The sequence below is a fragment of the Cupressus sempervirens genome, chromosome 5 (genome assembly GCF_028749045.1).
Source record: "Cupressus sempervirens isolate cs-2001-9-10 chromosome 5, ASM2874904v1, whole genome shotgun sequence".
In the NCBI taxonomy this organism is placed as follows: domain Eukaryota; kingdom Viridiplantae; phylum Streptophyta; class Pinopsida; order Cupressales; family Cupressaceae; genus Cupressus; species Cupressus sempervirens.
In genome coordinates, this window is record NC_143122.1 from 683,717,599 (window position 1) to 683,778,546 (window position 60,948).

The 60,948-nt window shown below is 33.5% G+C and overlaps 1 long non-coding RNA gene and 1 other non-coding gene across 2 annotated transcripts; both read left to right on the top strand.

Annotated features, from left to right (window-relative positions):
- The first annotated feature begins 54,028 nt into the window (after positions 1 to 54,028).
- LOC149557793 (uncharacterized) lies at positions 54,029 to 55,777 on the top strand. Its single transcript, XR_016364918.1, has 2 exons — positions 54,029 to 54,921; positions 55,314 to 55,777. It is a non-coding gene; the product is annotated as an uncharacterized LOC149557793 (long non-coding RNA).
- Positions 54,819 to 54,899, top strand: LOC149557794 (small nucleolar RNA snoR53Y). Its single transcript, XR_016352525.1, has one exon. It is a non-coding gene; the product is annotated as a small nucleolar RNA snoR53Y (small nucleolar RNA).
- Positions 55,778 to 60,948: the final 5,171 nt, after the last annotated feature.

Here is a 60,948-nt window from a genome sequence, read left to right on the forward strand (position 1 = left end):
TCATAAAAAATTGGTTCGATAATTAGAGAGGGAGCAATCCCTTCACTTCGTAAAAAATGGTTTAATAGAAGACACACTTAGTAAAGAACTAGGGACTTTCCTCAATCATTGGAGATGATGAAGAGATTACCATGTCCATTGAAATTCAAGATAGAGATTCTTTTACCAAAGACAAAAAAAATTATGATATCCAAATTACAAATTTAAAGATGTTCTTTAACAATGGATTGATATAATATCTAAATATTATATTATTTTTCATTTAATGTCTTGAAGCAAAACAATTATGGACCTTCCTTGGACATCATTTAGTCAAATGCTTTTTATTCACCCTCTTCAAACTTTAATGTTCCAAGCTTGTAGAAATGTGTGCACTTTCTTGTGAGGTGAACAATGCATGTGAATGTGAATGTGTTTCGGCAATGTGGTTTCACCAATGTGTGGGTGTGGGTTGGAGATAAGATGTGAGTTATCTTGCTTTGAGGATTTTAGAGTCTCCATAAAATGCTTTCAAACCATTGATTCCATTTCTTAATGACGGATACACATTGTTTGTTTCTATTTGCATCTCTATGGTATAGGCCTCCACAAGCAATTACCCAATTGTGAAGCACATTTCTATTCTTGACAACCTTCATCCTCTATTCACTCAGTCATTCTTTTAGGTAAATTAGTTCCACTTTCTAGGATAAAAGAGTTGATAATAAAAAGTGCAATTCTATTTTTGTTGTTTCAATTTAGATGCATTAAACATATTTTGGACTAATATTATGATGGTAAATTTGCTGCCCTTTTTTATGTAAGAACTATTGGGTTTCAAGATCCCTATAAAGCCTATTTTTCTTAATCAAAAACATTTGATTTCAGAGGTGTCTCTTCAAGATGACAGGCTCACCTTTGTTAAGATCAGATGTTGACCAAACTGTTTGGCTTTGTTTTTACAATAAAAAGTTATAATGCATATTTTTACAATAAAAAATATCATGGTCTAGCTTTTTCCTTCACTTTAAAGGCCTCACATCCTTTCTAAAATGTTCGAATTAGACTTCAAGAGTCCAACTACACAAAAAATAAAATTGTATACTCCATTGAGACAACATAACTGTTCAATGTCACTTTCATTCTCCTCCATTTTTAGTTAACATTCTTGGTATATAAACAAGTTCTTTAAAGTTTAAATACATTGCAATAAAATCCATTTATGTTCTTTCAATTGGATAAGAAAAGTATATAATAAGAAAGTTTTTAGGAAAATAGGCATATAAGAAAGTTTAGATGCATAATTCCATCATCTAAAGACATTCTTAATGATACTATACAATTGATCTAAATATTCAGCCTACAAAAGTAACACAATTGTGAATGTCGAAGGCTTTAATTGTATCCTTAGCACAATGTACTTGTGATTAAGAGATATTCGCTACTTATGGACTCCATTGAATATTTAGTGATTGATGCCTTTGTAGATGTCTATTTCATTCTCATTTGTGTGTACAAAAATTTCACATGTTATTGTGGTATGTTTATTTCTTATGGATTAAGTCAAACTAGCTATAGGATTAGTATGGATTAATTTCCATATATTCTCCAATCAAAGCTAACAACAATAGGAATCATATCTTTTCAGGCAGCAAAAATTATTTATGCATTCCAAACATGATGAATAGAACAAATTTGTTTGCTAGTTATTGAGTTTGCTAAAAATCAATGTTGCTTTGAGTTTGTACTCTCTATTCCCCATTGATTGTCCCATAAAATTCATGTATTAGTTAGGCAGATATCCATCACAGATAATTTGAAGATCCATCCATAGATTATTTTGAGCTTGGCACATGTCAATCTCAATATGTAATAATGTGAATAACACCTAGTCCAGAACATAATAAAGACCCACATTCAATGTTATTTACTACAAAGAAAACATATGACGTCTATGTGTACCAATGATTTTCCATGAAGAACTACCTATGTCTTTATGTAAGATGGAATATCTATGTTTGTATAGTGATATTTTTTTAATGAAACGTTTCTTATTATTATATATGTTTATATTTTATAATTAATTTTATTTGTTTAGATGCCACCCTTACTAAAGAGATAGTAATATTTTATTATTTTATTCTTTTCGATTATATACAAAATACTACTAATTCTTGTATGTTTATATTTGATATAATTTTATAGCTCGAGTATTTGCTTGTGAAGAAAGTCCACACCTAACAATATGAACCTAGAACAAAATAAAGTGATGACTGCTAGATTGTGTTCTCAATCCAAATGAAAAGGTGATGGAAATTTTTATTTTCCTTGCAAAAAATGAAAGGGCTTAAAGAATTGAAGAATTCTAATCGCAACAGCTCAGAGATGTTGTAGGCAACATGATCACATTGAAGGGGGAAATGATTTTTGTCCTTTGGTGTATGTGGATTTTGAACTGGTTAAACATGGAGTTGTGAATATTAAAGAAGAAGCTAATGCTCCCATGGAAGAAGATGATCCTTAGGCAAAGAACACAATTGAAGATGTTGGTATTGGCATAGTTGATAATGTGCCAGAGAATAAGATTGAAGAAAATGTTACTGGCGCAACTAATGAAGATGATGAAGATGATAATAGTCGCACATCTAATGATAATGATGAAGAGAACCTTGATATAACTATAATTGAAAAGGTATACGAGCCCCTGTACCAAAGCTCTCAAACAACACTTCTCTCCACGCTATTGGTGTTGGTAAACTTCAAGGTTATGAGTTGTATATCCAATGTAGCAATCTCACATATGTTAAGGTATAGTGTCATTTTTGTCATCTTTTATATTAGCGTACCATTAATTTTCTTTGTATTAACAATTTTGGTTCCATAGATTTATAGGTGAGTGTTTTTTATCACCATCAAACATTCTACCTCGCTCTTACCGAGAATTATAGGCCATTATGAAAGATATTGGAATGGAGTATCAAACAATACATGCATGTCCCAATAATGATATTATATTTCATAAATAACATGAATTCACAACACAATGCCCTATTTATCATATTAGTAGATATCGATAAGATCAAAATAACCAAAAAGGTGCCTCGCAAGGTTCTTCAATACAATCCCATTATTCCACATCTGCAACCATTATTCAGGTGCACTAGCTTGGCACAATTTATGGATTACCATGCATGCAATAGAAATGAAGATGATATTATGTGAATGCTTATGGATGGTTATTTATTTAAGGACATAGAAGATAGGTGACCACTATTTAAAGAAGAACCTCATAATCTGAAGCTTTCATTGGCAACAGGCGATGTCAATTCATTTGGAGAGATGAGATCTATTTACTCAATCTGGCCTATTTTTGTTATTAACAATAACATTCCTCCTTAGATGTCCATAAAGAGGGAGCATATAGTGTTGGAAATGATTGTACCAGGTATTTTTCTATTTAATAGTCATCTAAATTAATTTATAAGGACAGTATCAAATTGACCATAATAATTATGTTTTGTTTATGTTTAATCAAACTAGGTAAGTACCAAGTGAAAGATATGAATGTATTTATTGAGCCCTTGATTGATGAGTTGTTGGAGTTATGAAACAGGGTCACTATGTAAAACATCTCTAATCCAATTGGCGAAAGACAATTTTAATTTCGTGCAATGCTTGTATGGAAAATACGTGATGACCTTGGACTAACACATTTTTATGGTATGTAAAGTAGTTAACACATATTTTTGGTATGTAATAGTGCTAACACTTTTTCATTGTATGTTTAAGTTGCGTGTGATAATTGTAAATATGAATCTTTAATTACATATGTCATCCAATTATACATGATATTGTAGGTCTTCAGAAAAAGGGAAAATTTGCATGTCCAATTTGTGGTCCAAAGATGAAATCTCGTCATTCAAAAAGTTTAGGAAAATAGGTGTTCAATGAGCATAGACACTTTCTCCACAGAAATCATAAAGTATCGAATTATCGAAAAACATCTTTTCAATGGGAAAGAAGAGACAACATCAAACCCATGAAGAATGACACCTCACATGTGGAAGTTGGAATACAATAGAATGAATTGTCAAGGTAATGTAATTCATCTTATGCAGATTTTTTTATGATATTAAAATTTGGATATTGTCTTTTGTTTAGTAATGATATAATTGATGTCCATGAAGGTCACCAAGGCATTGATGAGAAACTTCCAAAAGGACATAAAACCTATCCTAGACAATTTAGTAGGTTGATGTACTATGAGCACCTCTCAATCATGCATTTATTTGATGCTATGCATATTGGAAAGAATGTAACAACGACACTATAGAAAATATTGAATGGAAGGCATGACAAAGAAAAATTGGTCAAAATTTTTAATGACATTGATGAATCCCATCATGCATTGAATTTTTTCCTTGAATCAAATAGCAATGGAAACCAGATTAATACAAGTCACATTCCTTGGTTATTAACGCAACAAGAAATTGATGCCATATTTGAAGCCATAAAAAATACTGAATTTCCCATAGGATTTGTTGCAAACATAAGTAATCTCATATCAAAGAAAGGTGATTTTGGGTCAGGGTTGAAAATGTATGATTGGTATACCTTCATCAAGGTAAGTCATGCTCTTCTCTATTTACACTATGTAAAACATCATGTACTTTTGATTGTTTTATTTTATAATATATTGAAAATATCATTTTATTATTATTGTTGTATGTTCTACCTCTATCTTTCCCACACAACTTTGATAACATGAGTGTTAAAAATGTTATATATGATCTTGGGAAATACATGAGGTTAGAAGTGTTATTTGTTAGATTTATTATATAGATATTACTTTTGCGTCTTGCTCTTCTTTTTCTATAATTTTTTGTATAATTTTTTGTAGAGTCTCGTTAATATGTTTTTGCGAGATGAATATCTTCTAGGTGGTTGTCATTTAAAGAAATTCATAAAAAAGACATAAAGAATTGGAAGAGAAAAATTCCTCAACTTTTGTGTGAGATTCAAAAGTTGTTGGAATACAAACACCATTGAGAGTGGGGGTGAATCAGTGGTTTAAAATAATTTTTCAAAACTTGAAACAATTACAAGTTATAAAATTTAACACATGAGCAAGATAGTTAATGAATAACAAAGTGACACAATATTTTAACATGGAAAACCCCTTAGAGTAAAAAACTACTTTGAATCTAAAACTTTATTGGCCTCTTAGGCAAATCTTTTAGAGCTACAACTCTAGGAAGCACCAACACCGTGTTTTACAAACACCAATTTCAAGGAACACCAATCCCTTACACCTAAAGCACCAACTTCCAAAATGAACAAATGAGATATAAAATCAGAGGATCATCTCTATTATAACACAAATCATGAATCACTAGTTTCAACTTCTTGTTGAAAACATAGTGGAGGATGTACTTATATTCTCCTCAAAACATCCAATATCCAAATATATTATCTTTTTCCATTAAAAGATCTGATCAAATACTAATATAAATGAATGAAGAATAAATATGAAAATAGAAACATACAGCATGACCCTTTTCTTTGTTGTTAAAAATATGCCTACAAATTGTTCGATCTACAAGGAATTTCACACAAATCTTGCAACTTCTATCAAAACCACCTATTGGATGTTTTAGAGGAATGTATCCTCTACTTATAAACCAAGAAAGTCAAAATTTTGGAGGCAGGTACATACGCCAAACTTCCATTAGACCAAAACGCTCAAAACTATCATAACAATTTGGTACATATTTATGATAAACACACTTTTCTTCTTTCTTTACAAGTTTTATGCAAAAACTAACAGAGACCCATTTTAGGTAACTCAAAGGAATTTCCAAAAAGGTATGATAGTCTGGGTCTATCTGATAAAAAAACCTTGTCGATTTTCTCATAAACCAAAACTATTTTTTAAATCATTTTCTAAATCAATGTGAACATTAAGTGTTAATTGTATAACACTTAAGTGTTTGTCTTGAATATGTTTTGAACAATATTGAAGTACATCAAATAAGATAATTACATGATGTTAACCATACCATATGCTCATTATAATTTCATTATTGACATCACTGACAACAATCAAAGACCAAATACCAAGGGTTCAACATACTCCCCCTTTGGCATTGATGTCAATACCAACTTCCACCTGTATATCCATGTGTATCTGTACCTATATATCCACCATGTAGACATATTAATCTTCATTTTTCTCCCCCTTTGACATCAATGACAAAGGGAATATACCAAGGTTTCAGTGTAACAAAAATATAAGAAAAATATGCTCCCTCTAAAACCTATCACTCATTTATGAACTTATGCAAGAGAAGAGAGGGATAAAACCCCCTTACAAACCAATATAGCCTTGTTCCTTGATATATTTCCATTTTCATCAAGTTTATTTCTAAAGATCTATTTAGCACCTATTACATTTTTATCTTTAGGTCTAGGCACTAATTCCCAAGTTTTATTCTTTTCAATTTGACTTAGTTCCTCTTTCATAGCATTAACCCAAAAATCATACATACTAGCTTCTTTATATGATTTAGGTTCAATTTGAGGTAAGAAACAAAGATTAGAACATTCACTAGATGTAGTTCTTGCTCTTGTTTGAATATGTGCATGTTTATCCCCTATAATCTATTCTTGAGGATGATACTTCTTCAATCTTGTTCCTGTAGCCTTTGTACATGTGGGTTCCAATGTTTCTATTTGATCTTTTATCTCTTCTTCACCTTCATCAACTTTATTATCTACTTCTTTCAAGTCATTATCACTGTCTTGTAGGAAATTTTTATCCATTCTTATTTCCTTTTTATCTTGCACAACTTCATCCACTTTCACATGTACACTTTCAATAAGTTTATTTAACCTTTTATTTAAAAAAATTGTAAGCTTTACTTTGCGAAGAATATCCTAAAAAGATTTCTTCATCACATCTTGAATCAAAGCTTCCCATTTCATCATCAAAATTCTTAATGAATCATCTACTTGCAAAAATTATAAAATTCTCAATAGAAGTAGGATGTCCATACCATAACTCATAAGGAGTGTACTTAGTTTTTACCCTTAGCTGTGACCTGTTTAAAATATATAGTGTTGTGTAAATTGCTTCTTTGCAATACATGTTTGGTACTTTAGACTCATCTAACATAGTCCTTGCCATTTCTTTCACACTTCGGTTCTTTCTCTCAATAACTCCATTTTGTTGAGGTGTCTTGGATGTTGCATATTGTCTTTTGATGCCATGTTTTTCACAATAATCAACAAATTCATCTGAAGTAAACTCAACACATTTATCTGATCATAAACATTTAATCTTCATGTCTCATTCATTTTCAACCATTTTCCTGAAAATCATAAACGTGTTAAATGCCTCTGATTTATGTTTTAAGAAGGTTACCCATGCCATTCTTGTATAATCATCTATAAAAAGCATGAAATACTTTTCACCATTTAATGACATTGTCCTTGTAGGACCACATAAATCAATATGTACTAATTGTAGTGGTTTAGAAGATAAATGTTTTTTTGAAGGAAAAGATGCTTTTATTTGTTTACCATGTTGACACCCTTCACAAATAACACTCTCTGGCTTAATTATACATGGCATACCACTTACTTTCTAATGATTACTAACTTTTACCAAATTGTCAAAATTCAAGTGCCCAAGCCTTTTGTACCATAACCAATTTTCATTCACCTATCCCATAAGAAAAACATCTTCATGATTGTTAGTATTTTTGATATCTTTTAAATTGTATACATTTCCTTTAGATCTTTTACCTGATGCAACCAGCTATCCAGAATTTAATTTGATTTGACAACCATGGTCATCAAAAACAACTTCATATCCATGATCACAAATTTGACTAACATTTAGAAGATTTTACTTTAATCCATCAACATAATACACATCATGAATCGACATTTTGTCACTAAGCATCAAAGAACCCAAACCTTTAATTTTCCTTGAAGAATCATCACCAAAACTAACATTACCACCTTTGTAATTAATCAATTTGTTAAACTTCATTTTATCTCATGTCATATGTCTAGAACAACCACTATCAATTATTCACAAGTCCTTTTCTTCATAATGTAGAGCCATTTGAACAAACATAGACTTATTAATCTTAGGCCTCCATATCTTAGTCACTTTAGTATCAAATTCTTTATCAATTTGTAGACTAGCATAAGATTGATCATTCTAAATTGACTTAGTTTTGCAATTACTCATAACATGACCAAAGAGATTGCATTTGTAACATCTTAGACCATTCATTTTAGGAAAGGAATAACCAAAATGAAACTTTGAATACCTCCTTGACATGCATCTGTAATTACTTATTCTATGTCCATATTGATGACACATGAAGCAGTACCCATCAAAGAAAGGAGTGAACCTAGTTGAGTATCTTCTACCCATGAATGAAGTGCTTGATATAGCCTAATTTTTATCATTACAAATCTGATTAAAATTTGCATTTTTACCTGCATTTGAAGTGGCAGTATTCTAATTTGTATCCTTACTTTCAGATTTAAATATCTCAAATAAAGATTTATCTTTCTTGTCACTAGAACATTGTCCAAGTTCAAAACTAATTCCCGTTAGATCATTAGTTCTTCTTTGTTTCCTTAACATATCATCCAAAGTAGTGTTGTCATATTTTTCTAACTTTCTTCTATATGATACTACTTCATTCATTAACCTTGTACATTCTTGATCTTTAGAACTTAGCTCTTCCTTAGTGACAAAGACAATTCTCTTTTGTTCCTCAACTTGTAATTTTAATTTTATAACTTGTTGATTTAATTCCTTAGTTTCTTTTTCAAAGTTCTATTTTTCCTTTAAGAATTGATTTTCTTGAACACTTAAATTCCTTTTTAATTCCTTGATCTTTTTAAGTGCATAAAAAAATTCACATTCTAAATCAGCCTCAACAAGTTCAACATCATCATCACTATCTGATTCTTGATACGTAGTATCTATAGCCATGAATGAAACTTCATTTTCATCACATTCAAAACTACTAGATTCACTATCTAATACACTAGAAATCAAACTCTTCTTCTTCTTAAAGAACTTCTTTTTTTTATAGAATTTCTTTTTACTTGATTTCTCTTTCTCATCATCTACTTCATCATGACTATTATAAGGACATTTAGATGCAAAGTGTCCTATTTTACCACAATTAAAGCATTTGAAAGGAATTTTACCTTTCTATTTACTTGATCCTTTATTTAATTTCCTTGATAAATGTGCTTCAAGTACATCAAGATCTTCTGGTTCTGAAGAGACTTGCTTCACTTTCTTTTCCACCTTGAATGTTGCTTCTTTGCTTGTGGACTCCTGCTTGCCAAACTTTCTCATTTCATAAGCTACAAGTGCTCTGTGAATATCTTCCATTGTATACTTGTTAATATCTCTATTTTGTTCTATAGAACATATCTTAGAATCAAATTTATCAGGAAGAGATCTCAAAACTTTCTTTACAACATCAATATCATCAATTTTTTCACCAAGTCCTCTTATGCCATTTATAGTTTCATCTATCTTAAGGAGATAGTCTTCTACCTTTTCATCATTACCCATCTTAAGGTCTTCAAATATTGATTTAAAATGTTGTATCTTGGCTTCTTTAACTCTATCATTACCATGATATGTTTTTTTCAATTTGTCCCATACTTCTTTCAAAGAACTGCAATGCATTACCTTAACAAAAAGATCTTCAGATAAATTGTTAAGTATAGTGAATTTAGCTTTCATATCAATTTCATACTTCCTATTTTCATCAGGATCTATAGGTAAAGTATTAGGAACTTTATAACCATTAAAAACTAAAGCCCAAACATTAACATTAATAGATAAAAAATATGTTTGCATCATTACTTTCCAAAAAGCATAATCTGATCCATCAAAAATAGGAACGTTTGAAGAACTATCTTGAGCCATAAAAGATAAGTATTCCACTCAACAAAAATCTACCCAAAGTTGTTAAACTTGATGTAGGGAACCTTTCTCTAATACCACTTGTTGGAATACAAATTCCACTAGGTGGGGGGGTGGTGAATTAGTGGTCTAAAATACTCTTTCAAAGCTTGAAACAATTACAAGTTATAAAATTTAACACATGAGCAAGATAGTTAATGAATAACAAAGTGACACAATATTTTAATGTGAAAAACCCCTTAGGGTAAAAAAGCACCTTGAATCTAAAACTTTATTGGCCTCTTGGAAAAATATTTTAGAGCTACAACTCCGGGAAGCACCAACACCCTGTTTTAGAAACACCAATTTCAACGAACACCAATCCCTTACACCTAAAGTACCAACTTCATGAATACAAGAAGCACCAACTTCCAAAATGAACAAATGAGATATAAAATCAGAGGATCATCTTTGTTACAACGCAAATCATGAATCACTAGTTTCAACTTCTTGTTGAAAACATAATGCAAGATATACTTCTATTCTCCTCAAAACATCCAATATCCAAATATATTGTATTTTTCCATTAAAGATATGATCAAATACTGATATGAATGAATGAAGAAGCAATATATAACCCTTCTTCAACGTTTGATAAACTTCTACAGTGAAAATTTAATCACAAATATGAAAATAAAAACATAAAACATTACCCTCTTCCTTGTTGTTAAAAATCTACCTCCAAATTGTTTGGTCTACAAGGAATTCAAATCCTGAAACTTTTGTCAAAACCACCTATTAGATGTTTTAGAGGAATGTATCCTCTACTTATAAACTAAGAAATTTAAAATTTTGGAGGTAGGTACATACCCCAAACTTCCATTAGACCAAAACCATTCAAAACTGCTAAAACTGTCATAACAATTTGGTAACTGTTTTTTATAAACAAACGTTTCCTCTTTCCTTACAAGTGTTATGCAAAAACTAACAAAAACCTATTTTCAATAACTCAAAAATATTTCCAAAAAGGTATGATGGTTGGGGTATATCTGATAAAAAAACTTGTCGACTTTCTCATAGACTAAAACTATTTTTACCGTTTTCTAAACCAATGTGAACACTAAGTGTTAATTGTATAGCACTTAGTGTTTGCCTTGAATATGTTTTGAACAATATTGAAGGATATCAAATGAGATAATTACATAATGTTAACCATACCATATGCTCATTATAATTTCATTATTGACATCAATGACAACAATCAAAGACCAAATACCAAGGGTTCAACAAATGTGTCTACCTTCAACTTTTTCAATGCACAAGAACACTACCTCATACATCTAGTTGAGGAGATTGAATTGTGTGGACCTGTACCAACTAGGTCAATGTGGATGGTTGAGAGGCACTTTAAATTTTTGAAGGGCTTAGGGTTTCATGGTGTAGGGATATATGGTCTACTAGACCATAGTGTACATTAGTGAATATCTTCCCAAGTTTGCATCAAAGATCCATGTAGATCACATTTGGCACCCCAACTCCATTAACATATTCAAAGGGGAGTACTTGATGGTGAGAGGTTGAGGAAAGTGAGAGGTAATTATAAGATGTTATTGTAGTTAATTAATTCTTATCCATCATCAATATAAATTGTTTCTAACTAGTCTATTTATTCTATACAGTTTCTCATGAGTGGGATGCACTTCATCTAAAATAATCTTTCTTGGATGATGGTATGGATTGAACGATCTCAACAAAATGGTTGCTTATTAACATGGGAAGGTTTTGCTTCATTGGTTAAAGAAGCTCATCATAATGGAGATTCCAATGTTAGGCCATTGGTAATTGATCTAGCAAATGGTTTAAGAGGTGGAAAGGTATGTATAAGTTAATCTATCACGACCCATTTGTTTAATATCAACTCATAGATAGATGCATAATTTTACCATGTTTGAAAAATATTGGGTCAAACACCACAGAGCTATATACTAAAATGGCCATAAATTTTGCATAAAGAAGGTGGATGACACTAAGAGAACTTGTGATTCTGGGATAATTGCAATCTTTGAGGTCACCAATATTTTTTCTAGAAATGACATGCATCCTCAACAATTTGGAAACAAATACTATGGCATTTTGGATGATATAATTGAGTGCGACTTTAATTCCTTCAAACTAGTTCTATTCATTGTCAACTAGTATAGGCTATGACTAAATCAAAATGATCCTAATAGAACTATTTTTAAACATGATAATAGATTTACAATGATTAATACAAGGTTATTTGATCCAGTTGGAAATGAGCCTTATGTTCTTCCAAGAAAATGTGAGCAAGTGTTTTAGTTTGGTATTCTACATAAATTGGGTTGGTCATTTGTCATTAGACACAATCTAAGAGGAAGAGTGATAAAGTATAATGTAATTGAAGAAGAAGATACCAAAGAATTGGAAGACGAAGTAGATGATGATGATGATGGCAAAGATGTTCATGATGATGGTGATGGCATTGATGATGATGATGATGATGATGATGATTCTAATGTTGTTGTTGTTGTTGGTGGTGGTGGTGGCAATGATGATGGTGGTGGTGATGGTGATGGCGATGGTGATGATGACGATGATGACAATGATGATGATCATCATGATGATCATGATGGTCATTCTGAAGATTAGGATGACGATGGCAACAATGATGATGTTCATGATGATGAGATGGATGAAGAAGATGATCAATGACAAGATCAATGGAAATGTTTTTGGTGATTATTAGGTTGAAATATTTGTCACGATGCTCAATTATTGGTGCTTATTACTTATAATATGTTTTTTTGTAGAGGTAACAAATTAAAAAGTATATAATGATTATTATGCATTCATATTGTTCATGTTATGTTCTATGTAATTTGTAGTATAAGTATCATGTAATTTGAAACTAAGTTAAGACAAATGATTTTCATATGCAGGAAACTATACCCCTTTGATGAGGATCGTACACAATGACATGGATTGAGAGGTATAAGTTTATTACATGCTTTCTTTCTCTTTATCTTCAACATTAACTTTAGGAAAACTTCATCAATATTAGCCTCACTTTATAGAAAAATATTTTTCTCTTTCAACTATATCTCTCATTTGATGGGCTACAAGTACCACCAAATAGCTATCTATCATATTTGTCTTCCTCGAGTGAGTGAAATGTAGAAATAGAAGAGGATAGTGAGACATTTAGTAGGTCTACAAAAGAGAGACAAACTTAAGGTAAAAAGATTAAAAGAAAATTTAATAAATTCATGAAATTTTTCCTTACTCAAGGGGGGGTCATGTTCTTATGATGATGAGACAAAGGGCAACATCAAGGTTCTCTTGAGGTACACACATCTTTAGAAAGAATGGGTACCCAAGGAATTACCTCTAGTTAACACTTATTTTTGTGCTAACAAGAGGATATATCGCATAGCTCAATCATCAGTACATTGTTTGGGCCTATTTTCCATGGATGACATAAAGGTCAATTATAAAAAAGTTGTTGAATTGATGGAGTATGTAGGACCTTGTTACAATTACAATAATTGGATGCAGATAATTCGATATAAAAAAAGTATGCGTAGGTATGCACTGCCAACAAATTATCTACAATGGAAAGAAAATGATCAAAGTAAAAGACTTGTTGTGTACATTGATGGAAGGCCAAAAGTAACATGAAAATTTGCAAGATTTATAAATAGTATGTGTCCTGGGTCAACTAATAAGTGACCCAATTGAATTTTTAAGGCATGTGAGGGAAATCATATTTTTGTATGTGCAATAAAATCAATAAATTCAGGGGAAGATCTACTAATAGATTACAATTTGAATCACGTAGATAAAAAGAAAGTTACTATCATGGGACTTGTAAGTACTAGATATGTAATATTTAAACTAATTACTTCCAATTAGAACTCCAGTATACAATATATCATTTTATTAATAAGCTTTTTTGCTAAGTCATCTATTCCTTTCATTATGTTAATGTTTTTATATATATTCTTTGTCACAAGGTGACATGGTCAATCCATTGGATACTAGAGGCTCATAAAACTATTGAGGAGCTCTTTGGTCAAAATATTTTGAACAGAGTCGAAATTCTTAAAAAAGCTTACAAATGTCTATAGACTATGAGAGACCAATACAAAAGGGCTTTAGAGCTCAAACCAAAGTTGAAGTGGAATGAAATCATTGAAGATGCTAAAGAGATAAGACTAAGAGATAAAGGAATTAACCTACCACCTGACAAAAATAGGTATGTGGTCGTATTAATGTAATTATGCACAAATTAGTGATCTTTATATTTATATAATCTAACATATTTCAAAGTTTACATATACTGGTTGCAGGACACATCAAAGGCTACACAAGCTAGGAAAGAGAAGGTTGTTCAACACCATCTTGGCTCTGGTGGATATATGAAAATTCACTCACGACTTGTATGTACAGATAAGTAATACATTCAATACTGATGATATTATGCAAAAAATGCAGGGCATTGAATTTAATCTAGTGCCCACAGAAGAGGACAAAAAAATTGGCTTCAAGCTAGGCTATAAAGTAGTGGTTGCCCACCTCTGCAAATTCCAGTGACCAAAGAGATGTAGAAGATTTTGGTCCATTGGTTCACACACAGGTAAATAGGCCTAATTAATAATAACATAAATTGAGAACTTCATGAGAAATAATATATTTGATGTTAATTTCAAATAATGATAAAAATGTGCATGAAATGTCACTGCAACATTCTACTCTTGACATAGATCCTACTCATGATGATGAAGGCACATATCCTACACATAATGAAGGCCTTGATATGCATCACAATGATATAGGTACATGTTCAATTTCTATTGAAAATTAATTATGTAATTATTAATAGAAGTTAACATCTTAAATTGTAATTGGTGTAACCTTTATTTGATAATTTTTTAGTATACAGAGCGTGATGTTAGTGTTGAGCATGTTGAGGTTGGGGCTGAACAAAAAGTGATAGTAGATGATGTGGCACTATCAAGTAAAGAAAAATACTTGTTATGTTCTTTAGATTAATGAAATGCTTATAACAAGTTTAAAAATATTTAGAATTAAACCCATTTATTTCTTATTGCAGGGACGCATCAGCCTTGTCCTCAAAACAAGAAGAAGAAGCCTCATGTCACAAGATCAAAACCACAAGAGCCATAAGAGAATGTCAAGGATAGTGTGCCTATTAGCCTTTATCTTCAACAAAAGAAAAAGGCAAAAGAAGAAATGAATGTTAAAAGCCTTGTTTGATGATGAATGTGTTGATATTTTTTAATGTATTTTGCTTATCAATGAATTTTACGTCATGTTATTGAATATTGTTATGTGATTATAATGATTGATATGTTCATAAATTATGTTTATATGTATTAATGAATTATATGTCATGTTAATGAATGTTATGTGAATATAATGATTGATGTGTTCATGGATTATTGATGAATGTTTATATGCATTAATTAATTGTATGTCATGTTAATGAATGTTATGTGATTATAATGATTCAATGATATACTTCTTAAATGAATGAATGAAGTGTTTACTTAGTTTTTAAAGGGTAATTTAGAGTGATTATAGGGGGGAGAGGCCAAATGAGCTTCCACCTTCACATGGTTGACCTTGTTAAGTTGAGAATATGAAAGGATTCTCGAAACCAAGTGAAGCTCAAACTAAACACTAATATATGGTCCCATCAATTCTTCTTAAATGACTTATCAACTTGACACTCAAATAAACCTTCACTAAATCATCATAACACATTCTAAATAGGATCAGATGGATCAAAATCATTTGCTGATTACAAAGGCTTTATGAACAAACTCCCAATGAAAGCTTCACCATTTCCATCGCACAAACCCAAAGGGATATTTGGATCTATAATTCACCATGTCCTCCATGAATGCAATCAGAATACCTAATCCCACAGACATTTAAACTCACTTCACTTCCACTCATGAAAGGATCCAAAACTTCCTAATGTACACTTCAAACCAAATAAATAACCTCAATGCACTTCAAGGTTAGTCATAGTTTTTTCTTCCCAACCATACAGATCTGACCTTTAAAGAGTCAATATATTACTATGATTGTCACTCTCATGGTCAAGATAGTATGATAATGTCTTTTCTACACAAGGACTCAAAAAAAATTAAAATCCATTTCCATCCAATGTGAGGGTTCATATCATTAAACTCCATGGAATAATAGGAGGCAATCATTTCTTCCATGTTGATATAGACATGTCTAATTGACTCCTTTGGTCATCACCAAACTCCACCTAACACACTTTTCTCAACTTTATAAAAATAGCCAATCTCACTGCCTAAAAATTGTGAGATTGTACATATGCAAAGGCATTTTAGGGAGAAAATGGCTTGGGAGGATTCTTCCTTGGCATTGTGAACACTCCATCCTGCTCATTGCTCTTCATCTGGTCAGATATCTTCATTTTCATCATCTAAGCTGCATACATCTGTAAACTCATCAAGTATGCCACCCAAAGACACTCTTCTACCTTGGTAACAATAAAATATCCAATCTCCATTCTTGGAGCATAAATAACCTCCATGATATTCTCATGACCCATCACCAACACCATTGCATCATTTTCACTAAGATCATTCTTCTACCAAATTATCACTTACCTCATGACATTCCTCTTGGCATTCTAAGTCTTCATTCACCATCAGGGTTACATCATTAGCGTCCATAATCTCTATCATAGGGGTACTCTCTTAAATTGTACGCTTCTCCTCACTCAAAGGACTCATCATTATCCCAAACACCACTAACTCATCATACTTAAGCCCAATGGGACTTGGTTCCTTATTGTCCTCACTACCACCTTTGTCTTCCACATCTGCTTCAACATCTTGAACCTCTTTAGCATTAGGTTCTTCATCTTCTTCACCATCCATCACTACTTAAACATCTTGAACCATCTCATTCCAAGTTCTTTTTCCTTTTGCTACTTCAACCAAGGATATAAACTTAGTGGTTAATATTTGCCAATTGGCTAGTCTTCCTCATCATGGACCCCAAATTTGTCTAATTTTTTTTCACTTTTGGGGGGGCCATGTCACCTAAACTTAATGAAAATTGGGTCCAATTCTTAGGTCAATCGCCAATAATAATACAAAATTATTTGTATTTTAGTGACGACTTTGCCAGTGAAATCTATTTTTTTCACATGGTAAATTATATAGAATTGCCTACAATTTTTGATCCTTATCTTAATCAATGTCATAGTAGCCAATATTTGGTAAAAATTGAAGTTAGGTTACACATTAAGTTGTTAGCCTCAAAATGGTTTTTGACACTTGAGTGCCAACACACTTAACCACTTTCTTCATTGGAGCCGAGTACACCATGTATGTCGAGCCACAACATGAGTCGAGTCAGGAAAGCCTTCAAGTGCTGAGTGATCTTCAGGTGTCGAGCAGCCTTCAGGTGCCGAGTGAAGATCAAGTGTCGAATGACTTTAGGTGCCAAGCATGAAACAAGTGCCGAGTGGTATTTGAGTGTTGAGTCATATGCGATGCCGAGCAATACAGAAATACAACATGAGCCGAGTAAGCCAGTTTGTTACATGTGCCGAGCATCAGGAATCAATAAGTGCCAAGCAACATAGAATGCACATATGAGTTTGTAACTTTACAAATGAAGATGTAAACCATTTTCATGGCCGACATATGACAAATCTTGAAGGATTAAAAAGATAAGAATGAATCTTTTGTCTTTCCTATGCAATCTACATATAGCCAATAAGAAAAATGGAGAAGGCATGCAACCAATAGTAAATGTGCAAGGAATGAGTGGGAAATAGAGATTCAATATGGATCATAGATCCATACCTAACCCTAAGTCTTCGAATTTCTTTATAAGGAAGACTAAATCTCATTGTATATGTGGATAGATGAGGGTGTGTAAGGAAAACTATTTTCAAAGTGAAGAGTATCAGATCTCAGAGGATCAAGATCAGAGAAAGCAGATCAAGTGTCTGTATTCAACAATTGAAGGATTGTAAGCTATCAGGTTTATTATACCTAATACTCTCCAGCAATTGTATTAGAAAGAAAACCCTATGGTGATAGGTTAGCTTAACAACTATTTTGTAGATTCTATAAATAGGTGATTAAATCCTTTAATAGGGTAACACTTCATGTAAAGTGTTTGAAATCCTTTAATCAGGTCACTATTGATACAATGTAAAGCCTTTAACAGGGCAAACCATCAGAAGTGGTTAAACATTATTGCTGCAGTAATTTTTGTGGGTATCATCCCCACCCCAGTTTTACCTTCTTATTCCTGGAGGGTTTCTAGGTTACCAAAATCTCAAGTGTTATGCGGTGATGCATATGTGTTTTTTATAATTGTTTGATGTGTTTATATGCATGCAATCTACTTTCAGTTAAAAGTTTTAATGGTAAAGGTACAGTACTTCTGATTCACCCCCCCCCCCCCCCCCCCCCCTCTCAGAAGCATTATTCCTATTTGAGTATTCCAACAATTGGTATCAGAGCTACAAGTTCTCACAAGAAAGAAGCCTAACAGCTTGGAGGAAAAGGTCTAAAGATCGAAGTCTACAAACTTGGGAAGATTATTGACAATCAAGTGATTGATTTGCAACTGGCTCTACACAAAGTAGAGGAAACAAGGGAGGAATTGAGAAAATCCTTGAAAAGAAGAAAGGATATAGCCATAGCTGAAAATGATAAAAACTACAAGGAGATAGATACCACAAAACTATTTGCCAATGGAGACACTAAAGATTTTGATGCAGCAATAGCAGAACTGATGGAGAAAAACAAAGTTCAAGCAGATGAGATAAGACCTCTCAAGATGGAACATGAATCTCAGGCCATAATGTTATGTGAAATCACTGAACAAAAGAAAAGAGTAGTTGAGGATAGAGTCATGATGGAAGATGACAAAAGAAATCTTGCAAACAGACTTGAAGAAAAATGTACTGAATTATCAAGGATCTCAAACATGCAGATGGATACACTTGCCCAAATGATGAATCTTCATCATGAACTCAATATGAAAGATATTGAGATCTCTACTTTGAAGATGCAGAATGAACAACTATAGAACAAATTGAACAAAGAAAAAGAGGTAGCAGAGAATCTCAACAAATCAAGTGAAGCCATCAAGTACTTTGAACAATTGATGAAATTTCCAAGATCAGCCCATGATACATCAGGACTTGGATACAACAGCACTGAAATTGGAGAATCATGAAAGAGTGTTGAGCAAAGAAGTGAAAAAGGTAAGGATTCTAAACCTACTTGTCATTACTATAATAAAAGGGGGCATACTGCTAATGTTTGCAGGAGTAGAAGAATCAATCAGACAAACACACCCAAAAACAAGAGTGATTGTCACAAGTGCAACATGCAAGGACATATGACACAAGATTGCAAATCCAGAGTTACAAGGACACAAAGATTTGATGGACATTGTCATAATTGTAAGAAGTATGGACACATAGCATTTGAATGCAGATCAAAGCCTATGTGAACATCAATTCAGCCAACAAAAATGAAAGGAAATGAAAGTCAGTACCATTGGGATTACAACACCAGGTATAGCTGTCATTATTGTCAGGAATATGGACATATACCCTAGAATTGCATAAGAACACATTTCAGAGGGAATTATAGCAGGTGGCTAAGCCAAACCACATGTTTCAATTGCCTGAAAACTGGTCATATCAGCAGAAACTATCCTACAAGGTCGAAAGCACCAAAAATTGAATCAAACAAGGGCAAAGAAAAGATTGATGTGGAACACATCAGAACAGACATGAAGAAGACATGGTAGAAAAAGAATGAATCAAGTACATCTGATGAAAAGGTCACTTCACCCATAAGGTCAAGTGATCATTTCTCATCCAATTAATCTTGAGATGAGCCTATGGGGCTGATACATATAAGAAAGTATCATACATCAGCCCTAAACCATGGAGAAACAATGCAAAGTATAAATCTCCATGAAACAAGATGCCAAGACAAAAAATTTAATGATAATGTGAAGCTTTCTTTGGATGCTAAGTAAAATTCTAGTGGAAGCTGAGTTCCTAACAAGCGACCGAGTTGATGACTGATGCCGAGTTGAGTAACTCCTATGGAAGCCAAGTAAAATGGAAATGTAGTGCAAGCCGAGTGATGTTAAAATCCTTCATAAGTCGAGTTTGCAGTTGAGCATTTAATGCAATGGAAATAGGGTATATTATTGCGATTTCAATCATTTTTCCTCATAGTGATCAAGAAGCAAAGGAGATAAAGAGCGCAGAGTGACTTCACAGCAGAAAATCTAGCATTCCAAGCAGATTGCAACCTCCTACAACATGTTTTCATCGATCTTGAGGTATTTTCATTTGTGTCGAGCTACGCAGTTTCATATTTCTATGTAAAGGAAACCCTAGTTTGCATAAATGGCTTCTAGTTCTAAGAAAACCCAGGAAAAATAATCTTTTGAAGTCTAGCTAGTATCTAATGAGGTTAGGCAGCCCAATTTTTGCCCTATTCCTAAAGTTGCATACAAAAATGACCCAGTCGGAGCCCTTTCTTGCATACCCCAAACGTTGTTATGGTCCAGGACGTAAGAAGATGCTACAACTACAAGATAGGAGCTCTAGGAGATATGGAAATAAGACAAGCCTTTGCGAAGCTGTGTGTAGACGGAGTATTAAAAGATGAATACAAAATTTTTGAAATGAAGGGTTTAACACAAGTTTTGAGTTTTCCCACCATGTTCAAGACAGAGTGGATCAGACTTGTATTGAGTAGAATTCATGATGGTAGTCTATGGTTGGAAGATGTCCCTGTCAAACTCACAAAAAGAATCATTCATAGGGTAACTGGATATCCTACCCTAGATCAGCACAAGACCTTGAGAAGTGAATCCAAGGAGGCTATAGAAAAGAACACAGGTGCTCAGTGAAACAAAAGAGGAATGACTATTCATACCATTTAAGATCCTCTAGTTGAGTTTGTTGTTAGAGTTATTGCCCACGAATTCTACCAATCTAGTAGACTCAATAGTGTGCCATGTATAGCAGTAGATGTAGGTTACAAATTGGTGAAAAAGGATCATACTTATGATCTTGCTGAACTGTAACTACAGTAGATAAATGAAAACCTAACAGCCATAAGAAGGACAAAGGGTGCTCAATGTAAATTTGGAGCAATTTTGGTTTGTATATTCTTTTATGTTTAGAATGAATTTCCTTCTTTTGGGAAAGTTACATGGAGAAGTGATAGGACTATCATATCCCAAATAAATGAATATATAGAACAAATGGGAGACAATTTTGATACCCTGATGACAAGCTATTTTGAGGATTTCAAGAAATCCATGAAGCAAAGAGTGAGAATACCAATTTCCTTAGTAGAAAAACATATTAATGATATATGCTTCTTAGTTGATATTGACTTCACCTATATTCAAGTAGCAATTCCAAGGGTGATATGGCTAAGGCCATTTGGTTATGAGGTTAACATTGATGAAGCATCCGCAGTAATAACTGCATTATTGGCAGAAGAGACAGATAAGAGTGCCCCACACTTTGGCACTTATGATGTGGTAAGGTCAAAGATAAATATGGAATTAAAAACTGCCTCCACATTGAAAAAGAAAGATAAATTGATGAAGAAAATTAAGAAGAAATTTGGTGATGGGATAGAGACTCAAGCTGAAGAAGATGATGATGACAATGATGATGAAGAGGATGAACAAGAGCAAGGTCCAATGGAATTAACTCAAGGCCTGGGTGAAGACAAGGAGGAAGGTGCTGAGGGAGTAGAAGCCAAGGAAGCACCAACCCAAGATGAGCCAAATAAGAGAAAGGAAAAAGATCAGCCTCCAGCTCAGCCCAAACCAAAGAAAACTGCCACGCCATCACTCCAAAAGCCAACAACCAGAGCTGCAACAAGGGCCTCTACTCAAAAAGCTAAAGAGGAAGCTACAAAGAAGAAACCAATCAAGAAGACACGGGAAGAGCCAAGGAAAAGAAGAAAATATGTAGCTCAACCTGATACTGATGAAGAAGATCAATATGAAAAGGTAAGCCATTTTTCAGTTGATACATTATGTAAAAAGATTGGAAATGGAGATTTAAGCAACATAAATAAAATTGATTTCAATAAGTTCACTAAAGAAGAACAGAGTAGAATAGAAGAATCAGTTTATGAAATGATGGCACAGTTCAAGTACACTCCTCTTGAACTAGATGGACAATTGCTAGATGAACTATCTAAAATTGTAGAAGACAGATAGCATTTCTGTTTGAGAATGGAGAAGGAGATGAGAGAAACAACCCTAGCAAGAATACTGCTTGATTTGACTAAGGAACAAATAGAGAAAGCAGTCAAAAGGCACAATGCTAGGTTTACACCTAAATACAGGGCATTCTTCATTCTCCAAAACAAAATGGAAGATATTGTACAAAGAACAACAAAATCATGGAAGAACTTGTACAAAAAGATTGAAGATTTTCTTGAAGAAGAATACAAGGAAGAAGCTTCTGCCCCACCAGAAGAAAGAAGAAAAAGGAGAGAAGAGAAGAAAGAAGTAGAGCAAGGTAGAGAAGAAAAAAAGGAAGAAGAAAAGAAACAAGAAGAAGAGAAGACGAAAGAAGAAAAGAAAGAAACAGAGGAGGAAACACAAAAGCAAGATGAAACGGCAACAACTAAGCAAGAGTAGCAACAAGATCAGAGTGTGCAAGACACACAATTGCCACCTCCTAGCCCTCCTCATGTACCCATCACACCTACAAAAAATGTAACAGTACAAGATGTTCCTAACATTTCTGCTCAGAACATCAATCCATTAACTGCAGCAGATCTCAAAAGAATCCTTGACCAATCTATGCAACAAGCAATATTATGTGCAGATCCAGTATTGGTCAGTATGGATGAATTACAAAAACTAGTAGAAAACACAATTAGAGATAAGGTGAATCCACAAGAAACACCTTCTATCATCTCTACAGCTACTAGTAATCAACTTCAAATGCCAAGAGTAGTTTCAACAGGCATAGTTGACACCACAATTCAAAAGCGGAGTGCAATAGGAGAAAAAGCAATCAAACAAATAGCACAGACTATTACATCTGATCCTATAGCACAAACTCAAGGTGCACTTCCTACAATTACAATAATTGATCAAGGTAGACAAAAGGAGGAGAAAATAGAAGAAACCCCTAAAGAGTAGGAGGCAATACAAATATTGATAAATTTGCCTACCTCGGAGACTCCTTCACAAAAGCCATTACAAATATCAGCACCAGGATCAAGCTCTACAAAAGTTGCAAGGGTACTTCACTATGGAGACCCTGAACTAGATGAGGAGATAGTCATACCAAGTTATGACTCAAAAACAATAAACATTGATCAAATTAATGAGGTGCAGGAAGCATTAAACATAAGAAAGAGGCAAGAGATACTCAGGAAGGAGCATCAACAAAAACAAACTTTACAAGAAATTAAAGACATATTTATGGATGCCTTCAGTATTCAGTCACCAGATGAGTCTAAGCATATCATGGAACAATTATCAGATATTGTTGAACAGGTGACAAATGCAAACCTAGAGACAAATGCAAAACTCATGGAATGGTCTGAGAGAAAATTTCAAGGAAAAGTTAATGAAAAAATATCTAGTGAAATAACACTTTCACAGATTGAATTGGCAAAGCTCATAGACAAAGTGAAAAAGGTACTTGAGAATATATTCTCATGGTACAAAAGGTTGTGTGACTTTTCATACTTCACACAAGAGACCAGCCAAAAGATAATGAGCCTGGAGAGAAATTTGAATATTTCTAGCATGCAACTACCAAAAGATCCAGCTCAAAGTGAGAACCATTTTGCTTAAACACTTCAAACTCAAAAATAAATAGTTGTATTAACAGCAGAAGAGGCTACCATCAAGGCAAAACTATTATAGCTCCAATCCTCCATTACCCCATATTTGGAAGTCCTCCATAAAGAACAAGTCTATGCTGAAAATGTTCTCAAGAAAGACCCTAATCTTTCTACTTTAGAAGGACTTATTCACCTTGCTGCAGAGACTGCCCTCCAGCATAAATCATTGGAGATTGCTTTGCATAATTGGGATGCAGCTCTCAGGATGATTATGGAGGTAAACATCACATTTTTGGCAAAATATGGTCTTAACCCTTAAAACCCTTTGACATAAGTATCAAAAAGGGGGAGACAAGATAAAGGGGGAGACAAGAATGAAGGAGATGAGAGAATGGGGGAGATAAGATAAAAAGGTGGAGCATGATATATAGCATAAAATTTTGGTTACCAAGATAGCACAGATAATGGCACAATCAACTCAGGGGGAGTTACAATAATTTTTGAGGTATATATATTTTAAATTACAAAATTTTGATTCAGGTTTTTAAACCTCTGTATGTACACCGAGCAGATTAGTAAATGTACTCATAAGGTCAGTTAAATTTTTTTGTCACTCATGTCAACGGGGGAGATTGTTAGCCTCAAAATGGTTTTTGACACTTGAGTGCCAACACACTTAACCACTTTCCTTATTGGAACCGAGTACACCATGTATGTTGAGCCACAACATTAGCCGAGTCAAGAAAGCCTTCAGGTGCCGAGTGAAGATCAGGTACCGACTGAAAATCAAGTGTCAAATGACTTTAGGTGTCGAGCATGAAACAAGTGTCGAGTGGTATTTGAGTGTCGAGTCATATACGATGCTGAGCAATACAAAAATACAACAGGAGCCGAGTAAGCCAGTTTGTTACATGTGTCAAGCATCAGGAATCAGTAAGTGTCGAACAACACAGAATGCACATATGAGTTTGTAACTTTACAAATGCAGATGTAATCCATTTTCATGGCCAACATATGATGAATCTCGAAGGATTAAAAAGATGAGAATGAATCTTTTGTCTTTCCTATGCAATCTACATATAGCCAATAAGAAAAATGGAGAAGGCATGCAACCAATAGTAAATGTGCAAGGAATGAGCAGGAAATAGAGATTCAATATGGATCATAGATCCATACCTAACCCTAAGTCTTCGAATGTCTTTATAAGGAAGACTAAATCTCATTGTATATGTGGATGGACGAGGGTGTGTAAGGAAAACTATTTTCAGAGTGAAGAGTATCAGATCTCAGAGGATCAAGATCAGAGAAAGCAAATCAAGTGCCTGTATTCAGCAATTGAAGGATTGTAAGCTATCAAGTTTATTATACCTAATACTCTCTAGTAATTGTATTAGAAAGAAAACCCTATGGTGATAGGTTAGCTTAACAGCTATTTTGTAGATCCTATAAATAGGTGATTAAATCCTTTAATAGGGTAACACTTCATGTAAAGTGTTTGAAATCCTTTAATCAGGTCACTATTGATGCTATGTAAAGCCTTTAACAGGGCAGACCATCAGAAGTGGTTAAGTAATTTTTGTGGGTATCATCCCCACCCTAGTTTTACCTTCTTATTCCTGGAGGGTTTCTGGGTTACCAAAATCTCAAGTGTTATGTGGTGATGCATATGTGTTTTTCATAATTGTTTGATGTGTTTATATGCATGCAATCTACTTTCAGTTAAAAGTTTTAATGGTAAAGGTACAATACTTCTGATTCACCCCCCCCCCCCCCCCTCTCAGAAGCATTATTCTTTTTGAGTATTCCAACATAAGTATGTAGATTTGACATGCATCTCTATTCCAGAGACTTTCCATGAAACTTCTTATCCTTTTTTACTTTGGCCCAAAATAGATTTGATTGGGAACATGTGCCTTTAGTTTTGGGACTTTCTTTAAACTCAATACCCTTTTAAAAGTTTGGCCTAAAATAGGATTTAGGACATTGATTTAGGATCCTCCAACAATCATAAATAATAGGGATGTTGCCTCCATACCACCATTCAATAATTTTGAGGAAAACTATAATGATAAAAGTGGGATAAATTTGACCTTCAAGTTTGATAATCAATTAGGATCCATATAATAATAATAATTGAATCATGGTTTCTAGGCAGGTGTACAATTTTCCATGATTTTCATCAATAATGAAAGATTTGCTAGGATTTTATATAATTTTCATACAATTGAAAAAAAAATTGCTAATAAAATTAAAATTTCCCTTACTCAAAAAAATTAATTCGCCAATAGAAACTAATCGTTTTCTCTTGAACTAATGTTTGATTCGTCAAAATTTTATACATTTTTCCAAAGGGGGTTTTCTTAAAGTTATTCCTATCAACCCCATCTTCTTCTCTATGGCATCAAACCTCATTATATATCTCTTTCTCAATAGTATAGCTCTACCTCCTTTCCTCACACAATTTTTTCCTCTTCTCGTATTGCTTTGATACCACCGTAATGCAAAGCATAGTGGTTCAACACATTTGTCCCATGTACAAGGACAAATTCTTTAATTATTCTACCAATACAATTTCTCACATCAAACATGTTCTCTTTAACCACTAAACTGATTGAACCAACACCAAGTCCCTTAACTAATCATCTAGTACTTAATGACTCTATTAAGACCTATTAATGGTTAGAGCCTATCACAAACAACTTCGTCCCACCACCATGCTCCACATACTAGTTTTCCATCAATCTCTGATCACACCTAAGTACCACTCACATAAAATTTTATTGATTTTCATTCCTTTCTTCTTATCACTGTTTCATCCTTCAAATGTTTCCTTATTCCACAAACTAGGACTCCATAACCCTTGACAATTGTTTCTCTACAAATAAATATCATTCAAGGACATTCACCGTGCTTTCATCCACAAACAAATATGATTTAGGTACTAACAGATCAATCATGAAAGAGCCATTTTAAAGCATTGTTATATCAGTCAAAACATATAAATATGTAGAACCATTAAAACTCATTTGACCATTACACTTATCATTAGGCTTTGGCATCTTCTATAGACCAATACAATCTATTGAAACCAACCTCTGTCTTTGTAACTACCTTATAAACATAATAGACTGATTTTGTTTCTTAATCCATTATGTTGTGAATTTGACAACTTACACCATTTTTGTAACTTTAAAATGTATTTCTCATTCCATTACATCAAATAGCCTCTTATTACCCCTTTAGACTCAAACATCGACTAAACTCTAAAGATATCCTTGAACCCATGTATTAGTCCTTGTTAGGCTAATTTGCCCATATTGGTAACCTTTAACATTTTGACACATTTTTTATTCAAACTTCATTCAAATAGCTCTAATGGCCATAGTTACTTTGTTTTATGACCTTAAAGTCCTTTTTAGTTTTCATGTCGCTTTTTGGATCACCTTATGACCCTAGTGTTCCTCTGAACCTGTTGCACCAACTCTTCATACATATATGTCCTTAAATTTGACCCATTGGATCATAAATATATCAATACCCTCTAAATCAATCAAAATTTTAACCATCTAGCCAATGAGAGAGGTATTTGATGAGATTTTTAAGGAGATTGCATTTAGACGTTGACAATGTTGTCAAGCAACATTGAAATTTTTTTGCATTTTGCAATGACTTACACCCAAACCATTTCAAACCTCATATAATAGGTGCAATATGACTTGAAAATGTTCCCAACACCTAAGAACACCAAATTCTACCCTTACCCCCTTGACCAGTTGACCATGATGGCTTATATATGCAACTTGGGCCAATGGTTTTACAATTTGGGTCATTATTACATATCACTTGTTCTATAAATCTGTATTTTGGATTAATTTGTTTCATTTGTCTTGGTTTCAGGAAATGCAAAAGGAGGCCCTGATTCAATATGAAATCTCAACTGATATGCATAGGACATCAAGTGGAGCTTAAAAATGCAACATGTTTGCATTTTTTATATAGGTCATTAATGTAAACGTGTTGTATTTTTTCAACTTTTCCTATTGTCCATGCATATAGAATGCAAAAACCAAAGACATGTGGATGCTTAAGTGGCTACAGAAAATGATTCTTCACTATTTGCATTGTAGTTCTATCTCTAAGTTCCTTTTTCTTTTTAATACTATTACTACATTCTATATTTTTATGTTATTAAAAGTGATGTTTTGTTTCCTTTGTTGAAATCTATCATGCCCTAATTCACTAAAATTGATCTCTAATAATTGTAACCATATTGGTAACATGTTGACCTTAGTCTTCTTAAGTCTTCTTAAAGTTGTTATAACACTAATTGATCATAATTTTGTTGTATGTGGTTGTAGGGTACCAAGTAGTAAAACTAAATGAGAAATTGAGGTTGTAGGGTAAAGAAAGCATCTCTCCATCATTTGAGGGTAATTCCAAGTACGGTTGAATCCATTTATGGTTTCAATCTAGAAGGAAAGTATCGATAACAATGTATTTTTAAGATTCTTGCATAATTTTGTTTTGTTACATGTTTGGTGTTGAATGAGGGACACCAATCGATGATCTTCTCCATCTTATTCCAATTGGATATAATGCTATTAAGGATTCTCTAATTGTAGTAATTTGTAAAGGATAATATCTAGTTGACCCCACCTTGAAAAGAGTTTGAATCTCATCTTATATCTTGTGATGAATGATTTCACTTCAGTCATTGTCTTGTTCTTGATAAACTTAAGTTGGAGTTCTTGAGTTTGACAATATTGATACTTGAGGTTTATTACTACACTAGAAATTCCTTTTTAAATTAATGATCTCATTAAAACATTAGTGGTTTTAATTTCCTTGTTAAAATCATTTTAGTTATAACTTATTTTTGTATCATGTCATTATTTTCTCTCATAGGCATTATTGTCATTATTGTAGATGGGGATGCTCCGACTTTGAAGTCTCCAACATGGTTGGATTGCTTTTGTAAAATGATAGGGATCGATCACTCTCCCCATAAAAATGTTGAAAGCACCATCATTGCACATAATCCTGTCTTTAATTGATATATTGAAGAATGTGTGGTGAGTCATGTGTTGCTTCGTAGAATATTTATTTCACTTACTCTTTCATGGCAATCTTAGTTTTCTTGTTGAGATAATGGGTGTTGCACACATTGCATAATATTATTATATTTTATTATGTAATATTGCACCTAGATGGATGTACATGTAAAGATTCTCATGGGATATACTTGTTGATTCGTATTGTAATATTGTGATAATATTTCATGTAATTATTTAATATTGGAGAAAAGAATTAAATTTCCAATATTACATGTGGGTTCAATGGGTTAGGTAGCACATGGTTTATGTAATACCACTTGGTGGTTTTGTGGGACTTACTACTATATAAGAAACCACAAGGGTAGTTGTTGTGTGAGAAGAAGAAGGTAAAAAAGGGAAAGAGTTGAGCAGGACAATGCTTGACAGGTTAACCAAGGGAGCATTTATGAAGGTTAGAAGCATGGCATAGGATATGTGGATTCATGCTTGTTCACATGGATTGCTTGATTGTGGCTATGGCTTTGAAAGCTTTCATGGTTGTATTGCAATGGTATTTTTATTGAATAATACATAGTGATGGATGCTTTTGGAGGCTAGGTTTTTCCTTCAATGAAAGTTTCCCAGGGTATATCGTGTGTCACATTTTTGTGGGTATATTGTCTATTATCTTGTATGTGGATTTTAATTGCATATTTATTTCATATCTATTATGGGTTATGTGGAAATGGTTATATTCTTTGTTGCAAATTTCCTTACAAGTGGTATCAAAGCTATAGTTGTGTTATTGTAACCCTAGATTGAATCCATGCGAATGCATGAGAGGATAAAAGAAAGGCAAGATATATGAGTTGTTTATTATAGATCTGAGGGTTTTGGATTTGCTATTATGATGGGATGTTGGTAGATTTTGGGCATGTGAAATTGTTGGACAAAAGGGTTTTTTTGGATGTTTCATTTAAATGAGAGTTTTAGGGGGGAGCTTGCATAAATGACCTCCTAGGTTTAAAAAAAACCTCATCATTGCATCTGGGTCGATGTTTCCATAAATTTTGATATATAATATGCCCTAGTTTGGCCATGTTCAGAGGAAATGAAAGAGTTTTTTAGTTTCAGCCTATGATGACTGTCAAATTTAATCCTGTCAGAATTTTCATCACAAAAAAAAAAATCAAAGATGAAAATGGTAAAAAGATTGTCTTACTAAAATGGCCATAACTTTCTCTCAAGATATCGGATTTCAGACTTCTTACAGGAGTTGGAAAGCTAATTTAGAGCACTACAACTTGATGTAGGTTTGGTTCTATGATTTTGATATTTAGTTAGGTTTTAAGATCTTGAAAGTTAGATGTTATTTATTTTGAGCACAAATTAGGGCATAACTTGGGCATACAAAGTCAGATTTTGGACTTTGAGTAGTCAATGGAAAGCTCTTGGAAAGCTTTACACATTGGTTCAGATTTGGTGCAGGTTTGACATGATTTATTTGGTGATATATTGATCTAAACAGTTTATGTTATATATTGACTATGGTAGCATTGTGAGTTTATGACATTGTATATTTCGGAGATTTAATATTTGACGTCATTGTATACTCAGTTCATATTTCAGATTTGTCTCATGATGATATGGTTATTAGTATTTGGTTTTGATATGTATGATGACTTATTGAGTCTACAAGTTGTGTAGTGTTGTAAGCGGTCTATACTTACAAGTTGTATTTATAGCTTGGTTATGGGTTGTCTTTGTCCATTGATCTTTCATTATTGATGCATATTCAGATTGGTGGCTTGGATTTGGGTTGTCTATGCCCTAAGTCACATGATTTTCTATTTTTTTCTTCATGTATAAGGGATGAGATGTTGTTACCAGGTACAATCATGGCAGAAGATTGTGATTGATTATTTTATACTGACAGGTTGGACATACTGAGAGTTAGTTTCTCAATTCACGGATGTGATCATGGCGTCATGGACTTTGGCATGACATGATTAGATATACAGGTGCATCCTTGATATTCATTGGATTGGATTCCTATTTTGGTTATGGTGGTATATATCTTCTCGGTTGAGGATCATGGTTATTTGGTTTTTTTTTAGGATCTCATGATGTGCACTTTGAGTTCTTTTATGGTTTCATGCTTTGGTTGATTCTCATGGTTAGAGGATGGTTTTTTCATCATGATGTCATGGATATATTGGATGCATAATTTAGTGGGAGCTTGTGACAGTGATGAGGTGACTGTGTAGGATTAGTTCCTAGTTTGGTTTGTATCTTCTTGGTTTGGAGATCTTGGTTTCACTTGGTACTGACACTTTGGTTGTGTGATTGTAGACCTAGAGGATTTTCATGTAGGAGATGTATTTATATGATGCCATGGATGACTCGATACCATGGTTGAGTGGGAGTTTTTGGCATTGATATATTTCCTGAGTGTTTGTAGATGTTGGAGGTTTGTCTTAGATCTTGTTGCTGCAGAAGCATCTTTGACATTTTCATGGTGCACTTATTATCTTCATGGTGTGTGAAGATAGTTAGATCTTGAGGAGTCATAGAGTTCTTGGTTATCTTCATGGTGTGTGGAGATGGTTCTTCATGGTAAGTGGAGATAGTTTTTCTTCAAGTAGTGTGGAGATGGTTGCATCTTGAGGACTAATGGAGTTCTTGGTAAAGGTGTGGTTTATGCTTTCATTGGCATGTTATCCTTAGTGTGAGGATGGTTTCATTATTATATTGTGGTATTCTCTTGATATGTGTTTAGAGTTTTGACATGTTATAGTATGTTCATATGGAGCATGTTATCTCTTTGGTTGAGAAGGTTTAGATTATGTTGTTATGTTTATCTTCCTAAGGCCATGGTTGGAACTTTGACATTGATCTTGGTTTAGTTTCTTCGTATTGAGTACATTGATCATAAGTTGGATACTTCATGATACTACTATGTTTCATTTGGAGTTGGCATGGATTAATTGGTTACATGTGCTTATGGATACTTAGAGACGGTGGTGATACTGATTTCTCTTGGATTAGAGAAGTATTTATTGAGAGTTGTTTGGTTTCAGCATGAAGTCTGAGGGGCATTCACCTTATATGGACTTGAGAGGAGATTTTTCTTAGATGAGTCTTGGTTGGAGACTTGGATATCTTGATGAGCATTGTCATTCCCCACTCTTGGTCTACTTGGTGGTTTACTACTTGAGAGGTATAGCCCATTGTTTCTCTCAGGTGCATTATGTTTATGCTTGTCTTTCATGGATATGGATCTTGAGCTACAGTACATGAGTTCATTTTGGAGGGTTCATTTGAGAGATGGTTTAGCATTGGTTATCTCCATGTGCATATGTTGTTATGATGGTTATGTTTGGGAGATGGTTTTATATTGGGCATATTCCTTGGATTAGAAATGTTTTATGAGTTTGATCTTCTTGTGAGAGGCTTACATCTATGATTAGTTATATGGTATGGTTTGGGTGTTTTTCAGGCTTCTTGGTTGCAGTTTTATGGAAGAAATCATACTTGCACAATTTACATCTAGAGGTGTGTGTAGAAGGACATGATACATGTTATGATTTGCATACTTTCTCTTTGGTCTTGGTTATCTTTCTAGATGTTCGGTTTCAGTTACATTGGATTTGAGATTGGTTAGATATTGTGATCACTGCTTTGTGCTCATGTATGTCATGTGAGAGATGACATGGTTATTCCTTTATCTCTTTCCTTTGTTGGTTATGGAGAGCTTGGGAGAGTGTTGGAGACTTGTTATGAGAGTTGTTCTTGCAAGTTATTGGTTTATGTATTGTGGATGTCCTTGAGACTACATGGATTCACTTCTTTGAGATGTGAGTGGATTGGTTATAGATTTGATATTATCTTTTGTAGTGGGAGATTCTTGGTATATATGTGGTAGGTATTGTTCTTGAGGCTTGTGATTGCAAGTTACAGATTTGATATGTTGATGATGTGAGATTCACTTGGTATACCTTTGGAGGTATGGATAGTTGGATGGGTTTCGCACTTGTTGTGGGTTTTATTTCAGCTATGGATATTTGAAAACTATAGATATATGTGGTTACCTTTGGATCAGGTCTTTGTACTTGGCATTTTAGTTGGTATAGGATTTTATGATCTTCTAATGTGACAGGTTCGGTGGCTTTCTCTTTGGATGGATTCTATGTATGTCCGGTGGAAGTGGCATAATAGGAGGTGAGATCATTCATGTTTGAAATGTTGGATACTTTGATTTTGTTTTGGGTACCGAAATGGAGCACTTCATGTACTTTGATCCATGATGGTGAATGTGATAGGAGGGATTGTTCTCTTGTTCATTTGTTTGGCTACGGATTGATCCTATGGAATGTATACAACAAGTGGGATATTTTTGAGATAATGGGTGTTGCACACATTACATAATAATGTTGTATTATTTTATTTTATTTTATTAGGTAATGTTGCACCTAGATGGACGTATAACATGTAAATATTTCCATGGGATATACTTGATGTGTTGTATTTTAATATTGTGATAATATTTCATGTAATTATTTAACATTGGGGAAAATAATTTAATTTCCAATAGTAAATGTGGGGTCAGTGGGTTAGGTAACACATTGTTTTAGCACATGGTTTATGTAATACCAGATGGTAGTTTTGTGGGACTTGCTACTATATAAGCAGCCATAAGGGTAGTTGTTGTGAGAAGAAGAAGGCAAAAAATAAAAAGAGTTGAGTGGGACAAGGCTTGATAGGTTAGCCAAGGGAGCATTTGTGAAGGTTAGAAGCATGGCATGGGATGTGTGGATTCATGCTTGTTCACATGGATTGCTTGATCATGGCTATTGCTTTGAAGGCTTCCATGGTTGTATTGCAATGGTGATTTTGCTGAATAATACGTGGTGATGGATGCATTTTGAGGCTAGGTTTTTCCCTCAATGAGGGTTTCCCAAGGTATATCTTGTGTCACATTTTTGTGGGCATGTTGTCTATTCTCTTGCATGTGGATTTTAATTGCATATTTATTTTAGATCTATTATGGGTTATGTGGGAACGGTTATATTCTTTGTCACAAGTTTTCTTACATTTCTTTGGTAAAAGAAATTAGCTTGCAATATGTGTAGGATTTTTTTAAAATCACACGGTGAATAGATACTTGCTTACTAACAATGAAGTTTCATTTTGTATAATTTATCAAGTGTAATTAAAGGGTGTATTATTTTAATTTTGCTAAGAAAATGAAGGATTCTCTGTTCATGCAACTGAAAATGTCAGGAAACATAAAAGTGAAGAATGTCTGGATTATGAAATGTCAAAGCATCAACTAATTCCACACCATTGTAGAACTAGGCACTATTAAAAAATAACATATCGAACTGTTCAGTTATCAACTACTAGGTATCTAGCTGCATTCAAGAAATAAAATAATGCACTAACATGAACCATGAAAATCAACCTAGGCTGGCTTATGTGGTAAATGTGTTGTAATTTGATTTAGCCCCTTACCTTCTAGCTCAGTATCCCACTTGATGAATTCCATTTGTTCTCTCTCTCTCTCTCTCTCTCTCTCTCTCTCTCTCTCTCTCTCTCTCTCTCTCTCTCTCTCTCTCTCTCTCTCTCTCTCTCTCTCTCTCTCTCTCTCTCGCCATGGAATGAAACCTTCAAGGTTATATTTTCTAAGGTCTTCTTGTGGGAATGGTCAGACAAGTCTTAATAAGGGCCAAGATGGAAGAAGTTACCAGAGCTTGTTTTTTCATATAGGCCCAAGATATTAGGGATTTTGGTGGACTTTGATAAGAATGTCCTCAGAGGGAGGTACCGGAAGAGGTCATGCTTTGAAAGTTTGTCATTGATTTTTTTTAAAAACTATGGCTATCGTTGAAGTTTCGATGATGCCTGTCATCGATGGCATAACAAGCTCATAAATAAAAATCTCCTATTAATTGATGTTTTGATGAGACTTATCATCGACGACATGGAAAGATCGTCGATAATAATTTCCTAAATGTCAAATTATAGATGAGAACTTTTGTTAATAACAATATCGTAATTGTTGAAGTTTTGACATTTCCTAGTTGTGGTTTGACACTGCCTCGTGACAGAGATTGGGATCATTTTCAATGGTTTTCTCTGTTGATATATTGACAGCTCTATATTATGTCAAAATTTTGACAAAATTAAAGTGAGGCTATTTTTTGACCATTGTTCGTCAAAATATCGACCAACACTCATCAAAAAATAGGTCCAAATTTACTAGTGCAAGAAGGCTACCAACTGAAAAGGAAAATACAAAGGTAAACTCACTATTATCTATTTTATAAGTAATAAATTTGGTCATATCGGTGTAATGTATCTTGACATAGACGAGAAGGAAGAAAGGAAAAATAACAAATACCAAGGAGGGAGAGACAATAGAGACAGTCGAGGTAACAAATACTATAAAGGTAAAGGTAAAAAATCTTGTTATATTTATAAAGAAGATGGTTTTGATAGTAATTCTAATGAAAATGACAAAGAAGTTTTTATGTTGCAATGAAAGAAGAATCTGATGAACACGAGAAAAATGCATTGATTTCACATGTGAATAAGATTGAGACATGGATAATTGATATTGGTTGTTCACATTTTATGATTGGTGATACAAGTAAGTTTGAAAAGTTAGAACATTATAATGGAAGTAGTGTTAGGTTTGGGAATGATGCACCATGTTATGTGAAAGATAAAGGATCAATTATACTGAATGATAAAATTAGATGTGACAATGCATATTGTGTTGATGGTCTGAAATATAACTTGTTGAGTGTGACACAATTGATCAATTCAGGCTACCGAATTGAATTCCAAAATAGGAAGGGAAATATTTATGATGCCACTGGTGAACTAATTGGAAGTGGTGATCAAACTATAGGTGACTTGTTCTATCTAGACCTATCTAAAGACACTTGTCTATTTTCACAATTTAAAGATACTTGGTTATAGCATAGAAGGCTATGTCATGCGAACATTGATATTTTGGTAAACATTAGTAAGAAGAAAAGAGTGAGAGGATTAACAAGATTAAGAAAACCCAATAAGGTAATATGCAAAAAATGTCAAGTGGGAAAAATGACAAAGTATAGTTTCAAGAGAAAGACTTATTGGTTTGATGATATTTTGGAGTTGGTTAATAATGATTTACGTGGTGCTATTAGAGTGAAAATCTACTATGGTGATAAATATTTTATTATGTTTTTGTGATGATTTCTCTAGAATGATGATTGTGATGTTTCTAAAAGAAAAATGCAATGCATTTCAAATGTCTAAGTGGTATTGGGCTAGATTTGAAAAGGAAACATGAAAGAGTTTGGAGTTCCTAAGATCATATGAGTTCAACATATTCTAAAATGTCAAAGGAATCAAGAGACAAACAAGTGCAACAAGGACTCCACCACATAATAGAATAGTTGAAAGAAGGAATAAATCAACCATGGATTGTGCAAGGACATGATAATGGAGAAGAATGCTTCATAAAAGTATTGGAGAAAAGTTGTAAGTATTACATTCTATACTCTGAACTAAGTTCAATTTAAGAAAGGTACAAACAAACCCCTTTTGAACTTTGGTGTGGCTCGTAAGTCTTTGAATTCTAGCACTCACAAAATTGTGGAAAGTGAAAATGTTAGAGTTGATGAATTTGCGACTACAAGAAATAAATTGAAGATTATATAAATTTTATCTACATCTATGAAGGAGAACCAAGTAAATTACCTGAACCAGAGAAGGAGGCTATTGAGTAACATAAACCAAGCATTGTTGAGGTCCAGCAAAAAAGCTTTGGCAAACATTAGGTTGTAAGAGTTGAGTCACATAATGATGAAGTTGAACATCAGAGAGAGTTAATTGAACATCAAATAGACAATGTTGAGTTGTAACTAGAGATATTTGAAATAGATGAGTAAGAAAAACTAAGTGAAATACATAAAGAAAAAAGAAGACCTGAACCTATCTTAGCAAATTATTTAAAAAGGAACCATATACCAAACCTAATCATTGGAAGCAAAGATTCATGAGTCATGATAAGAAGTAATTTGAAGAATTATACATGTTTATTATGTGAGGTTGAACCTAAATCAGTTAAAGATGCTTTGGAAAATGAAGATTGGATTAAGTAAATGAATAAGGAAATTGATCAAATAGAGAAGAAAAAGGCATGGACATTAGTACCCAAACCAAAGGACAAGAATGTGATTGAAACTAAGTGGGTTTTTAGAAACAAGTTGAATGAGAAAGATGAAGTCACAAGGAACAAGGCAAGCATAGTATGTAAGGGATATGCACAAGAAGAATGAATTGACCATGGAGAGATACTTGCCCGAGTTGCAAAGTTGGAAGGAATGAGAACTTTTCTTGCATATGCTTCTTACGAAGGATTAAAGGTATACCAAATGGATGAAAAATCTTCATTTCTGAATGAATCTTAGAAGAAGTCTACATTGAACAATTTGAAGGATTTGTTGATCCTAGCATGAGGAATATTGAATCAAGCCCCTAGAGTATGGTATGAAAGGTTATACACTTATTTGGTAAAAATTAGTTTTGCAAAAACTAATGACAATAGAAATTTGTATTTGAAAAGTGATTTTGAAAATAATGTATTGCTAGCTAAATTTTTTATTGATGATATCATATTTGGAGGAGATAATTTTTTGTGTAAATCATTTGCTAATTAGATGAAGAAAGTATTTGAGATGCCAATGTTTGGAGAGATTATGGTTTTTGTTGGTTTACAAGTTTATCAGATGAAGAAAGATATTTATATTATACAATCAAAGTATATCAAGGAAATATTTAATACTTTTGGAATAGAAGATTCAAGACGACTTGGAACACATATGGTTATTGGTTACAAACTTTCAAAGAATGATGATACTATTGAAGTGAATCAAAAACGATATAAGTCAATGATTGGAAAATCGCAATATGTTGTACATAAAAAACTTGATATTGAATTAATAGTTAGTATTGTTGCAAGATTTGATGCAAATCCTAGAAAAAATCACATGATGACTAGGAAAAGAATATTGATATATGTGAAATGAACATAAGATCATGGATTCTGGTACAAGATAAGTGACAAGTTTGAGCTAAAAGTTTACATAGAGGTTGATTGTGTTGGAAATATTGATGATAGAAAGAGTACAAGTGGAGGATCTATATTTTTAGGTAGAAGATTGATTTCATGGATAAGAAAGAAGCAAAATTATATTTCCCAATCCATGACAAAGGTTGATTATGTTGGTACATTAGTTAATTTTTCTAATATTGTGTGGATCAAGCAATTGTTGAAAGGTATGAAGGAAGAGATAACTTAACCTATTGTGATAACACAAGTGCTATAAACATAACAAAGAAACTTGTGATGCACACAAATACCAGACACATTGTTATCAAGTAACATTACTTGAGAGATTTGGTGCAAAAAAAAGAAACGAGACTAGAGTATGTAAACAAAAAGGAGCAGATAGTTGATATATTCACTAAGGCATTACCTAAGGATACTTTTTAGTATCTAAGAGGTAAGTTAGAGGTCATTCCTCTATTCGAGGTAAACTAAAAAGTGATGTGTCATTGCATCAAATGTTATGAACATAATGCTGAAGGGGGCTCCCCTTAATACCATACACATATAATAGAAACAAATAAATAACAACAATTTACAAGAACAAAATAAGGGCTTCTTATTATCACTGCAAATGCAGAATTATAGAATTCAAAATTACAATATGCTAACCTACATGGGTTCCTTCATTACAATAATCTACAAGACAAAGCTATGAGCTATCACCCAAAGTTGTCCTAAACAATGTTCGAGCATTTCTTAAATATGCAATTTTATATTGCTCGGGAAGGTTCTAAACACTCAAACTTAATACCTAGGGCCGACAGACCCTAAAAATACATATAGAATCAACGAAATACACCTTTGATATTTATTTTAGAGATTTTGTGTAGCCAAACTTTGGAAGGCCATAAATTTTGAACCATTGCTCTGATTGCCTAATATAACCACTTTTCTGAAACCTCAGGTCCTGATATATAGGCTTAAATTTGTGTAAGCACCCATCCATTGAGTTCTTGGGCCTCATCTAGGGTCTCTAAGGCCTTCAAAAATGAGCCTAAAGTTTTTATACCAAAATTACACATTGACAATCTGTAATAACTTCACAAATACATATAATCTGGCCATGAAACTCCACTGACAAGTTGATATATCTAAAGTGAATCTTCATATTTGAAATTAGAACATTTTAAGTTAGTATGTCTGACTTACTAAGTAGAAAGCCTCCACAGACAATAACTCTACATTAAGAAAACCTTTATTGAAACAACTGAAAGGATATATTTTTGGGTGATGTAAGATTGCTCTTACACCCAGGATGCTCCTACATCAAACACCTAGGGTAATTTGAGAAGTGGCCCCATCATGTCTCAAGTATTAAGAGGAAAACCAAGATGGATAACCTCCTCCTTTACTAGCCATGATGAATCTTCTACTGGCCTTCCTTTCGATTTGACCATTTATTCTTCATAAGTTCACGCAACTGTCCAATATCTCCTCAATATCTTTTGTAGTTGAACTAGTTGTTGGAATACTCCACTGCACTTCTACAACTTCATCCTCATCACCTCCTTCATGGTACTTTGTCAAATTTGAAATATTAAATACTGGTGAAATATTCAATTCAACAGGTAACTCTACTTCATAGGCATTTCCAGGATTATGCTTTTTCACTACCTTGCATAGTGCAAACTTCTTCATTTTTAGCTTATTATATGTACCTGCTGGAAAATGCTCCTTTCTCAAATGAACCATGACTTCATCTCCAATATGGAATTCCTTATACCTCCTTTTCACACCTACCTTAGCCTTATACTGTATATTCATCTTTGTAATGTGCTTCCTCAACTCCTCATGAATATTCTTCAAATGTTCAAAAAAATCTTTTGCTTCAGCCCTACTTATCTCTTCTTTACCCAACTGCCTTAGTTCAGAAGCATTTCTAGGACTACTCCCATATACAATCTAGAACAGTGATTTACCAGTACTCCTATTGAGAAAATTATTACATGTGAATTCTGTTTGTGGTAAAATCAGATCCCATCCTTTTGTTTTGTCTCCATACAAACATCTCAATAATTTCCCCAAACTATGATTCACAAGTTTTGTTTGTCCATCAATTTGTGGATGATGTGATGAACTAAACTTCAAATTTGTCTTCAATTAATTCCATAATGTATGCCATAAATACCTAATGAACTTGGTATCTCAATCTAAAACTATACTCTTTGGTAGACTATGTAGTCTCACCACTTCTATGAAAAATAACTTTGCCACAGGAACAACATCACTAGTCTTCTTGCAGGGAATGAAATCTGTCATCTTTGAAAACCTATCAACCACCAGAAAAATAGAATCATGCCCTCATTGAGTCCTTGGTAATCCAAGAATGAAATCCATGTTGATATCCTCTCATAGCTTCTCTTGTATAGGTAATGGCTAATACAACCTTGTATTTTTCATCACTCCTTTTCCATCTGACATATTGTACAACTCTGCACAAACTCCTTCGCATCTTTTTGTAACTGTGGCTAGTAATAATTCTCAACAACTAAAGGAATGATCTTGTCTCTATCAAAGTGTCCAACCAATCCTCCACTCTACTTCTCCTTCATGATATTCTCTCTCATTGGACTCCTTGGAATGCACAACTAGCTTTCTTTAAACAACATACCATCTTGGATTATGAAATCTAACCACTTCATCCTATCAGGTGTAACAGGTTATGTACAAGCCTTCCAAGCATCACCAAAATTAGGATCCTCTAGATACAAATTACTGAGTTCCTTGAACCCAACCACCTCAATATGCATCTCTATCAGTAAAAGTTACATCCTACTAAGAGCATCTACAACTCTGTTAGACTTCCCACTCGTGTGTTTCAAAACAAGTGTATAACTCCACAAAAAATCAACCCACTTCAAATGTCTTTGTTTAGTTTTCCTTGATTGCTCAAATATTACAAAGCTTGATGATCAGTAAACAAAACAAACTCCTTAGGAAGAAGATAGTGTCTCCACTTCTTCAATGCCTAAACTATAGCATAAAATTATTAATCATAAACATAATATTTTCTTTTTGCATCAGACAATTTCTCACTAAACTAAGCAATAGGTCTACCTTCTTGGCTCAAATTAGCTCCTATTGTAGTACCACTAACATCACAATCTACTTGAAACACCTTGTTAAAATTTAAAAGTGCTAAAATAAGCTACTCTGGAACTTTCTGTTTCAACAGATTAAAACTCCTATCTACTCCTATAGTCCACTTAAATTCTTTCCTATCTCCCCTCATTATTTCAGACAAGGATCCACAAATAATGCTAAAACCTCTTGTGAACTTTCTATAAAAACTGGCAAATCCATGAAAAGATCCTACCTCCCTAGCCCTCTTTGGAGTAGGTCATTCAAGGATAGCCTTCACTTTCTTTGGGTCCATTTTCAGACCTTCTATTGAGACTACAAATCCTAGGTACACCAACTCCTTCTTTACAAAAGTACACTTCTTTAGGTTTATCAACAACTTCTCTTACCTCAACTTATCAAACACCTTTCAAATATGCATCAGATGTTGCTTCAATGTCTTACTAAAGATCAAAATATTATCTAGGTAAACAATGAAAAACTTACCCAGAAACTCCTTCAGTACTTCATTCATGAGCCATATGAAAGTGCTTGGTACATTGTTTAGCCCAAAAGGCATGATTAACCACTTGTACAATCCTTCCCTTGTCTTGAAAGAAATCTTGCACTCATCACCTTCCCTGATGTGAATCTAATGGTATCCACTCTTCGTATCTATCTTTGTAAAATACACAACCCCACTCAAATAGTCCATAATATCATCCATCCTTGGCAATGGAAATTTGTACTTGATTGCGATCTTGTTCATAGCTTGAGAATCTATACACATCCTCCATTCTCCATTATTCTTTGGTGCTAATACTGTTAGTACAACATATGGACTCAAACTCTCTCGAATCAACCCCTTTTGTAGAAACTCATGAACTTGTCTATTCGACTCTTCACTTTTTACTGGTGTCATTTTATACAATGCCTTGTTTGGAAAACTGGCTCCTAGAATCAAATCCATCTAGTGATTGATATTCCTCACTGGGATTAATCCATTAGGTATATTATCTGACACGATATCAAGAAACTCTCCCAAAAATCTGTAACTTCTGTAGGTACCTCTTCAACTTCTTCTTTACCATCTTTTGGGATTACAACAAAACACGTATTCCCATGCTTCATACCTTTGAGAAACTCCTTTCCATAAACAAAACATATTCTAGCAACACTACATACATTTTATTCCTTCTCCTTCAATGACTTCAACTTATGCTTCACTCCATCCTTTGTCAAAGTGTAGGTATTTGCTCACTCATCATGTACACCATGCCTATCAAACTACCACAACCTACCCAACAACATATGACATATGTCCATAGGTATGATATCACAAAGCACCTCATCTTGGTAGCTTCTAATCTTGAACTTCACTAAGCATTGCTCACTAACCATGACCTCGTGGTCATCTTGCACCCAAGCAATACAATATGGGCATGGGTGTTTCTATCTCTTCAGCTTCAATTTTGTGACCATTATTTTTGACACTATATTGTTAGTACTTCCACCATCAATGATCACTTCACAATACTTATCTTCACATTTTCACCTTGTGTGAAACAAGCTCCTTCTTTGAGGTTCATTCTCACCACTTAGCATAACTCTTCTGTTAACTAGGACTTCTCTTCTTTCAGCATCTTCAGAATGTGGTTCAATCTAACATCTTCATCAACACGCACAACTCCTTCCCAACCTTTTGTTCTTTGATTGGTCCTTTCTTGGCATTGGGAACATTTGAATGCTCTATGCCCTTCTTCTCTACAGTGAAAGCATTTTCTATGAAAACCTCCTCTTCCAGATCCTTGCTCTCTTTCTCTTCCTGTTTGATCTCTATTATTCTAGTCATGGAAATGATTGGAATTATTTCCCCTCTGGTTCTAATTACTACTTTCAGCCTCATCTTGTTCTTTTGATCATCATTTCGACCTCCATAAGACTGTATGCTAGATCTTCTACTGTGACCTCTACCACTATTTTTGTTATCAAACTTTTAGCTTAGCTTCTCCTCAACTCTTAAGGCAAACTAGTATGCCTCAATACTGGTTACTCAAACAAGACTCAACTCCTTATGAATGCTTGGCCTTAACCCATTAAGATAATGGGCCACTTTCTCCTTATCAGCTTTTGCATGGTCAATTCTAATGAAAACTTGGCAGAACTCTTCGGTATACTCTTGAATAGATTTTCCCACTTGCTTCAACCCTTGCATTTTCTTCAATAGATCAAGCTCATAACGCATGAGAATGAATTGTCACTTCATTTTAGCTACCATCTGATCCCATCTGGCAATATTGTCCTTTTCTCTTTTATTTTGCTCCAACTAGATCTTTGCACAACCCTTCAATTTGGCCTTCACAAACTTGACCCTATCTAAATCTTTAATATCTTCATATTCAAAGTACTCTTCTAATTCATTGATCCAGTCAATCAATTCCTTTGGGTTGAGACTTCTCGAAAATGTGGGAACATCAAACTTAGGTCTTTTTCCAATACTATAAATGGCCTTAAAAAGCTTTGCCTCCTCTAGGCTAAGAACTTCCTCTGCTATAGTTTGGTTTGTATTTCCTTCTTCTTCTCTTTCATCCTCATGTTCATCAAACTTCCTCTGCTATAGTTTGGTTTGCATTTCCTTCTTCTTCTCTTTCATCCTCATGTTCATCATCTCCTATGACAATATTCATTATTCTATGCATTTTTTCTTGCAATGCTTGCATTTTCCTCTAGAGGGTTCTAAAATCCTCCGGTGTAACACCTTTGACTCTTCCACCATGCTCTCTTTGTGGAGGCATTTTCGCACTTATGTTGAAACCCTATTGCAAACTACCTCAGAGTTAATGATCTGTCTACACGCATAACCCAAACCATTATCTTGGTGCAAATTGCCTCATAATCGGTGATTTGTCCACACACTTAAAAACTCCATCTATGATACCACTTGATGAAGGGTTCTCCCCTTAATACTATAAACATATAACAAAAACAAAAAAATAACAACAATTTGTGATAATAAAATATTGGCTTCTTATTATTGCCGCAAATGTAGAATTATAGAATTCAAAATTACAATATGCTAACCAACATGGGCACCTTCATTACAATTATCTACAAGACAAAGCTGCTAGCTATCACCCAAAGTTGTCCTAGACAATGTTTAGACCTTTCTTAAATAGGAAATTTTATGTCGCCTGGGAAGGTTCTAGACACTCAAACTTAATACCTAGGGCTGGCAAACCCTAACAATACATATAGAGTTAGCCAAATACACCTTTAACATTTATTTTAGAAATTTTGGGTAGCCCAACTTTAGAAGACCATAACTCTCAAACCATTGCTCTGATTGGCTATTATAACCACTTTTTATAAACCCGAGCTCCCAATCTACATGCTCTAATTAGTGCAAGCGCCCATCCATTGAGTTTTTGGGCCTCATCCGGGGCCTTTGAGGCCTTCAAAATTGAGCTTGAAGTTTTTATACCAAAATTACACATGAAAAATCTGCAATAACTCCATAAATACATATAATCTTACCTTGAAACTCCACTGAGAAGTTGATATATTTAAAATGAACCTTCACCTCTTAAATTAAAACATTTTGAGCTAGTATGACTATCTTACTAAGTAGCAAGCCTCTACAGACAACAACTCTGCATTAAGACAACCCTTGAAACAACTAAAAGGAAATATTTTTAGGTGATGCAACATTGCTCTTACACTTAGGATGCTCTCACATCATATAATATCTTACACATTGATACAATAGATCACACTTTAGGAGCTACCTAAAGATCGTGAAAAGATAGATAGAAGCATGAGCATATGAGATTGTGAGGATTCAAGTTACAGATGATAGAAGAAGTGATATTTCAATTAGATTGATCAGTCAGGTAGTAAAAAAAAGATGATATGTATGATTAAACAAAGAAGGAAAATGAATTATGTCTTTGGCATTGTTGACAAAGAGGGATATATTATCCAGTTACCATACAAGCTACATCTAAAGAGGGAGATATGTATGACAGTTATCACTCATCTAGTGAAAGAGGAGGAAGTTGAATTCAGGGTCCATTTGGTTCCTGGTATAGGAATTGAAAATTAGAATAGAAAAATGGAATGGGAATGGAATTAATTGTTATTATTTTATATAAAAGAACAGATTGGGAATAGGAATAGCTATTCTAGTTCCAACTATTTTTTGGCATAGATATATGCTCATTTTAGGGGCAAAATTGGAATATGTCTTCCTATTCCCAATTATGATTGAGCGTACCAAACAACAAATGTAAAACATATTGTAATTTTCCCTTCCTATTCGAGTCCTATTCCAGCAACCAAACGAGCCCTCAAAGAAGAGATGTGAAAGAGCTTGTATAATTGGTGTCAAAGATCTGTGCACCTATGGATGAGAATCATAATGAAACTAAGGATATTAATGAAGATTTGTATCAAATCCCAGAGGGAGTTGATAATGATAAATCATGATAATTTCTTTTTCATTTGCATGGTAACTAGAGGTGTTGCCATCAATGTTAACAAGTGAGATTATTGGAAACTACAATTGGAATAATCATTATGTTGTCATTGATGTCAAACTGTATTGGAGAGATATTTACTCATAATATGGATGGACATATCTGTTTAATGATCAAGAGGATTTGAAAAGAGAAACAACTAGATGAATATGTAAAGTTATTAAGTAAAGAGGAGCAAGTATGTTGGAATTACAATGGGCACTTGGTCAATTAGTCTTTGACAAGATAATGTATTACTTAGTCATTATATTAAGTGAAGAAGACAATTGAGTTAATATTTAGAAGAGAAGAAATGATTTTAAGTAAAATACTAAGCTTAGTCGAGTGACAGTTTTGCTAGGCTAATGAAGTAGAAGATTAAGGAACTTAAAGATAGTCAAGAAAAACTAGTATTAGACAAGTGATAGTTATGGCCAAGCAAATTGAAGAAGGAAAATGTAATAGGAATTAAGTTTAGTGAAGGTCAAGAAAGTCCATAAAAGTCAAGTGAGATAGAATAGTAGAGAACAAGCTCCACATTGTTGACTAAGTAGAAGAACACATTGATTATTGCATGTCAGCAAAATAATATATTGTCAAAGAATCAAGCTTGAGACCAACATACTTGAACTTTCAAATTGGTCAAAATGCATAAATGATAAGGATTGATGAGATGGCATAAGGATTGATGAGTTTTCAATGAGATCAAAGGCAAGGATTTATAGAGAAGTTTCTAGAAGTATCAAGAAAGGAGTAGAAGGCCAAAATGATGGATAGATTCATTGAATATGATCAAACCCTAAGATCTATTTAAAAATCAAAGCTACCTTTTTAAGGAGGCACAATGGATGTTTTATGAGGTTGGTTTATTGTTGATTGGCAATTTTTGTGGAGAACCTGTGAAGAATGTAGTAGTGGAGGAAAAGTGAGAAGATTGGTGAAGTGTAATTGCTTGAAGGGTTGCTAAGCAAGTCAGAGATGGAGATCATAGTGAAGTCTAGTCAATGAACCAACAAATGAGTCAAATAGAGATCTAAATTTGGAAAGTGAGTTGTATATGAATACACAAAACCTATTTTTTATTTTATGACCATTGTGATAGTCAAAATCCTTTAATCAAGGTTGGCATAATACTCATTTTAAAAATCCTTTAATCAAGGTGACATTCTAATGGAATGATCTAAAGTCCTCTAACTAGGCCACTCCTAACAAGGTGATTAAATCTTTTAACATGGTCACACCTAACAACTTATTTTGTAACCTTTGATAGGGTTGGCTCTTAACCAATCTCACTTCAAAAGAGAGAAAAGTGAGAGCATGTTAGTTGGTGGTTTTTCCCAAATTGGGTTTCGACATTAAATCACTGTGTCATATATGTGTGAATGTTATATATGTGATGTATGTTATTTATTGTTGATTAATTAATGCTAGTTGGCATATACTAAGCAAAGAATCAAGTGATGAATGAATATGTTAAGTTGATGATGATATGCTATATGGATCGAGTGGTTTTATGAGTTTAAATATGTTGACTAAAGTTAGTGAAAGTTGAATTGGTATATCTAGACTTGAGGACAACTGATTCACCTCCCCCCACCCCTCTCAGTTATTTTAAATATTCTAACAAACATAGATCATCACTCATCGCACCAGTCATAATTATAAATCAATGTTGTGCTAGTCATTATGCTTGTGTAGCTAGTTTTGGCTAAGTTGTTAAGTCAGTCTTTACACTATCATGTTGGTTGTAAAAAATAAATAACAACTCTATAGTAATAAACTGGAAAAATTGAGGCTCTTTAAAAAAAGTGTGATATCAAGCATACCTTTTTTATCTATTGACATAGGAGACTTACATTTCTATCAAAATAATATAACATTTTCATCAAAATAATATAACATTTTCAAATGCCTTGTTTTGATGCTCCAATTCAGGCACACACAACAAGATGCCTTTGCATCATTTTAGTAGGTTTCTTATAATATTTCAAAACATCTTCAAACCTTTTCTTCTACATATAGTTATATAATGTGCACATCAACAGTTGTGAAATTAAAGGGAAGCCTCAAAATAAAGGAAACTTTAGTTTCACTCACAAATCAAAATTTCATAAAATGATAGAAACGACAGATTTCTTACAAATATTACAACTCTAAAAATTATTATTTTTAACAACTTTTCCAAATTGACTAAAATTATTAAATTTAATGTCTTCATTAGATTTGTCAAATTTCAAGCTTTATTAATAGGAATGGTTTACCAATTAAATTTATAATTTGCTTGTTCAAAGGAATTGTATTTTAAACACCTAATGCTTGCATGCAATTTCATTCAACATTTCTCTTGCTTCTTGCAACCTGTTACATTTGCTAAGGCCATTGACAAGAGAATTAGATGTGACAATATTGACTGCAATGTCACTACCTTCACACCTCTACTAATTACCTTTTTTTATGTATCCATAAATGAGTTTGTTGAACATGATACAATCTATAGTGTAACCTTATTTAAATGGTTAAAGATATGTCTTGCTCCCATTAGTTTATTTCCCTTATGCTCCTTTGCTACAACACTTGTTACAAAAAAGGTGAGTTGCTATGAAATCATGGATTTTTTTTAGCAATCATAAATTTAGGTGCATTGCAAATAGTTAACAATTTTTATATTCCTTTTTTCTCTTTATCCCCTAATGATTGATCATCAGTCAAGTTGGATTTGGGACATTGCAGGGCAAGCTTCCCCTATAATTTGAGGAGCCCCTCCTTTTAAATCATTTACTTCGATGGTGGAGCCTCCTTGCGCAACCTCTACTTTGGGGCCCCTACCCCTTCATTGATGGAGTATTGGTCCCTAAGCTATTCACCCCATATTTTAAGCTATTATGCATTGCATCTCTTGTTTAGCTCGATATTATTCAACATCGTCTTCGAACAATTCAATCACATTTTGGACAAATTGATGCCTTCAATTATTCCATTTTTGCATTTTTCGTGCCCCACCCATTGCTCTCAAGTGATTTTTGTTGTGTTTACCATTTCATTTTATGGTGAAAAATTTACTATATTTTTGCAAGATTAGCTTGTTTGATATGGGGAATGGATTTTAGAGTTTCTCTAGGGAGAAAACTATAACAAAATTAACGAAAGGATGTAAATGGTATCTATTAAATACCTATGAAGAGATGGTTAGAGGGGCAAGGATTTGGAAGAAAGAGGGAAGGGAAGAGATGAGGTAGAGAGAAAATAGTGATGGGTAGATTGACGAGGTAGAGAGAAATATAATACTTAGGGCATGGAATAGATGGAAATGGTGAGGGAGAGAGATTGAGAGAGTTTGAATAAGGAAAGTGATGGTGAGAAGGGGGAAGGGAGAGGGTAGAGGGGAGAGACTGAAAAGGAGAAATTAGAGAAAGAGAGAAAAGAGGGAGAGGGCAACAAAAAAATGGTAATTAAGGGGAAGAGATCATGGAGGAGATGTGTGTGTGTGTGTGTGTGTGTGTGTGTGAGAGAGAGAGAGAGAGAGAGAGAGAGAGAGAGAGAGAGAGAGAGAGAGAGAGAGAGAGAGAGAGAGAGAGAGCCTACATGAAGTTGACACCAAGATAGAGGGCTAGAGAAATAGATACATGATACAAAGAGAATAGGTAGAAATAATATGAGGGGACATGATAGAGAAAGTGAGACAAGGGGAGAGGTTAAGACAAATCATTATTTAGACATAGAGATAATGAGGATGGGGAGACATTTTAGGTAGAGAGAGAGAGAGAGAGTGAAAAATCATCGCACATGAAATATATGGACATAATGATGAGAGAGAGAGAGAGAGAGAGAGAGAGAGAGAGAGAGAGAGAGGTGATATACAATGATGAGATAAATGATTGTATATTTTTGAACTGAATATATAAAATGTATAATATATCCTAATAATATTAAATAATTAAAAATTTAAAAAATTTCATAATAGATAAACTATAAAGAATTATAATTAAAAAATTAACGTCTTTCATTTTGCATCGCCAATGCTACTAGCTTATATATATATATATATATATATATATATATATATATATATATATATATATATATATATATATATATATATATATATATATATATATATATATATATATATATATATATATATATATATATATATATATATATATATATATATATATATATATATATATATATATATATATATATATATATATAAGCTAGTATGTATGGCCATCACATTGTCATGGCACACCATGGCATTCTAATCCGTATTGCCTTTTCGTACTAGCAGTTTACGTGAAATATAAAATATTTTTGATCACCAAATATTTTCAATGAGAAATTCATTAACAGATGATTCTTTTATTTAACAAAGCTAGATTTCAAGAATGCTACATATTATTATAATTTTTTTTATTAACTTAACTTACTATGATAATTATTCTATTTTAATATTTATTATAAAATATTTTAATTTACAAACTTATTTCACTATGATAATCATTTTTGCTTGATGTTTAACATAGACTAAAGTTTATGACGTTCATATTTAAATCTATACAAATCTACTTTATAGATTAAGAAATATAAATATTTTTAAATTTTATTAAACAAAGTCATTAAATTTAAAATGAGGTGAAATAATTTTTATAATATATTGTCTAATTTAAATATAAAGTACATTTAATAAATACTGTTAATTTTAAAATATATGTTGGTTGTTGATTCTCTATAAATGAATTAGCTATTGTGAATAGAGGTATATGAAATTCATGAACTTAAAAATGCGACTTTGGCCTTCTTGGCTATCTCAAGTTTCTCATTCATGGTATCATATAGATTCGATAAATTAATATCAAGTATTATTCTCAACCTTTGAGTCCAATTCTTTGCATCAGGGAGTGGATCATAGCTTGGATCTTCTTTATGATTTTCATTTAACAAATCTTTAAATGCATGCCAACATTTCTTCTTCCTTCTCTTGGATTACATGTCTTCATCATTCATGATGATGTCCTCTGGGAAATCAAACTCATTCTCACCTTTTGGTGTCATCATTATCCCTCTAATTAACATGTGATATAATTCATCCATATCATTTAACATTTTGGAACTGACTTACATTTCATAGGGCTCGAGAAATCAAACTATATCTTTATGTCCACCCAAGTAGTCATTGCAAAATGATGAAACATAGTGAGGTCTGAGAAGAAAGTTCCTAGAGGTTATTTTCCTTTGTGGGAAAGTCAACATCCTAAAGTATACTAATTTTCCTTATAACATCAAGAAATCCAATTCTCAATGGGACATATCTAGGTAACACAAAAGGTCTCCTTGGAAAGCCATAATTTCTTATGACAGTTGTGTGTGAGTAGAAATATACATCACCCCATTGATGACACAACTTTGGAATAACATTACAATAATTTGTCCTTAAGAATGAAAACAAGAAACATGGAAAAGCTCTAATAAATGACAATATTCTCCCTCTAAGAGAAAATCCAAATTCATTCTCAAACAATGTAAGACTAGGTTTGTTCCAATCAATAGACAAGGTTGTTTACCATAGTTGGACTCGAAACATTTCATCATCCCTCTCAAACTCCATATACATGTGTTTGGAAAAATAATATCTATTGTGGAATATGATCATATGCATAAGAAATGAGTACCGTGTAAAATATGTTGTCTCTTCTCTATGTTGAGTTGTCAATCCTTCTCCAATTCTAGCATTTAGAAACTAAGGGCAATCATAGATAATCACAAAACCACACTTCTGAATCCTTAAGTACATCCACATTATTGAATTTTCTCCTATTCCTTAAGGACACATGGAGACATCCCATGTTTTCACATTTGAGGAGAGAGAATCTCACAAAAACATAAGAAATGTTGATCTTATCTCTTCTAAGCCTATGTGTCTCCAGCTGCACTAGGGCCCACTAATATACTCCACATGGATCAATCACATCTTAGGTCCCTGCTAACTCCTATGGTCCAACCAAGTATTCCCTTTGCACCATAATTGGACACACATCAACATCTTGCATTTTCAATAGGCCTCCTAGAAATGTGATGGTTATCTGATCTTCTTTGTGGGATCCATCTTCAAACAATGTTCATACAACCTCAGGAACACATGGCATCATCTTGTATCTTTGCATGAATTTTTACAGGCCTTATGAGAACATGATGACTGTCAATCTTCTCCTATAATAACTGGACCCATCATGTTGTATTGAAGTTGGAGATACGTAGACCCATGAGGAAAGGATTAACTTTGATGACTCATCAGTTCCCATCGAAGTCGTTGAAACTCAAGTCTCTACTATGTGGAAAGATCTTGTCTTTTCATGTTCGAGGAGAGAGAACATTCTGAAGATACAAGAGTCATTGATCTTTTCCCTAGGAAATTAGGCATCATTTGAAAGATTGGTCCCACCTTGTGACACGCATACACATCTCGTATTTTTGCATTTATTTCTATCATCCTTCCAAAAACATGATATTTGTTGGATCTTGGCCCCACCTTGTCCACATATGCAAATGTTCAAAACATTTCTACACCAAGGTTAGAAATATGATAAATTTGCGGACCATGGGCTAAAAAAAAAGACAAGTATAATGAATGCAAAGGAACAAAGGGGAACACAATATACGACATGAAGACCCTTACTTAGGTTAGGCTATTACAAAGAAATATTCAATGGGGTCAAGACATATCATTTAAAACACTAGGTAAAAGGGACTCGCTTTCATGATATAAGGAACCTTTAGGTTACTCAAAAAGTAACTTTGAATATAAAATTTGGAGGGTTTTTCATCCTTTTCTTTAGGGTTTTTCAACGCTAAGGTAATTTCTCATACAACCATACATACAAAAACCCTAAATATGACTAAAGAAAGGGACTAACACTGTTACCATGGATAATTTACGCCTTGTAGAAAACACTTCCAACAAGGAGGAGGAGGAGATAATGAAGGATAATATTGAGAAGAAAAGGAGAAAGAAGGATACAAATGGAAAGACAACAAACAAGTACGAAAACACTAAAACGAAAAAAAGGAGAACATGAAGTAGAAATTAAAAAAAAAAGATATATAAGTTGAACCCACGTAACCATTACACCTCTTTTAGCTGAAGTGCCAGTAATTTAAATAAAAAATAAAAATATGCCTAAATCTATTATTTTATTAAAAAATAAAATATAAGTTGTATCCATGTAACCATTACACATCTTTTAGATGAAGTGCTAGTAATTAAATAAAAAATTAAAAAAATTAATGAATCTATTAGTTTTTTCCTATATTAATGCAACTTATTATGGTATCAATTCATAAAACAAAAATTACATTCTCATTTTAAATCTATATTGAATTATTTTTTAAAATTATTTTGAAAAAATATATAATAAAATTAATAAAATATTTAAAAATTAATTAATTTCATAATTATTAGAATGAAATTTAATAATTTTTAAATATATTGATAAGCAAAAAATATTTCCCATAGAAGAAAATATAATTAAAATATCTTTTATAATTATATTTTAATCATTGTTTTTCTATATATTTACTATTAAAAATTATTAATTAAAATATGTTTAAATATTTATCTTTTGATGATATTGACAATTAATTAATAACTAGTCAATATCATAAATTAAACAAACTTCAATATTTTCTCTATTTTATAGGTTAATAAAAATACACTATTTTAACCTAAAAGATAGAACATTTTCTCCAATTTTAATTTGTTAAATATTAAATTACTTTTTAAGTTAATAAGATATATTAATTCTTTTATGATTTACTATATATAAATTAAAATTATTTAAATGTATTTAATTTTTATAGGATTCTAAATCTTTATTTAGTTAATATAAAAAATATATTTTTAGTGTAATTAGTTGTCAATAATGATTTAAGTTTTCAAATATATGAAAATTAATTTTTTTTAAAAAATCTGGTTTCAAAAATATATTTAATTTTTTTTATCACAATTCTATCCATCTTGGTATTTTTTTGTAAATTTAATGATACAACTTAGTTTTTAAAAATATATCATTATAATATTTAATAAAAATAAAATAGATAGAAAAAATTATATTTGTATTTTTTAATCTCTAAAATAGATTTGTATCATCATAAACTTTAGTTTATATTAAACATATAACAAAAATAATTATGATAATGAAATAAAGGAAAATATTCTTAATAAATATTAAAATAGAATAATTATCATAGTAAGTTAAGTTAATAATTTTTTTTTATAATAATACATATGCATTCTTGAAATCTAGCTTTGGTAAATAAAATAATCACACGTTAATAAATTTCTCATTAAAAATATTTGATGATAAAAAAATTGTATCTAAATTTAACTAAAGTAGATTCGACGAAAACTGCCGATAAGAGAAGGCAGTACACATTAGAGCTCTATGTTATGTCATGACGTATGGAAGGAGGTAAATATTCGGCTGGGTAGCCGCTTCCAATATCCAAAACCTAACCCTAATAATCAAACTCTGCCGAGCCATTTTTTGTGCCCTAGAATGATGATGGACGATTCCTGCGTCTGTTTAAATTGTGCTCGCAGGGCTCTTTACTTATTGTATCGCCCTACCCCTACTATTGAAAGGGGCCAGGGCAATCCATCTTTCTCTTCCAGTAATTTGACTGAGAATGGACCTAAGCACCGCCTGGCCGCCAATCGTAAGAGTCGGATGAAACGCGGTCACTGCAGGAATGGAATACGTTCATTTGTTTCCAATCGTTCCTGAAACCCCTCCCTTATTGGATATGGGCGAGGCATCCCAGAGATATGGTAGGTCAAAAAGCATAGATATTGGTTGGGGGTACGAAGTGACGTTCCTTCTCGTTGGGCATTCGGAACAGCACAGAACATGGATCCTTTCTGTCGTCGATCCCTGTTTGCTAGATGATCCGTCTGTCTTGCCTTCCCCACCTTGCCCTAGCGCGCTCCTTTTCCCGTGCCCACTGTCCTTATCTTGCTTTGAAACCTTTCAGCTTTTGACTATTGCAATAGTCGCGAGCTTCTCTGTTTTTTAGGTGTATTTTATTTTGCGTGTTAAAGAGATTGCAGTGATGATTGGTGATCCCAGCTCACTTTGAGGCCGAAATTGGCCTAGGAAATTTAATATCACCCTACGTCTGAGCAATTCCTTTTAACAGATTTCCGTGATGTATGATATGTATTATACCATGCTAATTCTGATCTCATGACGAGTCAAATATAAATTAGCTGAGGAAATCTATAGGGTCCAGAAATAAATCTGTAAGTTGTTAATTTCGTATAGGGTCCAGAAATAAATCTGTAAGTTGTTTATTCCGTGTTTTGCATTTTTACGTGTTTTTGCCAATGCTTTTTCTTCATTTTTTTATTTTTATTTTGTCTCAAAATTCCCTCAACCTCAATATATTCTCTAAGGTCCGTAAAGAAATCTGTAAGTTTTTGTTTCATGTTTTGCGTTTTTAGGTGTATTTGTCAATGCTTGTTCTTGTATTTTTTCTCTCTCAGAAATGTCCCAACCCCGATATTCAAGTTTTTACTGCTTTAAGATGATTAGCTGGTTGCAGTGACTTGATCCATGCATTTTGTTTACATTCATAGGGTTTGAAGCTTTGGGTTTTCTAACAGTGGGTTATGACTAACGTTTCTAAATACAGGTTTGAAAGAGAATGGTCGTGGCAAGACGGTAAGGGGCATTTTTTAATTACGAGGAAATCGTGGCTAGCATTTATTTTTCATTTGCATTTTGTCATTCTGCCCTCACTGTACCTGATTCTCGAGATATGCTCTAGGTCCTCAATGAGGGCAACGTCTATACAGCCACGAAAATGCACTTCCTTACGAAGGAGAGGACTTAGTCAAATTTTTAAAAAGTTAGAAAAAGCAATGTAAAGAAAGTGCATTTCGTGGCTGTATAGCCACGGGCCTCAATGAGTCACATTCAAATGTTTTACGTGGTTTGCTAGTGTAAAATGTTTTCTGTATTTCACCATTTTGCATACAAATGGTACGTGTGTATAGTTTGATGTGCTTCGCCATGACTCAGCTTTTAGATATACTTATCTTCTGGATCTTCCGCTCTAAATCATAATAACTAATCTTCATGCGAAATTTGCTTTAAGCCTATTTTCTCTGAATGTCCTGTTTAGATTGTGTTAGCTGTGGGTAAAATTTTTAATGGGAAGAAAAGACACATGCTTTACTCTTCTTATGGCAGTCACATATTGCTATTACAAGCCAACAGTCAAAGAAATTACCATAGAACTACACAGTTTTAATAAAAATAATAGAATTTAGACTATAAATTACAACCACAAGCTATGGAGTTAAAGAACTAAACAAAAAGTTAAAAGTGCTGCATAGATTACACAATGCTTAAGATAAGAGTTCGTATAAATTACTAATTACTAAGTTCCAGAACCCAACGGCCAAAGAGTACGGTGCAAATTCAGTTTTGGGTAGTATTTGCTTGAAGTACGAATATTTAGAGTTCATTTCAATTACAGAAAGAAATTACGTATATCGTGTAATATAGAATGAGCTGAGGACTGTCTAAATGACAGATACTACTTAAGCCAGTGTAAAGCAGTAGATATATATTCTCATTCATTTTATGAAGTGCGTAAGCAGAGTTTCCTAAAATAATAGATGCAACTGAAGTTTTTTTAAAACCGTTAGCTTTCCAGGGATTGTTAAATGTAATTCAATCCCTTGTTATTGTAGCCTTATCCTAGGTCTATTTGATTCCTTTTTGCGAAAGCCTTGTTATAGTGATCAGGGCGCAATATTGCGATAACCTTGGCCCCTTCATATTAAGTCGGCCTTGTCATCCAGACTATATGAGACGGGTTTTAGCAGTAGCTGCATCTATATATGTGTAGTCGAGGGTCTTATTGGAGTAGCGACATCCTTGCAAAATGGTGGTTGACCGCACGGGGAGTATACATGTCTTTGTGAAACTACCTTACTTGTCTTTGTTAAGTTGTAGAGTTCGGACACACTCTGAATACAGCTTCAAGTTAATGAATTGCTTCAAAACTCAAAATCAAATGCCTTAAGTTACAGAGCCCGTCACAGTTAAATTGTATTAATAGCTGAAGATGAGAATTTGCATAAATTGCAAATACAGCTTTAAGTTACAGCCCCTAACAGCTAAAGACCTTGCCGTGTAAATTCAGGTTTAAGTATCATTTACCTAAATGTTGAATACTCCTTTAGTCAGTGAGCAAATAGGCTTCAAATTGTTAATATTGCTTAAGGTTTTACTTAAAATAAAGATGCAAACAGAAGTTTTACTTAACCCACAAGTTTTCTTGGGGATCTCAAATGTAATTGATTTTAGCCTTGGTTGATATAGATTTGGTAAAGGAATTTGCAGCAATGACATTCTTATGGTAAGTAGGATGATTGCTGCATTAGCCTTCTTATGCTAAGTTAGAGCATTGCTGCGATAGCCTTTGGGCCCTTTAGTTGAGGTCAACTTGGTATCCAGAATACTAACTGTGGTCCAGACTTTGGGAGTTAGTATCTCCATCTATTTGAGTGTAGCTGAGGGCCTTGTAGGAGCTGCAAAACTTCTTCTGTGGGATAGTTTATGGCCTTACTGCTACTGAGTACCTACCTTACCCTGCTAAAGTAGCTGAGAACTGTGTTGTTTAAGCCTTTACCTTTGCGGAAGGAACTAAGGGCATTGCTGTTTCAGCCTTTCCCTTTGTGCGAGTAGCTAGGGACCTTATTGTTTCAGCCTTTTCCATTTGTGCAAGGAACTAAGGGCTTTGTTCTTTCAACTTTATCTTTTGGAATTAAATTGAGGGCCCGATTTCGGTAAGCTTAATCTTGTGGAAGTAAGGCATTGTGATAATTGATGCCCTTTCCTGTGATAGCCTCACACTGTGGATCCGGTCAAAACCCTCAATTGTGCTAACCATTTCCATGGTCGTTCAAAGGTCTCCCCATGTTATCTTGTGGAAGTAAGGCATTGTGATAGTTGAGGGACTTTCCTGTGATAGCCTCACAATGTGGATCCGGTCAAAACCCTCAATTGTGCTAACCATTTCCATGCTCATTCGATGCCCTTTCCTGTGATAGCCTCACACTGTGGATCCGGTCAAAACCCTCAATTGTGCTAACCATTTCCATGGTCATTCAAAGGCCTCCCCATGTTATCTTGTGGAAGTAAGGCATTGTGATAGTTGAGGGCCTTTCCTGTGATAGCCTCACAATGTGGATCCGGTCAAAACCCTCAATTGTGCTAACCATTTCCATGCTCATTCAAAGGCCTCCCCATGTTACTCTCAAGGAAGTCCTTAAGGACATTGTTGTGGTGGCCTTACCTTGTGGATCAATCAAAGGTGTTGTACAGTAACATGTCAATTTTTGGGTGTTGATTTCGATGTTAGCTTTCGCCTTGGCTTTTAGGGTAGAAAGCATCTTCTTGGTGTATGTTTGATCGGCCTTCCATTTTTAGACATATCCTTGTTTTGGGGCTCAAAGTGTTTGACCCAGGCTGTGTTTTGGGGGCCTCAAAGCGGCTGGTCTTTTTGGTTCAGCTTCTAAGCAAATAACCTGTGGTCAGCTTGGAAACTAAACAATTAAAATGTAGGTGAGCTGGAAGTAATGAAAGTAGAACTTGTTCAAAGTTACTGATACTAGCGGCTCTCAATAATACTACTTGTTGATGGATTCAAATCACCTCCATCATGTTTGTTTATTGCATTCATTTTAGGCCACAAGTCACTTATCTGTTCACTGTTTTCTGTATGTGGTGGAATATAAGTTCTGGATTGTAATATTTGAGATGATTAAGGCAAGGAATATTTATTTTAATATTTTATATAGTGAGGGCAAATTGGGATCTGCATTTGCAACCATGAAAAATCGTGGCAGTGTTCACGATCAAAACTAGTGGCATTACCTGTTGCAGCAAGGTTACAATTTTTTGTTATCATAGATTTTGTTTTTTTTGAGGTGCAGTTCTATCCATCTAAAAATGGCAAAATGGTAAAAACATATGCAGTAAATGGTGGTGTATATTACAATGTTGCTTTACTATTAGCATAGTATTGATGTACGAACTTACTTGCCAGCAAAAATAATGAGTTGCTGGATGTGTTTTTGGCCATGGGGTAAAAGTTTCAAGAAAGAGCAGCGGGGATGGGGCTGTATATGTACCATATAAATAATGCATATAGTACTCAAATGTTAGTAGTGAAAAGATGTATAACAGTATAAAAAGTAAAATAGCAAAATCTAAAAAATACTTAATGTAGGCTATACAGTATTGAACCCTAAAATTATATACATTGATGATCTCAGGGAGCTCCCAGGAAGCACATCCAGGGACTATTGGTGCATTCACCCAGCCCCAGGATGTGTTTTGTGGGTGCACTCATGCAAAACGAGGAGCACCCACGCTTCTCCTATGTAAACCTCTGGAAGGTCTTTGACGAGTCATGGACAGTGTAGACTGATATATTAAGCTGTAAAGTGATTTTTAAGATGACATTACTATTGTGTCATTTTGCCTTATAATTTGGTTATGCAGAGGGAGGGACTGTGTCTAATAAGCTTGGGTTCTGAATATAGGAGCCCTTTTTATATGGTGCAAGCTACGCTCCAGACACAATGCACCAAAAGTCAAAATTATAGTTTTTTGATTTTTTCAATTTTGGTCAAAGTTGCATTTTGTCTAGAGGATAGGCAGGCTCTTAATTCTGTCTTGTTGCACAGTTTTAACCTTTTGCTCCAGATTTAGCATATGGTCATGAATCACATTCAAATGCATTATTTGTTTTGGGTCCCTTTTATATCTATGTCACATTGATTTTGGAGATGGAGACAGGCAATGGCTGGAGAAATAGATTCATATATTGGGGGGAGGCGGGTAGAGAGCTGGACAGTATTGAACTATCATTTCAACGGACCAGACCTGTCATTGAAATGATACAAATACAACATACTGATATTGAGGTAATTGGCTTACTACTGTGGCACATATTCCTTAAATTTCATACGCAACATAAAGATTTTGAGCGATTTTCAAACAGTATAAGTTGGAGACCACCTAAACGACAAAACACTTTCTAAGTAATGAGTGAGTTTTCACTCAAGTACAAATGCAACTGCGGAAGTTGTTTGCTTCAATTATAGACCCAAGTGAAGTTTTACTAAAATCACTAGTTTTGTAGAGGTACTTGAAGAACAATAGAGAACCCTATTTCTCTAGTCTTGGTTTTTATAGTAAGTTGGGGGCTTTGCTGCTATAAGGGGACCTTGCTGTTATAACATCTGAATTGCATTTAGATCGTTACAATAACTTTCTTAATATTAATAATGTTAATATTGAAATAATATTCTTATAGTAGTAAGGTTATTGTTGCAATAACCACTTTGGGCCCCTAAGTAGTTGAATTCAGCATTGATCTTGAGTAATTTTTTTTTTTTCTATTGAATAAAGTGAAAAGAATAATATACAAAAAAGTCAATCAAACGCTTCAATAGCTCATACAGTGAACAGTAAGATCAGCAACTAACTAGCCCCAAAGAGCTACAACCAAACAAAAAAACATTACAGACTGAATTTTAACATTCATTGAAATTCCTTAGAGCAAAACACATCTCTTTTGAAAAGCTGTAGAAGCTGGTATTTAATTCTGTCAAGTTGGTTACTGATCTTCAACTAGACCTTAGGTCCTCCTTGCAAAAGGTTAAGCAAAAAGATTGTTTGGAAAATGATGTCAGAGTAAAATTGAAAAATTTCTCCTTTAAGATGCATCTTAGAATTAGAAAATAGACCTCTGCATCTACATTTCCAAATGTTTACTAATATGATTTGCTGCAAAGAATCAGCTACAATATTACTTTTAAGATTAACTCCTAAAATAACTTCCTTCCAACTTAAAGTGTGTTTGAAGATAGTTGATAGAAAAGCGAAGATAGCAGTTCACTTTTTCTTAGCCCATATACAATCCCAGAAGAGATGTTTTAGATCTTCCTCTTGTAGACAAAATGGGCATTTAGTAGGTTGGATCAACAAACATCTCAGCCTGTTGCCTACTGGCAATTTGAGATGTAAAACTTTCCAAGCCAAAAGTTGAGCATTAACCTTGGCTTTAGAAACCAAGATCTGGGCACTTGAATTACACCAAGCGCTTTCATTGAATTTGCAATTCCATTCATTATTAAGTCTTGGATTTAGAGGCATTGGCGGCACAAGATTCAAATAGATTTTTTTGAGGGGAAAGTGGCCAAATTGATGTGTAGACAGCAACCACTAGTCCTTCGAAAAGTTGC